The 60,948-nt window shown below is 45.1% G+C and overlaps 1 protein-coding gene across 4 annotated transcripts; it reads right to left on the bottom strand.

The window, feature by feature from the left end:
* Positions 1 to 451: 451 nt before the first annotated feature.
* On the bottom strand, positions 452 to 59,410 carry LOC311338025 (NACHT, LRR and PYD domains-containing protein 3-like; the record flags this gene model as incomplete). 4 transcript variants are annotated; one of them, XM_084488942.1, is made up of 14 exons in its annotated part: positions 452 to 2,039; positions 36,249 to 36,295; positions 36,475 to 36,648; positions 36,858 to 37,031; positions 37,509 to 37,682; positions 38,479 to 38,652; positions 38,818 to 40,603; positions 56,196 to 56,424; positions 56,610 to 56,679; positions 56,828 to 56,944; positions 57,019 to 57,132; positions 58,576 to 58,650; positions 58,724 to 58,840; positions 59,328 to 59,410. In XM_084488942.1, 14 exons carry the CDS (start codon positions 59,408 to 59,410, stop codon positions 1,486 to 1,488), a joined length of 3,888 nt encoding a protein of 1,295 aa, XP_084345068.1. In that variant the 3' UTR covers positions 452 to 1,485. The 4 variants fall into 4 exon arrangements, with proteins under 4 accessions (XP_084345068.1, XP_084345069.1, XP_084345070.1 ...); XM_084488943.1 differs by lacking the exon at positions 58,576 to 58,650; XM_084488944.1 differs by lacking the exons at positions 58,576 to 58,650; positions 58,724 to 58,840 and having other exon boundaries at positions 56,828 to 56,941.
* Between the last annotated feature and the right edge of the window lie 1,538 nt (positions 59,411 to 60,948).

The following is a 60,948-nucleotide window of genomic DNA, read 5'->3' as shown; positions in this document are numbered from 1 at the left end:
CTCTATATATTCTACTACTATTGTGTGTTGAATTTCAGGGAGAGGGAGGGGCTGAGAGGGAGGTGGGGGGGGGAGATAATGTACCTTTATTACCCAAATATATGACCCTTAATGTTATAAGTTCGGTGACTCTTTATTCTACAAAGTTTAACACAGAAATGATCAACTCAGGTCAAACTCCCCCCACACTCACCTCAAGACCGTCCTGTTTCAAGAACACTTCTCCTCTTCCACCACTGCATAGACTCTCTGTGTATATGCGATTTATTTATACATTTATTCTATAAAGCGACCTTGAGTGTGAGAAAGGCGTTATACCAAATAAACATATTATTAATATTATTATATTGGAAATACAATTGTCGTTTTATTTATAATTTCTGATTGATCTATTATTCTTGAGGCGTTATTTCCTGATAAAATGAGAATAATCATCGGCTGAACACACGAGAACATTCAGTTGTTCCACTGAGTTGTTTATTACCATTATGCTTCATTAACAAATACAACATAAAAATAGTCCCTTACATGTACACAATAAACACAAGGACTGAAACAATAGAAGCTGCAGACTTTACAAATCATAATAAACATAAACAGTTGTGCACATATCTTTAATAACTGAATTGTTATGTTCTGCTGCCGTTTGGTTCCCAACAGAACACAAGGAATCAATACTCAGTTTAAAGTCATTTAGAACATGCAACATTATCCCACAGACCTCTTGGTTATTATGAATGTCATGAAAATTATGAATATAAAATCTGCTTTAAATCAGGTTCCTTGTTAGGATTATGACAAAATAATGATATCAGAGCCCTTAAGAACAAAACTGGTGATGTCTGAAAATATACAAACATTTACCATCAATAGGTATTTAATATAGATTTCAAATAATAAATGTTCTTATCTAACTATGGAAGATCTTAAAAGTCTTTTCATGGTTTATCATGCTATACTTTCCAGAAGGACAGGAGGGCATTGTCACTACCTGGAGCTTGCACTTAAACTGAGCCTGGGTCTGTTGAAGGTGGCATTGCTGTTTTTAGGCTGTGATAGCCATAGAATAGGATAGGTACATTGTACTTTTTTTTTTTTTTTTAGTTGGTAGTTTGGTAGCCAGCGTGCTTGTAAGGTTGGTTTGGACAGGGGCTTCTGAATATGTATTTTCCTTGGATTTTGGCACAAGGGATTATAACATCTGATGCTGTGTATTAATGAAATACTTTCCAGAAGAGAGAGAGAGAGAGAGAATAAAAGAGAGAGGGAGACACACAGTGAGAGAGAGAAAGAAAAGAGAGAGGGGAAGAATGAGAGACAGAGAGAGAGAGCGTCCGTGGACTGTCCTCCTCCTCCACCTCCTCCCCCTCCTCCTCCACCTCCTCCCCCTCCTCCTCGCTCCGTTGGGACAGGACAGCGTTCCTGTGTGTGTGTGTGTGTGTGTGTCTGTGTGAGCGCCCGTCCGCCCGTCTGTCTGTTTTTTTTCTACAGCCGACACAAAGACATTGAGTCACCCACACCCCATAACCAAAACCCAGGGAGGAGGTCCTCCGGGGTGAAGGTGGACCTGAAGGTGTGGATGTGTGTCAGTGTGTCTGAGGACCCTCCTACACCTGGGGACACTCTGTAGAAGGACAGAGTGCCAGTAGGCCGGTCCAGATACACTCCTACTCTGTTAGAGCCAGCGGGGGGGAGACGTATGGCTGTCTGTATATTGTTGTACACAGCAGAGTAACCACCATCATGACAATAAAGACTCCAGGACTTGTTGTTCCCTCCAAGCAAGCTGTCATCACCCACTCCTCTCCTTGTGATTCCTCTGTATGTCACTCCTATCCAAATAACTTCTTTCCACTCTACCTCCCAGTAACAGCGGCCAGTCAGAGCCTCTCTACACAACACCTGTTCCCAGTAGTCAAATCTCTCTGGGTTATCCGGATACGACTGGTCCCCTCCAACCCGGATTACCTTTCTGTTGTCCTCAGACAAAGAGAGGTGTCTGTGGGCTGTGTTTGGGTCCAGTGTGAGTTCACAGGCATCTGACGGGAGAACAAGACATGATTAGCTGCTGAACCCTTCTTAATCATCATCATCATCATCATCATCACTAGTACTGCTCTTCTGCATTCTTCTTCTTTTCATTCTCTTTCACTCTTTTTGATCGCTCTCTCCTCTTCAAACATTAATATAGAAAGACAAAAAAAAGTATCCTGTGATAGGTACAATAGTGGAATCATGTGCTGTAGATTTTTTGTGTAAGATAATTAAAGTTAAAGTTAATTAGAAATCCCATGTGTGTGTGAGTGGCTGTCCCAATCAAAACATTGAAACCAAGACAAATGTATAAAGTGCATTTACTCCCTCAATAATTATACTACAGAAACATATAATGCATCAAAATGTTCGGCATGATGAGCTTTACTCACATGAAATATCTAAACAATATTTGTAACACCTTCCAAGATATTAAACTTTTGGATTTCCCAATGTGAATATGTAACGATACGTACATATGTAAAGATACTCATACGTATCATACATATGTACGCATAAATACGTATAGTAGTAGTAGTATGAGTATAGTAGTGTGTCTGAGAGAATATAGTTGTTTATGCAAGAGAATATAGTAGTGTGTGTGTGAGAGAGAATAGTAGTGTGTGTGTGTGTGTGAGAGAATAGTAGTGTGTGTGTGAGAGAATAGTAGTGTGTATGTGTGAGAGAGTATAGTAGTGTGTGTGAGAGAGTATAGAAGTGTGTGTGTGTGTGAGAGAGTATAGTAGTGTGTGTGTGAGAGAGAATAGTAGTGTGTGTGTGTGTGAGAAAGAATAGTAGTGTGTACAGAGTACAGAAGTGTGTAAAGAGAGTTTAACTGAAACAGAAGTGAGTTTGATTCCTCAGTTTCTGATTGGCTGACAGAAGAAGCAGTATAGCTTCTGGCGCTCAAAATACTGCGAATCCTGCAGAATCCTAAAGGACTGTGTCGGTTTCTCTGACGTCTCTGGTACTTCCACAACAAGTAAAGACTGGCCATGGTTGAGAATGAATTGGCAGAACAGAAACAGGGCGGTCACAAGAGGAAGCCACTCTCAAACTCAGGCGACCACGCAAACAAGCAACCAAATCATTTTTTGGTGTGAACGCAGCATAACAGAATCGCTGCAGTATTTTGAGCGCCAAAAGCTATACCGTTGCTTCGGTCAGCCAATCAGGAACTGAGGAATCAAACTCACTTCTGTTTGAGTCAAACTCTCTCACACACTTCTGTACTCTCTCACACACACTACTATTCTTTCTCACACACACACACACACACACACACACACACACACACTACTATTCTCTCTCACACACACACTACTATACTCTCTCTCACACACACTACTATTCTCTCTCACACACACACACACACTACTATTCTCTCTCTCACACACACACACACTACTATTCTCTCTCACACACACACACACACACTACTATTCTCTCTCACACACACACACACTACTATTCTCTCTCACAAACAAAACTATATTCTCTTGAATATACAACTATACTCTCATATACAGGACTATACCCTCTCATACATACATGTAAAATGAGTATAATTGTGTGTGTGTGTATGTGTGTGTGTGTGTGTGTGTGTGTGTGTCTGTGTATGAGTATAGTGGTGTATATGCGAGATTATAATAGTGTGTGTGTGACCAAGTATGAATTATGTCCCAGGCGGCCCCTCATAAACCATAATTATACATACTCAGACATACGTACACATTAGTACACATACATACGTAAACATGTGTATAAATATGTACATAAACATACATACATACACATACAAAAACAAATATTCTAATATACACACACATAAGTGTGTAATGGCAGTACAAATACAATTTCTTCAGTAATTGTAGGATTTCTAGTTCAGATTCCTGTCCTATTTCACTTTCCTTCCACTTGTCCATTAAGTTTGCACGTCTGAGTTATAGTTGGTTTTTGAGTTGGTGTTTTTGAGAATGGGTCTGTGGTTTGAGGCTAGGTTCAATTAGACAACATACATGGCTGGTTGTCTGCTTCCGCTAGAAGCTTAACATCAATGGACTTAAAAAACACCTCTTTCACGTCATGACATCCACAAAACAAGGGAAACGGTTCACAGAAATCACAGTTCGGTTCATATCACGGTTTTGGGTTCGCTACGTTTTGGGTAAAGCAGGGGATGACACAAGTGACTATAAAAAAAAAAGTACTCATATATACATATGAGGAGCTCTTTTCCAAAATGCTTTAAATCAATTTGAATATCTTTCAGGAAAATCTATTGTTTTACCTAGACCCATATTTTGTTAATATTCAATTCATCCTGTTAAAATGGTTTGTTTGCTCAGTCTGAACATGTTGAACAATGATTTTCAAATCAAATCAAACAATATTGTTGATTATAAATTCTATTTTTTTCAAAACGCTATTAATACATAAAATTTTTTCAAAACGCTGTAAATCCATTGATGGTTTATGTATTTTTTTTTTAAACAATAGAACATGCAACATACAATATCAGGGACTCATCTCATTCTATAAATGAATATAAATCAAATAAATCCAAATGCATGAAATAAAGACCTCCACACTCGGGGCCACTCTCTGCTCCCCCTAGTCCGACAAGGTGAACCCTTTCGGCCTCACACACAAGGTGGTCCCGCTGCCCTGGGGGTCCACAAGACCTCCACACTCGGGGCCACTCTCTGCTCCCCCTAGTCCCACAAGGTGAAGGCCAAAAATAGGTTTGGCGCTTGTCGCGGTTTGGAAATGAACTGCATCTTGCTGTACATTTTTGATAAGGAAATATAGTGATTTGGTGCTTATCGCGTTTTGGAAAAGAGCTCCTCATATAGACACACACACAGACACACACACACACACACACACACACATATCTATATATATATATATATATATATATATATATAACATACATTTATGAATATATATATATATATATATATATATTCATAAATGTATGTGTATATATATCCACATATACAAAATTGTTGTTGAGGTGTGTGTATATGTATATATATATATATACACACACACCTCAACAACAACGTTATGAATACATCAACAACAAACATCTCTTCTTGGATTCAGATCTTACCAAACACAAGCAGCTCAGCGGTGTGATTGGCCGTGCCAGCGCTGTTGCTCGCCATGCAGAAGACCATGTTCACGCCAGACCTCACAACTCTGACGAAGAGGAACCCCCTCTCCACCCAGGCCTCTGATTGGTCGTCTGTGCCGTTCCTCTCCAGGGGCCTGCCGTTGTGGAGCCACTCGACGGTGGGCTCCGGCGTGCCACTGGCATTGCAGGTGAAGCGGGCCGCTTGGCCCATGGGCAACCGCTGGGTAGAGGAGTTGAACTCTAAGATGCTGGGGGCCTCCTCCTCCGTAGGCCTCACTGAACCAGAAGAAACCAGAACCTTAATTTAATTAAACAAGCAAAATAAAACATGTTTATTAAAGATGATCCTCCTAGGGCACCCTCTCAGCCACACGTTTACTCATTAGATTTAATTGATGATTTTTGTAAATCATTTTCCAATAAGTGTGCATCACCTAACTATTTTCCAAATAGTATTGTGCATCACCTAAAATTGCTGCCACTCAGCTATCACTAGCTAGCGACTGTTAACCTACTTTGCTAGCTTTCTACGTATTACTAGCTAACATAACTTCACTGATAACCTACATGAATGTAAATGTAAAATGAACAGTGTTTTTTTAATTGGCCAGATGAACTCAGGCAATATTTGCAGAGCCCAGCAACTGCAGGAGAAAGGACACCTGATCCTTCATGTTCACCTCTCTCTGAACTTGTTAGTAAGTACTATTATTACTATTAGTTAATATATTACTATATAGAACTAGTACTATTGTTGCTGTTGTTTCCATTAGGAAGTCTAGACGAGTCAAATTCTAATTCTCAAACATGAATCACAAAAGCAGAGAGTATTTTTGAATGAAATTACATGATTGAATAACATAACTTCTATAAAACCCTCACCGAGTTCATCCATTATGTGCTCTCTCCCCTCGGTCCAAGGTGTCCAAGGAGTCTAGGACAGTACAGAAGAGAACAGAAGAAAAAATTAGCTCTAAAACAGAATGACATCATCTCTAAACATGACAGGACCCACAGACAACCAAACACAAAGACCATCCCCACTGAAAGAAAACATGAATTTACAATTAATATTCATACTAATTATTATCATTATAATTTTATTATAATAGTAAAGTATTATTGTTTTTATTATTATTATTGTAACTATTATTATTATTATTATTAGGTGCCAAGCAACCTATTGTAATCATTAGTTTTATTATTATTATTCCGACACGTTTGACTTACACAGCCTAAACCGCTCACACACTTTTTATGAAACTTACTGCAGCTGTAGAGGTTGACCCAAGATTAACAGACAGCAAATATTACACTGATTGGCCCAAAGGTGGCGCTATACCAACTGTCCAAAAATGCAAACTTTGCACAAGCATATCTCGTAACCGGTTTGACCTACACTCATGAAACTTTGTACTGGCCCAAACGTGGCGCTATACCAACTGTCCAAAAATGCAAACTTTGCACAAGCATATCTCGTAACTGGTTTGACCTACACTCATGAAACTTTGTCCATACATGCATATCCTCATGCTGAACAAATATGCCTCAAGAACCTATGACTTCTGGTTTCCAGATTTGCCGCCATTTTGAATTTAGTTAAAAACAGTTAATTGCCTAAGAATCCATTGACTTCTAAAAGGGGTGTGGTTTAAACCGCAAATTTAGTTAATTTCTCATATCAACATCAAGTTGGACTCCTATGATGTTGACTCCAATACAAAAGTTATGCCCCCTACAGGAACTTTTAAAAGCAGCCCCTGTGCCACGTTTCACCAATATGTATGAAACTCGGTAGGCACGAGAGAGCTGTTTTAAATAATTGATATGCAATTAAAAAGTGGCGAGAAGTTTAGCGTACATCCGGTCTTCATCATAATAATAATAAATACCACGTTCTATGAAACGAGACCTATAGTTATACTTTCAGTCCATATTGTAATGATAATTTTATTTATATAGCAGATAATTCAAGACAATAAGAATAATGCAATACAAGATATTACGAGATGCAATACAATAAAATAAGCAGCAAAACATATCAATCATATCGGAAGCAGCTGTGGTCACGCTGCAGCCAATCACAGCTCAAGTAAACTATTTTTTTCGCGTGTGTCACTCGTCAATTAAAGGCCGATTTAGATCTGCTGTCAGCTATTTTAGCTCACCGGATTCATTCGTTTTTTTATGAAATGTTTAAATATAAATATTTAAATGTTTTGATTGTATGTCACGTGGTCAAACGGATGCGTGTGAGAGCTGTGAGACTCAATCCAAACCAGTTTGAATCAAAGTGAAGTGGAGCCAGCAGAAATGGCTCATCAGTTTTAAAGTATTAAAGGGTACAGGCCAGGCTAGGTTTGTGGTGTTGTGTCGCCATCTAGAGGTCAAAGGGATCCACTGCAGGGTTACCTCGACGTGATTACTGCATCTGTAGAGAGAGAGAGAGAGAGAGAGAGAGAGAGAGAGAGAGAGAGAGAGAGAGAGAGAGAGAGAGAGAGAGAGGTCAAAAGAGAGACAGAGAGAGACAAAAGACAACATTTTCTTTGACTCGAGAGGAAATCACTCTTAATCCAAAAAAGGATGGATGGGATTGTATACATGGACGACCTTTGACCTTTAGGACCTTTGGGCCTGGAGTCATCAGGGGTTAACCTTTGACCTATAGGACCTTTGGGCCTGGAGTCATCAGGGGTTAAACTTTGACCTCTTGATCTAGATTCCTCAGGGATTGACCTTTGACCTCTGGCCCCCTCAGGGTCTGCAGGGCTTGACCTTTGACCTCTGATTCTAGATTCAGCAAGGACTGACCTTTGACCTCTAGAACCTCTGACCCCTAGATTCCTCAGGGACTGCCCTTTGACCCCTCAGGCTCTGCAGGGACTGACCTTTGACCCCTGACCCCTCAGGCTCTGCAGGGACTGGCTGCTGTCCTCTCTCCCGGTGGTCGTTGTTGTTCCGGGTTCGATTCCAAACACGCCCTGAAGGCTTCTTTGAGCCCAACCCTCCTGTGATTGGTCGACACTGTGGATCAGAGTGAGCGTCCGTTAACCTGCTGACCACTGATTGGTCAACGAGCAGCAGGTGTGCAGCCTCCCCAGTTGGTTTTCAAGTCTTGTGAGAACCCTTCCTCTCTCTCTCTCTCTCACCCTCCCCTTCTCTCTCCCCTCTCCCCTCCCTCTCTCTCTCTCTCTCTCTTTCTCTCTCCCACCCTCCCCTTATCTCTCCCCTCTCCCCTCTCTCTCTCGCCTCTCCCCCTCTCTCTCTCCCTCCGTCCTTTAAGAAGTGGCCTGTGAAGCCCTTCAGATCTGTGGATCTCGAGGGCGTTCTAAACTGATTGACCTGATGGGGATGTAGTGTTTCAAGGCTGCTCGGACGGCCGTGGAGCTTCCCCCACAGAGCCATCCCGCCAAATACAGACGTGTTGCCCTGGCTGAGAACATATTGTAAAATACATTCTATAATTATTATTCTATATAATAATAATAATTCTGATGACATGGAAAAAAAACCCCAAGACTACGCACAGGCACACAGGCACACACAGACCACAGATAAGAAGACTCAGGGTGTCGCGTCCTGTAGCTGGAGATGCAGTGGTGCAAAGGAGTAAATGAAGATCAGAAGATAAAAAAGTTTCTTCATTACTATAACTATATAAGCCTTATAATAAATAAAAGAGTTCTCAACAGCTTGATGATTTATTATCCTTCATTCCAATAACTATTTGAGTCTTATTATGAAGGGTAATGGTGATAGTTTGATGATATTCTCTTGCAAAACCAAGTAGCTTGTGGAATAGATCTAGTTCAGATTATCTGGTTTGGTGAGCCATACAGCAGAGCCATACAGCCGAACACAGACATGTTGCCCTGGCTTGAAAATATTTTACTTCAAATAAAATTAGTATGGACTGAACTGAGAATAGTGTGATAAAGTGGAGAGATCTATGGAGCATGGAGGCTAGCAGGATCAGATTTATGATAGGTGCCACTTATGATGTTCTCCCATCTCCCCAGAACTTAAATCAGTGGTTTGGTGAGGATGAGACATGCACACTATGTTCCTGTGTGTGCAGCCTCCGCCATATCCTATCAGGGTGCAAGGTAAGTCTCTCCCAGGGGCGCTATACGTGGCGTCATAATCAGGTATTGAAATGTTTGGCAGAGGCTGTTGATGTTAAACGGAGAGAAGCTAATTCAGCAGCCGCTAGTAAAGAGGGTAGGCAAATTAACTTTGTGCGTCAGGGGGAAAAGGCTAGACCATTTAGAGGCAGGCATAGAGTCGGGCAGCTAAGTAATGGAGGAGCCTGGGAATTGAAGGCGGACCTTATTCAGCAGGTTGTTGTGCCTCCACACATCGTTAGCACTCGGCTAAGACCAGGGCCCCGTTTCCCGATAACGATGGATCCATGCTCGTACGATCCATCGTACGATGGATCTCACGATGCATCGTTAATTTTAGGGGAGCGTTTCCCGAAACTCATCTTAACATGAACGCGCGTGCTCTGCTCTTACGACGTCGTAGGATTGTAGCTGTCTACTGACACGGTGCTGAAATGGGCTCCGTATGAGGGGGAGACGCAGGAATGTTGTTGGATTAAACTATATTTTGTGGCAGCAAAAAAATATCTCCCCATCAAGGCCAACAGCAGAGTAGCCTACGAAAAGAATAGACTAATATGAATGCTACAAATATTAAAACACAATTGATTTGGTCTAGGCCGACCTATGCTATATCAGTCCTAATCCCGAACGCACCGTGCTTACATTGTTTCACGGCATTTTCTCCCCTGAAATAATTCCATATTAAAAAAAAAAAAAATAGCATGTGTCTGTGTGACAACTAGGCCTATAGCATTTATTCAAATGTGCTGATTTCTGAAACATGCTTTGCGCCGCAAAGAGGGCAGACTTTCTCTGATTCCTGCATTCCGTTTCATTCATTCATTCAGTGATTGACGCGCCGCGCACTCTCTAGAAACTTTGGTGTCAACATTAAAAATGCAACGTTCCATTCATTCATTATCATTCAAACGCAGAGGCATTGACACGGCTATTGCTGTTGCTGGTCTAGATAGATTCCTGCCCATATTGTTGGGCAGGGGTATGATGATGCGGGCAATGTAAGCGGGAATGGCACGCATCAATTCGCAGCACAGTTTCCCGCAGCAGTCTACGTTCACTGCAGAAACCACGCTCTCAACTTGGCGATTGTGCACTCCACTAAGGTCAGGGATGTTCGTAACTGTCTAGACACGGTCCAATAAATAGTGAACTTCATCACAGCCTCACCGACGCGCCTACAGTGCTTTATGGCAAACAATCGGAACAAAAAACGCCTGCAGAAATTCTCCGACACCCGCTGGTCTCAGCATGATTCATGTACAGTATGTCTTCTGTCATTGATCAATATGAGGACATTTTAACCACGATGGTTGAATTAAAATCAGACAGCAAGTGCCGCTCGCAAGCGACCTCCAACACGAGCAACGGAATCATTTGATTTTATTATATGCCTTGTGATAGGGTTGCCTTGTGACGTGGCGTTTGATCGCCTACATTTCGACTGCGCATGAATTTTTTTTTAGTCTGTCTTTGCTGTTTAAATCTAACAGTAGTCTACGAATAATATATATGCGGGAACCACTGTTTTTGGGGTATTGCGAAATAGCGCCAGCTGGACATTCAGTGGTATTGGATGTCCAGTTTTAATAAAACACATCCAATACACGGAATGTCCAGCTGGTGACTCCACTGAGGCTATAGTAATGATGCATCCTAGTGCTTAACGAGTACCCCTGTAGGCGTCGTTAGCTACCAGGGTTTTAACGACGTCGTTACGTAACGATGCTTTCGGGAAACGGTCCGAAAATTCTGCGATGATCGTACGACGGTGTTAACGACGTCGTTAGGCTAACGATGCTTTCGGGCCCAGATATGCTATTGTGGTCAGACTCAGAGAAGATTGTTTATTTTATTGAGCTTACAGTTCCTTGGGAAGACAGAGTTGAAGTAGCCAATGAGCTTAAGAAAGCGAAGTATGCTGAGATGGCTGGAGAGGCAGCACAGCGAGGCTGGTCTACACGACTAAGACCTATTGAAGTCGGTGCACGGGGGTTCATGGCTAGATCTGCTATTAGCTTGCTGACTGAACTGGGTATTTGTGGACGAAGTCTGAGGCAGGCGGTTAGTAGAATGTCCGTGGCAGCAGAACGAGCAAGTGAATGGCTGTGGATAAGAAGAAAACATACTTCCTGGGGTTACCAAGCTAAGGTAAGCTAGATGTGCTAACGTGTGCTATTGTGCTAACGTGTTTGTTTGGTCAGGGTTAGTGGTAGGGCTAGGGGTACGATGCAGGAAAGAGAGTGTTTAGATGCATTAAATTTGGCAATGTGGTGGCAGCATTGAGGGGGGTGAATCCAGGACACTGGTTTCATTGTTAAGCCTTCAGGAGGTGTCGTGGGCCTAACTTAACGAAACATCTGTGAAAGAGGGTGCCCACTTGATAACCCCAATGATATTCTGCTTACTGCATACTGCTGTATTTACTGCTGTTAGTTGGGCTAGTTGTCACGTGTTTTTCACCTTTGGTTGGTAGCTTAGTAGCCAATGTGCTTATAAGGTTGGATTGGTCAGGGGGCATTGTCACTACCTGGAGCTTGCACTTAAACGGAGCCTGGATCTGTTGAAGGTGGCATTGCTATTTTTAGGCTGTGATAGCCATAGGATAGGATAGGTACATTGTATTGTATTTATTTATTTATTTTTCTTTTCTTTTCACCTTTGGTTGGTAGTTTGGTAGCCAGCGTGCTTGTAAGGTTGGTTTGGACAGGGGCCTCTGAATATGTGTTTTCCTTGGATTTTGGCACAAGGGATTATAACATCTGATCCTGTGTATTAATGAAATACTCCAAACTTGTAGAGAGCGGTGTAAGGGGTAAAGTGTTTGATGTGATCAAGTCAATGTACTCAAATAATAAATGCGATGTAAAAATTGGCACAAAACGAAGCGGTTGTTGCGTAACTTCATCGTTTTTCCAGGCCATAAACCCACGAGACGCATTAAAATGGAGTTTCACCAACTTGCAGGTCAGTATTATTTACTTTAAGTGTTCCCAAATGGCTCTGAAATGATCCTTGTTGACTTTTCATCTGGGTGTTATATTTCAGGATTTCCTAATGTAATTGGGTGCATTGATGGCACAGGGTGCGTTGCATTATAAACATATCATAGACCTCATATAATTGTTGTGCTTGTGCAAGATAGCTCAAAGTTTGTGTTTGATCGCAGGGCAATTCGATGGGGATCTCCTAGGAGATCGAGGGTATCCATGTCGGCTCACCAAGCTCGGTCCAGAGGATGATGTGGAGGCCTACCTGGAGGTATTCGAACGGACCGCCCGGAGAGAGAGCTGGCCGGAAGACCTGTGGGCCCACATCCTGTCGCCCTTCCTCACCGGACCCGCACAGCAGGCAAGCCAGGACCTCTCAGCCGAGACTGTATACTGGCATATTACGGCCATAACCTCGCGGCCAGGGCCCAACGTTTCCATGACTGGCGATTCGACATCCGGGGCGCGGTGCGGACGCAGATCGCCCAGCACGGCCGCCTGGTGAGGAGATGGTTGGCGACCGGCGAGGGACCCAGCCCGGTAGACCGTGTCCTCATCGACAACACCATCCGCCAGCTGCCACCGGACGCGCGGAGGATCCTGGCTCACCACCACCCCGACACGGTGGATGATCTGATCCGCCAGCTGGAAAACTGGCAGGTAGCCCAGCAGCTGAGCGCCAGCCCCCGGATCACCCCTAGGCCTGCAGAGACCCGCCGAGAACGACGGGGACCCACAACCTCGACACCGACACCCCCACCGGAACCACCAACCGGGACCCAGGAGGGACCCGAGGGGAGACGGTGCTACACCTGCGGCCGGGTCGGCCACCTAGCCCTATCCTGTCCCGGAGACCGGGATGTGTCGATGCCGTCGGCCTACGCGGACGAGGGGAGGCGCCGACCCTGCATGCTGGCCACCTGTTGGGCGCAGGGGATGACCGGGACCCCGACGATCCCAGCACGGGTAATGAACCGCGACACGCAGGCTCTCCTAGACACCGGCAGCGTGGTGACCCTACTCCGTCCCGACCTGGCGGGAGGGAAGGAGGGGGAACCGATGGAGGTTGCCTGCGTGCATGGGGACACCCGTACTTATGAAACCTGCCACGTGGTCGTACGGACCCCCCACGGGGTGTTCACTGCCCGGGTAGGGATTGTTCCCCATCTCCCGGTCCCGCTCCTGATCGGGAGGGACTGTCCGATCTTCCATCGGCTGTGGAAGCCGGAACGGGAAACCCGGCTCCGGAGAGAGCCTCCCCGACGAGCTGGTAGGATGGCCCGACCGGCCTACGGGGCCACGCGGCTCCCGGCGACTCCGGGGGAATCGACGGCCGAGGACCAGGGGAGCGAACGTCCGAGCAGAACGACCCACCCGAGGAGCCCGAGAGTTCCCCCCTCACCGAGTTCTCGGGCTTTCTCCCGGTAGGGGGGGAAGGTACTGCTCGGTCGGGACAGTTCTCCAGCGCTCAACTCCAGGACGACGCCCTGAAACATGCCTGGAGCCACGTTTTCGCCCATGACAGACAAGCCCGGGACTCGGTGAGTTGCTTACCGCACCCACATTTTAGCACCAGAGGGGGACTGCTCTACCGGGTTGTGGAAAAAGAGGGGGAGGTGACGGAACAATTAGTGGTCCCGCGACCATATGTCAGCAAGGTGCTGTTTATGGCCCACTCTCACCTCCTGGGAGCACATCTGGGAATGGACAAAACTCGGGACAGGGTCATAGCTAGGTTTTATTGGCCGGGGGTTAAGCGGGATGTAGAGCAGTATTGCCAGGCGTGTCCCGAATGCCAGCGGGTAGCCCCTAGGGCCACGGCTCGGAACCCTCTCATCCCGATGCCCATTATAGATACCCCGTTTGACTGGATAGCACTTGACATTGTGGGGCCCCTCCCCAAGACCAGTCGGGGACACCGGTATATTCTGGTGATAGTGGACTATGCAACCCGGTATCCGGAAGTGAAAGAACTCATGCTACTTTTTAGCCGGGTGGGGATAGCCCGGGAGGTACTCACTGATCAGGGCTCATGTTTTATGTCACGTGTAATGAAGGAATTGCTGAGCCTTCTACAGGTCAAGCAGCTCCGGACGTCAGTGTATCACCCCCAGACAGACGGCTTGGTGGAGCGTTTCAACAAAACACTAAAACAAATGTTGAAAAAAGCCATGGACATGGATGGTGTGACATTTTTTAATTGTAATATTCCCTAGCGATACATTTTTACTGTAATACTCTCACTTAGCCATATCCAGTAGCACCAAGCTTAGTTTAGAGGTAATTTCCCCTCCTAATCGCCTGAGGGCAGCACTGAACACAATTGATAAAGTTATAAAACATTTACACTAGGGGCAGCAACGGACACACACAGGAAGTGAGAAAACCCAAAGAAGAACACCTGGGATACATAAACTCAGACTCCGCCTTGGGAAGACAGAATCTCTCAGCAGCGTATCCTGGATGCTAAGCTCTGAGACGCTCCGCGCGTGTTATTTACGATCCCTCTCCTTTTGTTTCATAGACGATAGACAATAGACCAATAACCTTAACCAAATAAAGTGAGTTAAAAGCGATCCTGTCTCGGCGGCCTTTCCTGGACCAAAATCCACAACAATTTGGTGACCCTGACGTGATTTATCCAAGGAAAGGCGGACCTGGACTGACCGAGCCGATCGAACACGAGGATCTGATCTTCCCTGCCACGGGCCCAATAAAATAAGGTAAGCAGAACCTATTGTCGCAAAGACTAATTCTGCATAGATTAGTTATAGGAACTTTAGGTGGCAGAGGTAATCAGTATTCGTTTTCGTGAAAGCTCCGTTATTCCGGTCCATAGTCATTACAGTTAAGCCGAAGTAAAGATGAACGATCGCTGATAACTCCGATTGGGAATTAATTATAAACAATGATTTAGTCGCCATTATAAGACTAAACCGAGGAAACAAAGGGCCAGAATTGTATATATGTTTGTCTAAATGTGATACCCGACGGGGTTTTAGAGGTGATCTGTATAAAGGATTTGTTAAGTTTTCGACGTGTCCGCGTTTTGACCGGGACACAGTAGCCTACTGATGAGCTAAATTGTTATCCAAGTTGTATTAAACAGTTCGTTGAGACCTCGAAGCTGGAAAGAGTGTTCAGAGCATTGTCGAGTCGGCAATACCGTGGTGTTATTAGGCCCAGAAGACTAGAATGGGAGTCCACACGTGGTGGTGTCTCTAGGTCCCATGAGACAAAGACAATCTGTATGGAATACAGTTCTCGTCGTGTCGGTGGCCATGTTAACGCATTTTTTAACCCTGTAAGACCCAAATATAGAAAAACCAAAAAAAAAAATTATTTGACCTTTTCAGATGTTGTTGTAGGAGGCCTTTGATGCAAAAATTAAAGAGTTAAAAAAAATAAAATGTTTATGTACGTTTTTAGAGAAATGTTGTAATATTGCAACATTGGGCTTAGTTGGGAGCAGAATTTCTCTATTTGTACTCACGTTGTCTGAACAATTCAGAACAACTAAGGGTTAATTTGCAGGGTTGATTGCTTACTTAGCCCCATAACGGTATATAACATTAATAATAATCACACATTAGTCATAATTTTATGAAGTCATTTATTAAAAATAATAAAAAATATTAAACAAGATAAAACTCTTAAAAAACGCTTTTTCCCCCTCTTTTTTTCTTTTCATGACATTGGTCATGAAGACTTTCAATGGTGGTGAACGTCCCAAAAACAGTCCCTGTCGTCTGAAAAGCAAAGGCGAACATCACACTTTCTGCATTGTGTGTTGGTGCATCCTTTATTGCAGTGTCTGCAGCGTCCTCTCCAACTAGATCCTTGCGTACATCCAATGGGAGGTGTGCACATCTCTTGGATGGCCTCTTCTGAGCATTCAGAGGGCTTCCTGATGTCACTGTCTGTGTTGCTGGGCTCCCTTTGCCTGAAGATGGCCGTCCTCTCTTTGGAGTTTGAAGTGTTGCGTTTACCAGGATGAGAGAGGATGCTAGCTGTGCCTGAAACTGTCTCCTGTTCATTGTCTCTTTGCTAGACATCTTGAGCGCTTTACAGTCCCGCTTGTAGAGCAGCCAGGCATTGACCACAGCGAGGATGATGGTGTGCCAGAAGATGTACATGTACCAGCGACGGGATTTGATGGGGAACTTATATTTGGCTGTAAATGAGTCCAACAAATCCACACCTCCCATGTACTTGTTGTAGGCACCAACAATGTAAGGCCTCTCAACTTCAATGTAGGTTCTGTTGGCTTTGTCCCAGCGTTGAATCTTCTGCACAGGTTCAGGTCCAGCAAAGGATGACACAAGTGTGACGGCTTCATCACTCTCATCGGTGTCACTGATTTCCATCTCAACCTCACTCTCTCCATTTTGGACCATGTCAATAACATCCCGCACACTGTATCACGGCTCTCTCCTTGCTGGTGGCATTCTGAAAATAAAATATCAATTAATTAACATGTATATATATATGTTTTATATATTGTAGTACATAACCTGAAGGAATAGATAGGGTGGTGGACCAAGTGCTAGGGTAGAAATGTTTTCCAGGCAGACAATACTGTCTGCCTGGTAAGTCGCTTTGGACAAAAGCGTCTTCTAAATTCCCTAAATGTAAATGTAAATGGGTTAATGGCTCTAATTATCATACTAAAAGGAAAACATGCATACCCCCACTTACATCCACACCCCACATTCAGGAACATTCCTTTCCCCAGAACTGAATTGTCTGTTGATATCCTCTTTGTGGACAAAGTCATGGAATTTTAGGTCAGGCTGATCAAATTAACTACATTTTTTAGAGATAAAAAACTTTTAAATCAGTCATATTTGACCAGAACACAACACAAGGGTAGAATGTATACTATCCATGTATAAAGAAAATACTCTGTTTCAGGCAGTGGTGTAGTGGAGGGAATACAACCTGTTTGAGCCCACTGCAACAAGCCAGCTATTTTGACTACCACATTCACCCAGTGTTGTATAATTGCAACAATTATATAACAAGCTGTAAATGAAATTTGATGCATCTATTCCACAATAACTACAGATGTACATGCTCTAGACATTGTAATAACAACCAAAAAATATATAAAAGACATATTACTTACTTGAATCTGATGAATCCAGTCCAATGAAACAAATAGATATTGTTCGAAGGAAACCTTGAGAGGTTGTGTGAGTTCATGGCCAGAAGGCGTGAATTATAAACAAATGTACGATCCAATAGTATTGTGAGACTGAACAATAGGACCCAATGACTATGTAAATGTGGTAAAAAAATAAGATAAAATATAACAGATTGTTTTTTAGGATGGTTAAAGGTAACGTTGTAATTTTACAACAAGGGGTCTTACAGGGTTAATGGCGATTATGGTCGACCACATGGTGAAAGCCTTGTTTAAGCATTGGGGGATGAGAGACATTGTCCTAAAGATTGCCTATCACACCTAGACGAGCTTCAAAGGGAATCACCATCTGGTTAACAAAGAGAACACCCCCCCCCCCCCCCTTCTCTCCCTCTCGACCCCTCCCTCCCCCTACGACCCCCCCCCTCTCCAGTTCGACCCCTCCCTCCCCATACGACCCCCCCCTCTCTCCAGTTCGACCCCTCCCTCCCCATACGACCCCCCCCTCTCCAGTTCGACCCCTCCCTCCCCATACGACCCCCCCCTCTCTCCAGTTCGACCCCTCCCTCTCTCCAGTTCGACCCCTCCCTCCCCATACGACCCCCCCCTCTCTCCAGCTCGACCCCTCCCTCCCCCTACGACCCCCCCCCTCTCCAGTTCGACCCCTCGCTCCCCATACGACCCCCCCTCCTCTCTCCAGCTCGACACCTCCCTACCCCTACAATCACCCCCAGTCTCTCTCTCTCTCTCTCTCTAACTCTAACTCTAACTCTCTCACTCTCTCTCTGTCTCTCGCATTTTGAGCATGGCAAATGCTCATGGCTCAATCAATGAATGTTCCCTTCATTATTGTGTTCTTGCTTGAGAACCGTTGGCTGGGCCTTCAGCTGGCTGGATGTCTTACCGGGCTGAAAGGGCTGCATGACCAGGGTGTCACAAGAAGGCCAACTCGGGGAACCATCTACCTATCCCCCCAACTCTCTCTCTCTCTCTCCCTCTCTCCCCCCCCCTCTCTCTCCCTCTCTCTCTCTCCCTCTCTCCCCCCCCTCTCTCTCTCTCCCTCTCCCCCCCCCCTCTCCCTCTCTCTCCCCTCTCTCTCCCCTCTCTCCCCCCTCTCTCCCTCTCTCTCCCCCCCCTTCTCTCCCTCCTCTGTCTGTCTGTCTGTCTGTCTGTCTGTCTCTCACATTCTGAGCATGGCAAATGCGCATGGATCAATCAGTGAATGTTCCCTTCATTATTGTGTTCTTGCTTGAGAACCGTTGGCTGGGCCTTCAGCTGGCTGGATGTCTTACCGGGCTGAAAGGGCTGCATGACCAGGGTGTCACAAGAAGGCCAACTCGGGGAACCATCTACCTATCCCCCCAACTCTCTCTCTCTCTCTCCCTCTCTCCCCCCCCCTCTCTCTCCCTCTCTCTCTCTCCCTCTCTCCCCCCCCCTCTCTCTCTCTCCCTCTCCCCCCCCCTCTCTCTCTCTCCCTCTCTCTCCCCTCTCTCCCCCCTCTCTCCCCCCTCTCTCCCTCTCTCTCCCCCCCCTTCTCTCCCTCCTCTGTCTGTCTGTCTGTCTGTCTGTCTGTCTGTCTCTCGCATTCTGAGCATGGCAAATGCGCATGGCTCAATCAGTGAATGTTCCCTTCATTATTGTGTTCTTGCTTGAGAACCGTTGGCTGGGCCTTCAGCTGGCTGGATGTCTTACCGGGCTGAAAGGGCTGCATGACCAGGGTGTCACAAGAAGGCCAACTCGGGGAACCATCTACCTATCCCCCCAACTCTCTCTCTCTCTCTCCCTCTCTCCCCCCCCCCCTCTCTCCCTCTCTCTCTCTCCCTCTCTCCCCCCCCCTCTCTCTCTCTCCCTCTCCCCCCCCTCTCTCTCTCTCCCTCTCTCCCCCCCCCCCTCTCTCTCCCTCTCTCTCCCCCCTCTCTCCCTCTCTCTCCCCCCCCTTCTCTCCCTCCTCTGTCTGTCTGTCTGTCTGTCTGTCTGTCTGTCTGTCTGTCTGTCTGTCTCTCGCATTCTGAGCATGGCAAATGCTCATGGCTCAATCAATGAATGTTCCCTTCATTATTGTGTTCTTGCTTGAGAACCGTTGGCTGGGCCTTCAGCTGGCTGGATGTCTTACCGGGCTGAAAGGGCTGCATGACCAGGGTGTCACAAGAAGGCCAACTCGGGGAACCATCTACCTATCCCCCCAACTCTCTCTCTCTCTCTCCCTCTCTCCCCCCCCCTCTCTCTCCCTCTCTCTCTCTCCCTCTCTCCCCCCCCCCTCTCTCTCTCTCCCTCTCCCCCCCCCTCTCTCTCTCTCCCTCTCTCTCCCCTCTCTCCCCCCTCTCTCCTCCCTCTCTCTCCCCCCCCCTTCTCTCCCTCCTCTGTCTGTCTGTCTGTCTGTCTGTCTGTCTGTCTGTCGCATTCTGAGCATGGCAAAATGCGCATGGCTCAATCAGTGAATGTTCCCTTCATTATTGTGTTCTTGCTTGAGAACCGTTGGCTGGGCCTTCAGCTGGCTGGATGTCTTACCGGGCTGAAAGGGCTGCATGACCAGGGTGTCACAAGAAGGCCAACTCGGGGAACCATCTACCTATCCCCCCAACTCTCTCTCTCCCTCTCTCCCCCCCCCTCTCTCTCCCTCTCTCTCTCTCTCTCCCTCTCACCCCCCCCCTCTCTCTCTCTCTCTCTCTCTCTCTCTTCCCCCCCCCCCTCTCTCTCTCTATCCCTCCCCCAACACCCTCACCCTCTCAGTAACTGTATCACATACTATCTCTCACACACACAGACTATCTCACACATATACGTACAGGCTTAAACACACTAACAGAAACACTCTGTCTCACACACACACCCACACAAACTGTCACACACACTCAGTGTGTTTTTACTACTAAATAATTATATTTCTTTTTACCACATTATGTACATAGGATGTAAGAGGTATTCATGCATTGGAGACCTTCGTTATATGTGAAGCCGTAAGTCTGGTTGTCACACTGAGTCCGACTGCTGAAGTGTACTGACTCACGTGTTGCTTGTTGTCGTGCGGTGAACGGGGGGCGTTCAAGGACCGTCGGAAAGTTGATTTGTTTTTGTTTTAGAAAACAGCCTAGTGACGCCACTGCCACACACTGCATCCACACAATACACAGCTGCACAGTGCTCCGACATCTTGTGTCGGATCTGCTTCTACATTGGTCAGCGCACATGTTACGACGGCACATGACGCGGCCGCAAGCCGGCGCGAGGTCCCGTTCATCACTGCGCGCAGTTTTAATTATATTTCTTTTTACCACATTATGTACATAGGATGTAAGAGGTACTCATGCATTGGAGACCTTCGTTATATGTGAAGCCGTAGAATTGATTTACGATGGATTGATTGATTTGTGTTTTTTGTGGATTTACCCCATTATGTACATACGACAGAATAGGTCTACTTGCATTTATCCACATGTAGTGGAGACCTCCGTTATTATTGAACCATGAAGAAATTTATGGAGGATGAAACTGTATGAAACTGGATCCCTACTGTCAAAGATACCTTCATTATATGTGGAAGCCGTAGAATTGAGTTATGGTGGATTTATTAATGTTCGATGTATTTGTTTTTGAACTGGACATTTTTTAAATGATCTATGTTATTAAAGTTGTGATAAGAAGTTGGCTGGAACCCAGAGGGCCTGAGAGGATTGCTCGGGGGTTGTTCAGTAAGATGATGTGATCAGTGTGATGTTTGTTCACAGATAGACAAACAGACAAACCGACTAGAGGTTGAGAATATTGTATCGATTAGATGTTGACCAACGGAAAACTAGATAAATATAATAATAATATTTTTGTAATGGTATAGATAGATAAGGGACTTGAATAACTAGGAAACTGTTTTGGAAATAATAATGAACAGGTTTGATACTCATGTAACTATAAGAACGTAAAGATGAAACCAGGTTTTACTTTATTAGAATAAGTCATATGCACGTTTGATGTGGTATGCAGAAGGTAGAAGTGTGGCAAAGGATAGACTATATTAAATACAAACAATATGTAGCATAAATAAAGATCAGGTCATCCGATTTAGATAGTTGGGTTAAAAAAGAGACAATTGAATAGAATGATAGAGCATTAATTGTGATTATGAATAACGGTCAAAGCAAAATATTCGTCTACTATTGAAGATGCAAATCTTAATAATGCAAATCTTAATATTGTAATTTTTTTTCATGAGCAAACAATAAGGTGAAATAAAGCTGCAAACAGCATTTTACGGTGCCAAACCTGAGCCGACAAATAAACGATCAAACCATTTTTTGCATTTTTGGACTGTTGCAATAGCGCCAACTTTAGACTGATTTAGATACAATTTGGACAGTTTCATCTTGACCCATGTACCTTTGACTATCCCAGGTTTGATGGTGATTGGGTTAAGTTAACCCTGACTTTTGACGTTAAATTTTGACAATTTTTGAGGATTTTGAGCCTCTAGCAGCCATGTTGTTTTGCCAATCACTTTCATTTCACTTAGCTGGAACTTTGGGCCCAACAGCCACGAAGTTGGTCCCACTCAAAGCAAACATTGTGTCTATGAGCTGTGGTGTTTTTTGTGACAGGCCACACCCATTTCGATGCCACGCCGTATTTGTAAATATGTTGACTTTATCTTGTTCAGAATTTGACTTTTGCATTGGAGTCAAGATCATAGGAGTCCAACTTGATGTTGATATGAGCATTTAACTATTTTTGTGTTTTAAACCACGCCTCTTTTAGAAGTCAATGGCTCATGGGTGCTTTAAACTTTATTGTACAGACTCATGCGGCAAATCTAGGAACCGCAAGTCATAAGTTCTTGAGGCATATTTGTCCAGCCTGAGGATATGCACGTGTGAACAAAGTTTCATGAGTGTAGGTCAAACCGGCTACGAAATATGCTTGTGCAAAGTTTGCATTTTTGGGCAGTTAGTATAACGCCACCTTTGGGCCAATCAGTGTAATATTTGCTCTCTGTTAATCTTGGGTCAACCTCTACAGGTCTAGTAAATTTCATAAAAAGCGTGCGAGCGGTTTAGACTGTGTAATGCAAACGGGGCGGAATAATAATAATAAAACTAACAATTACAATAGGTTCCTCGCACTTTGTGCTTGGCACCTAATAAACATCCATGCTAATAATCGCCCACCCTACTGCCCAGAAGAACACTTTTCGTTCTCCCTGATTGTCTGTGTAAATATTTGCTCTGTACACCTAAGATCCATCATGCACACTAACAGTGATACTTAGCTATTAAACCAGCATTTTTACCCATGTCCCTGTCTCTTCTAAGAGATAGGAAGAGACAGAGACACCGTTAAATATTATAGTCAGAGTAAACATTTTCAAAATCAGCTACTAACCCATTGGTGTTTATTTTTGGATTGTGTTATTTTTTGTAATGTACATATTAGTTTGCAACTGTTTCTATTTTTTGTGGGAAATTTGAGTCCCCTCTCTTTTTTTTTCCTATTCGGCAAGTGGTTCCCCTAAGAGGGTTAAAATCCGCCATGACGGTGTTGAATTTAGACGTGTAGGAATCTGGAATAACCAGAAAAGATTATTGAAAACCTGAAATCGGTCAGTTCGACTTATATGGTTCGAACTTGTAAATATGTGTTTAGTTATGATGAATATTATTTTTTGTGGTGTACGATTGTCCATGTGTTGTAAACCTGAAATCGGTCAGTTCGACTTATATGGTTCGAACTTGTAAATATGTGTTTAGTTATGATGAACATTATTTTTTGTGGTGTACGATTGTCCATGTGTTTTTGTTTTTAAGATTGTTGTTTTTAAGATTTTTTAAGATTGTTTTTAAGATTTTGTCTCCCACTAAGAAGTGGGACAAGGGTACTTCTGGGGGTTATCGATTTACGACCCCAGGTGCGGCCAAAAATGTTTAGTCAGAAAAAAGAGACACGCAGAGAAACAAAGGTAGTAAATCAGAGGAGAAAAACTTTAGAAGATCACAGAAGGTGAGGAAAGCACCAAATGGTGTTTCAGGTGTAAACTCTTTTCTAGTAAAGGGACACCATGATCAATATGTCCCATGGTAATCGCAGAATTTAGGGGTTATTATCTAGACTCCATAACGTGAACAATTAGCATATAAAGTTGTCCATAGCACACACACCGCTCGTCCACAGAAGTCCAGGGGTCAACCAGCGCTGGGGACTCTTAGAGTTCAGGGAAAATCCTCTCTCACCAATCTGAGCAGAAGGACCCGCCCCAAAAGGACTCGGGGACGGCGGAGTTAATGCACAGTTCAACATATCACAAATATCATTGATATCACATAAAAAAAAAAAAAAAAAAAGGGTAATAGGAAAAGTCACACTGGAAAGGATAATTGAATAAAAATGGGTATGACAATTATGAGACTGAAATACATATAATAAAAAGTAAATCTAAAACTACAAGTAGAATTACTTGTCAATTAAATCAATTAAAATCTAGAATCATGGTCGAGTAACTGCTATCTGTTAGGAAGTGATCCTACATGCTATGTTCTCAATTTCAATTATCATTTAATGCTCATGGAGTTAACTTGGAGTTAACCATGAGCAAGGAGGGAAGTAGTGAGACTAATCAAACTTTTGACTCAATTGAATTGTGTAGAACAATACCACTAACACTAATGAGTTCTCACATGCAAGCTAACAGAATGACTCATCTAACCTCGCATGAAATATTTACTGGTTGATCCATGCCTTCAACTTCATTTCAAGGATCCCATAAGGGACTTCCGTTAAAGCAATTATATAGAATTAAGAACAATATGTTTGACGACTAACTGCTGTACATGAGTTTGTATTCCAACAAGAGAAAAGCAGAACCTCAAAGCCAGACGAGAACCCACCAAGGGGAGTGGAGCCGGGTGACCAGATCTACCTAAGGGTTTTCAAGAACAAACCCAGGAGAGAAAGACCATACAAAGTCATCAGAGCAACGCCAACAGCCATCCAGGTGGAAGGAAGCACCACATGGACCCAATAGACCCGGAGAATACAACGGAAGAGAATCAGCCGTGGCGACCCGTTCCGCCTGTTGCTGAGGGGTTGACACTGTAACCGTGGAGCCTTCCCTTCTGGAAGGTTAGACGCAGAGGTGTAGAAGAACGACCCCAAGAGGCATAGAGGCACGGGCGCCACACACAGACGATGGCTGATACCACCTCCGCCCGGATCCCAATGCACAAGCGCTCTCTCTCTTTCTCAGTCTCTTTCTCACACACACACAGTCTCTTTCTCACATACAGGCTCCCTCTCTCTCACATACAGGCTCCCTCTCTCACACACACAGTCTCTCTCTCTCACACACACACACACACACACACACAGTCTCTCTCTCCCACACACTCACACAGTCACCAGCCTCACACACAGTCTCTCTCTCCCACACACAGTCTCTCTCTTTCTCATACAGTCTCACACACAGTCACTCTCTCTCTTTCTCACATACAGGCTCCCTCTCTCTCACACACACACACACACACACAGTCTCTCTCTCTCTCACACACACACACAGTCTCTCTCTCTCTCTCTCTCTCTCTCTCACACACACACACACACACACACACACACACACACACACACACACACACACACACACACACGGTCTCTCTCTCTCTTCCTCACATACAGGCTCCCTCTCACATTGTCTGACACACACACACACACACACACACACACACACAGTCTCTCTCTCCCACACACAGTCTCTCTCTCACATACAGGCTCCCTCTCACACACACACACACAGTCACCAGCCTCACAGTCATTGTCTCACACATGCACACACACACACACACACACACAGCCACTGTCTCGCACACACACACACACACACACACACACACACAGCCACTGTCTCACACACACACACACACACACACACACAAAAGACGATGGCTGATACCACCTCCAGATGCATGGGATCCGTCCGGACCCCAATGCACAAAGATGCAACAATAACGGAAGTAACCACGTTGACATACTTGTTACGGAATAGCAACAATATTTGAACTTGATATTTGTCATTTAAAGGACTGCAGACAAAGTGAAGACTCATTCTACAAGGCTGAGAAATATCTGTGTATAACAACTGAGCCTACAATATACTACCGCGGCCCCAGTGCCTGCAAGGTATGGAAGCAGACGTCATGGTTCACACAACAAGGGTACAAGGAGGGATACTATCCCTGTGCAAGCAGATAAATGGGAAGTAGAAACAGGGGGACCTAATGTAAATATATGGTTAAAATGGTTATATATGGTTGAATTACACGGCACAAGCTCAGGGAAAGACCGACTGTATAATCTGCGCTGAAGGACGACCCACTTTAACCACAGTTCCCGCTAGGATTACCCCGTTTAACTCAAAAGAAGGGTTTGCATGCTTACTAGAACTGTTTGTAGACGGCCACATCGCTGGGTGTATGACTAATGTAAAAGGCTTATTAGATATTATGTATCCTGAGACCCTAATTAGGGCTATACCTCCCAGTTTCGAAGTTAATCTGACTCCTGGCTACCATTGAATCCAAGGTAATGGCATAGGAAAGACAGTGGGGTCCCTTCCTCCTGGAGTATGTAACACCACTAGAGTGATTGATCTGTTATCTAATATGACTCATGCTCGTAGTGACGTATGGTGGTTCTGCGGAGGACAAATCATCAGAGGGTTCTCCCCATAAATTTCTCAAGGACATGCGCTGTAATTCAACTTGTAATGCCTATCTATATTTTACCAGATAGCGAACACGTGATGAATCTCAAAATATGGAAGAATAGAGACTTCCCAAATTTTATTCGCCAGAAACGAACACTGAAACCGGTCCCAGGAAGTTTTGATAAAAATATTTACATAGACTCCATAGGTGTGCCCCAAGGCGTCCCCGACGAATATAAAGCTCGCAATCAAGTAATAGCAGGATTTTAATCTGTTTTTGTTTGGTGGGCCACCATTAATAAAAATGTTGATTGGATAAACTATATATATTATAACCAGCAGCGGTTTGTCAACTTTACCACCGAGGAGATTAGGGAAATATCAGAACAATTAGATGCTACCTCTCGTATGGCCTATCAAAACCAGTTAGCATTGGACATGTGGACGGCTGTGCAAGGAGGGGTGTGCCAGATGATAGGAACAACATGTTGTACTTATATCCCCAATAACACAGCTCCAGATGGGTCAGTGTCCAGAGCGCTGGCAGGCCTACAGGCCCTCAGATTAGAGTGGGCGGAGAACTCGGGCATTACTAACCCTATCACCAGGTGGATGGAGAACATACTTGGTAAATGGATAGGTCCAATTCACTCAGTATTCATAATGGGAATAGTAGCAATAACCGTGTTAGTTGTTATCGGTTGTTGTTGCATTCCTTGCATACGAGGACTACTGAATTGGTTGATCACCACAGCAGTGAGTGCTCCAAGACTGCCAGATGTCTTACAGGCTTATGTAGGAATCGAACCTACCCCAGAGACAATGAGTGAGCAGCAACCCGAAGGACCCGATGTGATCAGGTTAAATTACATAGAATAGTCCCCGGTCCCCAGAAGTTCAGTGCATGTATCTAAGAGAAGCAATATACCTGGTTTATTTGAATGATGAAACATTGAACAAACTTATGAGAGTCATGTTTACTATTACAAAATGTTGTTTAGATTTAAATGTAAAATGTCCAAAACTCTACATACATAAAGCTCACTGAGCCATTCAAACCTATGCATACTTGAAGGAAATTTAAAATTGTGTTACTTTTTATGTTCAGTAGATTTTCCATACATGCTGAAAAAATTGTGTTATTTTTTATGTTCAGTAGATTTTCCATACATGCTGAAAAAATTGTGTTACTTTTTATGTTCAGTAGATTTTCCATACATGCTGAAAAAATTGTGTTACTTTTTATGTTCAGTAGATTTTCCATACATGCTGAAAAAATTGTGTTACTTTTTGTTATGTTCAGTAGATTTAATACTTACTGAAAATTTTTTATTTTTGGTATATTCGGTAAATTTTCAATGCATACTGAAAGGGTATAAATTTTGTGTTATGACAAACAAGTACATTTAAAAAAAGGTTTAACTGTTTACCTATGCTGCTCAATTTTTTTGTAATGTTGAAAGTATATGAATTTTATATTGTTTTATGCCTAGAAGTGTTTTGACAAAATTTCCATTGATGAATACATATGTGCCTTTATGATTATGCCTTTATGACCATATGACGTATTGATTGTATTGTGTGGTGTTGATTATGTTGATGATTGTTCCATGGTAACCAACCCATGGGTATGTACATATTTTCTTTTTTGCTTTTTACTCTTGTTTTTTTATGCAGTTGGTAATATTAGTGGTTTGGAGAATGGTTATCTGAGATGACCAAGGAGGGAATTGTGACATATTTTAATTGTAATATTCCCTAGTGATACATTTTTACTGTAATACTCTCACATAGCCATATCCAGTACCATATCCATATCCTCTAAACTATCCAGGAGCATAGTTTAGAGGTAATTTCCCCTCACAATCGCCAGAGGGCAGCACTGAACACATTTGACAAATTAAGCAGTAATACTCTCACATAACCTCAGAGGGCAGTACTGAGCACATTTAACAAAGTTACAAAACATTTACACTAGGGGCAGCAACGGACACACAGAGGAAGTGAGAAAACCATAGAAGAAGTCTACTCTCACCTGATATAAAACTCGGACTCCGCCATTTTAGGTCAGAATCTCTTGGGCGGCGTATCGATTAGATGTAAAGCTTAGAGACGCTCCGCGCGTGTTATATACGATCCCTCTCCTTTTGTTTCATAGACGATAGACAATAGATCAATAACCTTAACCAAATAAAGTGAGTTAAAAGCGATCCTGTCTCGGCGGCCTTTCCTGGACTAAAATATCATAACACTTGGAAAACGGATTTGTTCCGGCACACATCTCCTGCACACACCGGCACACGGTGGTGATGCTGAGTCCAAAAAGATGTCCAATAGACCTATACTCCGAGCCGGTAGCAAGCTTCCACACCGCAATAGCCACTCTCTTCTTCAGGGACACACACCCGTGGAAATTTGTGTCTTGCCACTGCATTACTGGACGCAGTTTGTTTCACAGGAAGATGAATGTTTCTTCAGACATCCTGAAGTTCTGTAGCCACTGCGCGTTTGTGAAACCGGGAACAATAACATCCCACCATTCTGAGGCTTGGTTGTATGCCCAGACCAACGGTGTGCGGTGACGTTGCGAAGCGAGTACAATCTGAAACAAACACAGCATACGTATATGATTACTTTCTAGCAATTGCTTGCAATCATTACAACATTGTAGCCTATATTGGATTCAAATAGGTACGAGCTTGCTAGCAAGCTAGCGTTAGCGACCATTTGCTTATCCGAATACGACGTCTCTTGGCAGCGTGTCTCCTCTTGTCTTCGGCTTCACACTCTTGTATGAATTCCGAAATTCTCCTGTCCTCTTCGAGCATGTTTTGTCTCGACGCCTGCAGCCTTCTATCGTTCTCCTCTCTAGCTTGGTGTGTCACCACAATCCACAGACTGAACAGCAAGTACACCAACACCTCCAAGTCCTCCATTGTTGTTTTGTTTAGCCTAGCCTCAAGCCCTGTGTTTTTATGTGTTGCGTGGATAAGTACGTCACTGCAGTTTCGTGCATGCGTGCTATGTGACGACCCGCCCACGTTGAAGAGGTTATTTTCTATGACCCGCCCACGATGAAAAGGTACTTTTTTAGAAACGCGACGTGCCTGGAACCAAACCGAGTCGTGCCGAGTTAAGCCATGGCGAGTCGAGCTGGTACTGTCGGTGGAAAAGCGGCATCTTTGTACCTTTCCTTACTGTGGAGATCAGGGGCCAGGGTGCTGAGTGCCCTCCAAAGAAAGCGTGGAGGGGTTCATCAGGTTCCAGATGAAAGGTTCCCTTCAGCTCAGCAACAATAGTTTGTGGAGTTTGTTCATCAACTTTTTATTTGTTGCTTCTTATCAGGAGACCCTCTGAAAGCAGGCAGTAATAAAGTGTATTTATGGTTCCTATCACATCTATAGTTGATATGGAGCCTGTGCCTAAGAGACTTCATTTAGATAAGTAGGCTACTGTCTATTGTGTTGTTTCCACTTACTATGTGTAAGCAGGTGCATGTATTGAGCTCTGGAGAAACATCTGCTGATGGTTTCAACTGAAGAAACAGGAAGTCGAATCCTCTGCAGAACACCAAAGGCACAGCTTGCATTGGTTCAGGGTTCTCACTGAACCCTCTGGTGGCCGCAGCCGAAGACGCAGGCAGGGATGTAAATATCCTGATAATAGAATCATTCTTTATTGTCATGCCTTGCACTAAAAAATCTAACACAAAGGGTAAACTCATCGTGTGATGTTATTATCTTCATAAAACAGGTTTTGGTCTAATTCTGTGGTACGGTGGCCAGCATGGGCCCTCTCGCACGCTCACCCAGGTAATATTTAGTGAACCCCCAACCTTAAAGAATAAACTGATCCTATGCTGAACACACGAGAACGTTCAGTTGGAGTTTTTTATTATCATGATGCTTTAATAACAAATACAACAGAAAAATAGTCCCTTACATGTACCTAAACAGAGGTACTCGAATAATAGAAGCATCAGAAATTACACATCATAAACACGTATCTTTAATAACTGACCATGTTCTGCTGCCCTGTTGTTCCCAACAGAAGACAAGTTATCAATATTGTGTTTAAAGTACTTCAAAACATGAACATCATCAGCTTTACCCAAAGAACATTTGCATTTTGAATGTACATCTGTTTTAAATCAGGTTCCATTTTAGTCCTATCAAAATATAAGCTGATATCAGAGCCCTTTATGAAACTGTTGTCCAAAATATCGATACAAAATGTACAAAATGTACTACAAATCCAGATTGAAAATGCATTTTACATTAGAAATTACATCTTTGTAAAACCTGTGGTGAAGTAAACCCTATGGAAGATCTCAAAACTCTTAAGTATAAGATATATTTTTATTAGTATTTAAACATGTTTGTGTGTGTGAGTAATTATGTGTATTTACCGTAAAACAATTAAAAGCCGAATCCCAATTAAATGCTGAGTCCCTTTTACTGGGTGTGGCTACACGTGTATACACACCGGTCTCAATTAGACGCCGGGTCTGTTTTTTCTAGAATTTGGCGATAACGCTCCAATAAGCTGGATGGCATTACATTTACATTCATGGGATTTTGCTGACACTTTTATCCAAAGCGACCTACAACCATTCATTCACACATTTACACGCTAACGATGGATTATCAGGATTAAGGCTAACGAAATCTACGCCACCTTGAGTGACAGCAGGGATGCAGACTTTGCTCCTAGTGCTGGCTGGCTTGACAGATTTCTCCACCGCAATAACTTTTCTGTCAGAAGACGTACAACGGTTGCTCAGAAAGATGCAAGGCACTTCACAGAGAAGCTGATTGAGAAAAAGTAGATAGAGGAGAAGAATATCATAGCTATGGATGAAACAGAGGTGTGGTTTGAAATGGTTGGCTCAACTACAGTGGATACGAGAGGTGCGCGCAGTGTTCCTCTGAAAACTACAGGCCATGAGAAGAGTCACTTAACCGTGGTGTTGGCTGCAAAAGCGGACGGGACAAAACTGAAGCCTTGTGTACAAAGGGGTATCAGGGAAGTCAAGGCAATGCAAAACATCAGTGGAGTGGTGGTAGTGTCCTCCAAGAACGGCTGGATGAACGAGGATCTGACTGCAGACTGGCTGCAAAAAGTGGTGGGAAAACTCAACTTCTGTCCTCGTCTCCTAGCCTGGGATTCATATCAATGTCAAATCAGCACTGCCACCAAAGCGGAACTCAAGCACGGCTACAACACAATCATGGCTGTCATACCGGGAGGTTGTACAAAATACATCCAGGCCCCTGACATCGTATGGAATCCGCCGGTCTGTATGAATCCTATGACCACTGGATGGCAGGGGATGTGGACAAGGAATACACCCCGGGAGGGAACATGAGAGCCCCAGCTCGCCGCATACTAGTAGCCTGGGTGCTTAAAGCGTGGAACAAGCTGGATACGGAGCGGGTGAAAAACTCCTTCAAGGGAGGTGTGTGTGTGTGTGTGTGTGTGTGTGTGTGTGTGTGTGTGCGTGCATAAATCAATTCCGACTACTGACTGTGGAATACCGTATATTCCTTCAAGGTGTGTGGCCTGACAGTGGCAGCTGATGGCAGTGAGGACCACCTAATCCACAGTTTCAAAGAGAAAGAGCCATGCACATCAGGGCGGGAGCCGTTGGCTCAGGCAGGGAGAGTTGGCTGAAGGAGGAGAGGAGATGGAGAGGAGGAGAAGAACGATGAGGAGGAAGAGTTCAACAACAAACTGGTAGTAGAGGACGATGGTGATGAGGAGGAAGATGGTGATGAGGAGGAAGAGGAGGACATTTGGACTTGGTCCAAATTATTTTAATTTTTTTTTATTTTTTTACAGTATATCAGTGAGCCACATGCTTGCCCAGTTGTTTTACTGGTAGCCTTCATTCATGTTTTTTTTTTGTTTTGTGTTGATGTGTTTCAGCCAACAAGTTCTAGACTACCGTATAGCCAGGATTTGGCTACCGGTATTATTGTTCAGCCTTTGGCCTACAGTATTACCATATTATGGTATCTGCCACACATACAATGCTTTGTGTTCTTTTAGTTCCCTTATTGTTCGGTAGGCTATCGTATAAGGTATGCAGTTTGTTAAGCAATGTAAATGCAGTACGTAAGGCATTCAGCTATTTATCGTTAAGGCGGTTTAACATATCCCAGTGATTTAAGAGGCAATGTGGTCTACCTGATTTTTTTGTACATACAGAACTTATTTGTTAAAAATCTTTTTCAAGTTCAAATAAAGGTTGAAATAACTACAGTAACTTTCGGCTTACATCCTTTCTAAGGTAGGGTTAGCTCTCTATCTCTCTCTCTTTCTCTCTCTCTCTTGCTCTCTCTCTCCTTCTGTGTATACGAAAGGTGCGCCTAGATGCGCTGTCTCTCAGAGCTAGATCAAACTGACACAGAGACACTGAGGCACCATCCCATAAGTAAAACCCAGGGAGGAGATCCTCCTGGGTGAAGGTGGACTGGAAGGTGTGGATGTGTGTCAGTGTGTCTGAGGACCCTCCTACATCTGGGGACACTCTATAGAAGGACAGAGTGCCAGCAGGCCGGTCCAGATACAATCCTACTCTGTTGGAACCAGCGGGGGGGAGACGTATGGCTGTTTCACTGCTGTTGTACAAGGCAGTGTAATGATCATCATAACAAGAAAGACTCCAGGAATTGTTGTTCCATCCAAGCCAACTGTCATCACCCAATCCTTTCCTTGTGATTCCTCTGTATGCCACTCCTATATAAACTTCTCCTTCTCTCTTTACCTCCCAGTAACAGCGGCCAGTCAGACCCTCTCTACACAAGAGATGGTGATGTGAGTCAAATCTCTCTGGGTGTTCAGGATACAACTGGTCCTCTCCAATCCACGTCACCTTTCTGTTGTCCTTAGACAGAGAGAGTCGTCTGTGGGCTGTGTTTGGGTCCAGTGTGAGTTCAAAGGCATCTGACGGGAGAACAAGATATGATTAGGCTGCTGAAGAATTTATCATTATCACCATCATCATTCACAGTACTGTTCTCTTGCCCACTCACACAAATATTAACACAAAATGTAAAGAAAAATAATATCTTAATAGGTTCTACAGAGTGTGACATATTTCAGCCATAATATCCTCACATAGCCACAGGGAGCAGCACTGAGCACATTTAATAATTAGGAGGTAATATTCTCACATAGCCACAGGGAGCAGTACCGAGTAAATATAATATAAGCTGTAACACTTGCACATAGCCACGAGGGGGCAGCAGCTGATCACACATAGATGAAGGGGGCGGGCTTTTAAAGCCACAGAACACGCCCACCCCTACCTGCCTATTTAAACTGACCCAGCTATGAGACGAGAGAATCTCTTGGGCGGCGTATCGTAGATACAAAGCTTAGAGACGCTCCGCACGTGTTATATACCATTCCTCTCCTTTTGTTTCATAGACGATAGACAATAGACCAAAACCTTTACCAAATAAAGTGAGTTAAAAGTGATCCTGTCTCGGCGGCCTTTCCTGGATTCAAAATAACATAACAAGAGGGCTGGTGTGCTATGACTTTAAGAAGCAATTTGTGCATTTCGTGTTGAAGTTCAACTTAATAGCAAATCCAATGTAAGTGTGATTGGCTGACAAAACACTGTAACTGACACATCTTTATAAACTGCTTGGTTGCCATTGGCCTGCTTGCACTGTTAGTGGCGTATGGTGGCATAAGCATGTGAGACTCAAGTTGTTTCAGGGTGTTTTGGTGAACTACAAAATAGCAGGGAGGGATAATTATGTGAATAAAATTGATACAAATCCACCAGTGGCAGCATTGTACTTTGAAAGCTGGTGGGTAGCATGTCTTGGACTACAAGGGCAGAAGGATGCAAAGCCATTAGTCAAATCAGGCCTACTCTTGATTTGTAAAACTAAATAAAAAAATCTGGGCCTATCATTGGGCCTATTGCCCTCAATGACTAAAGCTATTGGTTGTAATTTGGTTCATCAAATGTTTATTTTCAGTTGTTGCACAAACATCCTTTCTACAATATCAAACAGAACGGTCAGAGTAACAAACTAGTAAAAGAACAACAATCACATTATTTAACAACAATTTACATGGGCTGTAAGCCTAAGATTGTTTGAGGTAAATATGGATGTTGGTCATGGTTGAGGGACTTCATTTGTAGATCAAGTCAATCCTCCTTGAGGTTTGAGTTGCGAAGGTACCAGTGACCTGGTCATACCAAACTGGATATTTTTTTAGTGATTTCAGCTCTTCATTTTCTTTTCAATCAAAATAATGACCAGATTTGTTAACCTCTCCTGCCCCTGAACAGCCCACGTTGTAGATTTGACATTATTCATGAGCAAACAGGGCCAGCAATACAGTCGATTGTTAGTAATGCTACCAGTGAGCCATGAGTACTTAGCAAACCATGTAGCACTCACAACACTGACTCTGCCATTACTTTTGGTGATCTCGATTTTGGGAATTGGTCTTCCTTTTTCTTTGGTCACTAACTTACCACTGTAACTCAATGAATGGAATGATTTGTGTACATGAACAATGTCCTCTGGCTCTGTTTCCATAGTTTTGTTTGTGCACTTTATTTGCAAATGGTGATGATCTTGCTATCGTTCAGATGATTTCACTTGCTTTGTGTCTCTTAGACTGAGCTGCACTGCAGCACGGGTTTGTTCTCGTAACCGAGACAGCGTTGCCAGATTGGGCACAGTTTCCGCCCAATGATTATTTTTCCAACCTAACGTGGTTAAAAGTAGACCTGTAAGTCTGACCAATCTGGCAACACTGAGCCTAGCCAGGGATCCTGCTTATTGGTTCATAGCACAGCGCGTATGAACCAACCACGGCGTAGTTGGCGCGATTCAATCCCTTAGCTAGTCCCACCCACTCAGAGGAGGACTTTCCTCCTCTCGCCCATTGACTCCCATGTAACTCACCGGCCACCAGTAGTTCCCGAGAAATGAACGGGAGTCAATGGAGGCTGAGGGAGGAACGTCCCGAAGTAATATCCAATAGGCGATAGGGGGTGCTAATGTCCCTTTACCCAGGAAACGAACATTACACATACAAGGGCATTAAAGTAGTCATATTTAAGGGCATTACAGTAGTCTGGGCAATCTACACTTTTTATTCTGAACTGAGGGAGGATCTTCCTCCCTCTCCTCACTGGAGAAGCCGCCACTGGTATACACAAGAAGTGATGGGAATAACGGCGTTACTAACGGTGTTACTTTTTTCAGTAACGAGTAATCTAATTAATTAATCTTCCCATCATTATACCGCTGTTACCATTACTGCCAAACAATGTGCTGGGTTCTTATAGTTTAAGCTGTTTTTTCATCAGACCAACTCGATTTCTAAGCCAAGCGGGAACAATTTACTGTTCTTCCTTGGTTAGTGGGCACAAGACAATCGCATAAATGATGATTGGCTGAGGTAGAGTAAAATTTCATAGTAAGCCAATCAGAGGTAGAGTTGGGTGTTGTTAACACAAATGCGAAAGCACGCATAGTCGGACACACTATGGCACAAGTGAGTCAACGAGAAACAGGAATGGCTAGCCCAAATAATCCAAAAGTAGCCCTCTTTAAATGGAACTATAGCCATTACTTTTCCATCCAAGCAATTACAGGAACGAGTGTAATCGTGAAATGCACATTATGCCCTGGACAAAGTGCCTCTCCACGTCGGCGTCAAGTAATTCAAACATCTTTCAATGTTGCTTCCATGAAATGAGACCAAGACCACCAAAGGAGGAGACAGTGCCACAAAAGCTAGGCAACTAACTAAAAGAGTATAGATTTGTGTTCATTGTTTCTGTTAATAATGTATTGTATAGTATTGTATTGTAATGTATTGTAGTGTCCTTATTCAGATTTATCATAAATAATTGAACATGCACGTGTATATTGACACATTTGAGAATTTAAAAATGTACTTCAAAGTAATGCATTCGGTACTTTCCACAGTAACTAGTTACTTTTATAATTTGTAACTGAACAACTAATTTAGTTACTCAGTTACTAATTTACTTTACTTTTTGGGAGAAGTAACTAGTAACGGTAACTAATTACTTTTTCATCTTAATAGTTAGCGTTGTGATGAATCAAACTAAACAGACACTTACACTTCTTTAGAGCTGGTTTCAACCTCCACACTCCACCGTGCTCCACACTGGTGGGGGAAACAAAGTGAGAGCAGCATGTTGAAACATTCACCTTCATCATCTGCTGTCTCATCACTCTCTACACAACATGAGTTACAGCTGCCTTTTCAAACCGCTTCATCTAGCAGCGACTTGAACCCCCTTGTAGGAGACTTTGTCCCTGAGTGGTGAGCTGTCCTCTCCATACCTGAGAGTGTCCAGTCTCCAGCGTGGATCCTCCAGTCCAGCAGAGAGCAGCGCAGCTCCTGAGTCTCCTGGGTGATTGTAGCGCAGGTCCAGCTCTCTCAGATGGGAGGGGTTGGAGCTCAGAGCTGAGGCCAGAGAAGCACAGCCTTCCTGTGTGATCAGGCAGCCAGACAACCTGCACACACACACACACACACACACACACACACACACACACACACACACACACACACACACACACACACACACACACACACACTAACTGGATGAGTTATTCTTTAGAATATTCTATATTTAGAAGTGTGAATTATAACTATTCTTTATGTAAATATGTTAAATGTCTTCTGATATTGAACCTTGTGGTGCACTTTGAGTAAAACTGACCTGAGAGTTTCCAGTGTACAGTGTGGACTCCCCAGTCCAGCAGAGAGCAGCTTCACTCCTGAATCCTGCAGATCATTGGTACTCAGGTCCAGCTCTCTCAGTCTAGGGGAGTTGGAGCTGAGAACTGAGGCCAGAGCTTCACAGCATCTCTCTGACAGATGACAGCCATTCAGCCTTCACACAAAATAAACACAACCTGTTAGGAACTGTAAATGTTAAATGTTGTACAGGAAATGTATTTATTAGACATGTTTCATCATTTTAACTAATGAGCTACAAACAATTGTTTATTACAGAAGGGTCAGATAGATAAGTAAAGATTAAAAAAACTCCAAAACATTGTCTTAAAATGGCACTTTTAAGAAGAGGATGTTTTTAAACTTTACTTAACAACTCTAAAGTCCACTTGACTGTCTGACTACATGATATTGAGTAAATTAAGAAAGTTACACAACATACATCATATAGCATCATTAAAAACGGAATATAATGTATACCTCATGTCATGGCAACAAAAAAATAAATATGTTGAGTCATTCAAATTAAAATAATATAATTATATATATTAACATTCATGGATGTAAATCTGTTAACTGTCCTTTGATTAAAAAACCTTGTGGTGTAACTGTTTGACCATTGAGTAAAACTGACCTGAGAGTTTCCAGTGTACAGTGTGGACTCCTCAGTCCCGCAGAGAGCAGCTTCACTCCTGAATCCTGCAGATCATTGATACTCAGGTCCAGCTCTCTCAGACTACAGGAGTTGGAGCTGAGAACTGAGGCCAGAGCTTCACAGCATCTCTCTGACAGATGACAGCTAGTCAACCTTCACACAAAATAAACAGGAACATGTTAGGAACTGTGACTAAATGTTTATGAGGATTGTAAACAAACTATTTTTAGTTTAATAGTTTCTATTTTAATTATAAAATATAATTAATGTTAATAAACTGGATCTTTAAATATTAAATGTAGATGTCACATAGATGTTAAATCATTAAACAAAATTAATCATAATACTTTCTTTAAAAGGACAGTTTTATGAAGAGGCTGTAATTAAACCTTAATTACAGACTCTAAACTCCTTACTGTCTGATTACACGGTAATTGGTAGAATAAGAATGTTATACAGCGTACACCTTATACCCTTATTAACAAACTTTAAAAATGTATTACAAGGCTTTATTGAAAAGTTGATTTTGATAGGTCATTCACAGCATTCTACGGTATGTTATTTCTGTATAACTTATTGTTGCTATGAATAACACACCGTTGATGGGGAGGATATTCCCAATGTAGAATCTTGATTATTATTTTTTAAAGTGGAAGCAATTAAATCATTTTTAAATCAATAAAATCCTTTTTGAGTTGTTATATTTTGCGTCAAATGTGTGATTTATTTCACGTCCTACATCACCCTGAGGGCTTATTTCACAATAATGATTGGCTAGCTGTACATTATCCCTACATAACGTGCCCCTTATACTAAAAATATAAATATGTTGAGTTATTCCTATGAAAATAATATATTTAGGCCTCTTAACCTTTCAGGGTGTAAATGTTACATTTCTTCAGATATGGAGCCTTGTGGTGTAACTGTTTTCACATTGAGTAAAACTGACCTGAGAGTTTCTAGTGTACAGTGTGGACTCCCCAGTCCAGCAGAGAGCATCTTCACTCCTGAATCCTGCAGATCATTGGTACTCAGGTCCAGCTCTCTCAGACTAGAGGAGTTGGAGCTGAGAACTGAGGCCAGAGCTTCACAGCATCTCTCTGACAGATAACAGCCATTCAGCCTTATAACAAAATAAACAGGAACATGTAAGTAACTATTGAATGTAAAATAAACTAATTTGTTTTTTTGAGTTAAAACTCTTAATGTTTTTTGTATTATTACTTTAATATTCTCATTATGTATATTGTGTTATTTATATTATAATACATGTTATTAGTACACCTACAGAGATGTTTTGGAGGCTTTGACCACTGGCAGCAGCCTCTGAAGGCTCTCCTCTGAACCAGAGTATTTCTTCAGGTCTAAAACGTTCAGCTCCTCTTCTGATGACAGTAAGATGAAGACCAGAGCTGACCACTGAGCAGGAGAGAGAGATTCTCTTAAGAGACTTCCTGATGTCAGGTACTGTTGGATCTCCTCCACTAGAGAACGGTCATTCAGCTCATTCAGACAGTGGAACAAATTGATGCTTCTCTCTGGAGATAGATCTCTACCTATCTTCTCCTTGATGTAAGACACTGTTTTCTCATTGGTCCATTGGCTACTGACTGTCTGTCTGAGCAGACCTCGTAAGATATTCTGATTGTTCTCCAGAGAGAGGCCCAGGAGGAAGCGAAGGAATAAGTCCAGGTGTCCGTTCTCACTCTGCAGGGCCTTGTCTACAGCGCTTTGGTAGAGGAAGATGAGTTTATCTTTCCAGGAGATTGGTTGTTCTTTTGAGAGCAGATTAACACCAGTGTCGATCAAGTACAAAAAGACATGAAGGGCAGCCAGGAACTCCTGGATGCTCAGATGGACAAAGCAGAACACCCTGTCCTGGTACAGCCCACACTCCTCTTTAAAGATCTGGGTGAACACTCCTGAGTACACTGAGGCTGCCCTGATATCAATGCCACACTCTGCCAGGTCTGCCTCGTAGAAGATCAGGTTCCCTTTCTCCAGCTGGTTAAAAGCCAGTTTTCCCAGAGAAAAAATGATCTCCCTGCTTGCTGAACTCCAGTGTGGATCTGTTTCAGCTCTCCCATGGTACTTCCTGTCCTCCTGTATGGACTGAACCCTAAGAAAGTGGATGTACATCTGAGTCACGGTCTTGGGCATCTCTTTTCCTCTCTGGGTTGTTTTGAAGATGTCCTCCAGAACTGTAGCACTGATCCAACAGAAGACTGGGATGTGACACATGATGTGGAGGCTTCTTGATTTCTTGATGTGGGAGATGATTTTGCTGGCCAGCTCCTCCTCTCTGAATCTCTTCCTGAAGTACTCCTCCTTCTGTGGGTCGGTGAACCCTCTCACCTCTGTCACCATGTCAACACACTCTGCAGGGATCTGATTGGCTGCCGCAGGGCGTGTGGTTATCCAGATGCGAGCAGATGGAAGAAGGTCGCCCCTGATGAGGTTTGTCAGCAGCACATCCACTGAGGTCGGCTTTGTGACATCAGTCCAGGTCTGGTTGTTCTGGAAGTCCAGAGGAAGTCGGCACTCATCCAGACCATCCAAGATGAAGACAACTTGGAACCGGTCGTATCTGGAGATTCCTGCTTCTTTGGTCTCAATAAAGAAGTGATGAAGAAGTTCCACCAAGCTAAACTCTTTCCCATTCAGTAAATTCAGCTCTCTGAAAGTGAAGGCAAATGTGAAGTGTATGTCCTGGTTGGCTTTGCCTTCAGCCCAATCCAGAGTGAACTTGTTTGTTAAGACAGTTTTACCAATGCCAGCCACTCCAGTAGTCATTATTGTTCTGATTGGCTGATCTTGCCTAGCTAAGGGTTTAAAGATGTCTTCACATTTGATTGGTGTTTCCTGGTTAGCTGATTTCCTGGAAGCTGTTTCAATCAGTCTGACCTCATGTTCCTTGTTGGCCTCTCCACTGCCTCTCTCTGTGATGAAGAGCTCTGTGTAGAAGGCATTCAGACCTGTTGGCTGTCCTGCTTTAGCGATTCCCTCAAACACAAACCTCAACTTCTCCTTCAGATGAGACTTGATTTTACCTTTGCACTCGACGGCAACAGTACCTAAAATAGGAAAACCAGAAGACATATAGCATTTATTTCCACAGTTATATGGTTGGTGTAATGACAGTAGTATTAAATATTGTACTTTAGATGTGTTTTATAACCTACTAGTGCAATCAAGAAAGATACACAAAGATAGTGTGTATCAGTGGAAAGTGACCTCTATACTGATAGACAAACAATAACTCTTCATATCTTCCTCTGTTGCACTTCTGCTGTCTGCCGTCTCGAATGAACACCTCTGTGTTTACAAATCTCTACAAAAGCACTCATTACATCCATGATGACTCCACGTAGTTAAAAGACAGTTAGAACACCATTCACATGACAGGTTAAAACACGTCAGACGGGTTAAAAATGATAAAAGACGATAAAAGACGAAACAGCAAACACAACTACTGCTGCTTGTCGCCGCAACAGGTGCAGCCCGGCTTTTCAACTCCACCAGGTTTTGTGATACCTGATGATGCTGAAGGAGCAAAAGTACTCTTGGTATTTGATTTGTCTGCTCTCATGCATTCTGCATATATATATATATATATATATATATATATATATATATATAATATATTCTTTCTATATATATATATATATATGTCTATATATTCTACTGAAGTGCACACACAGTTTATGTGATAATGCGATTCTTTTTCAGTAGGTTTTTTATTTTGCATTTTATTTCACATTGAAAATTGAATTCTCACATTATGTCATTGATGGGCAAAACAGCCCAATGAGCACACCACATGATATGTACGTTATGAACACACCACATGATACGTACATTACGAATATAGTTAACCCGTGTTCTAAACTAACACACACATAACCAGCTATTCTTCAGGTCAAGGCCTGAGCCGGAGGCCGGATGTCCCAACATGGAGAGATGCTAGAGACTCAGACAATGCACCACACATTCGCAAGAACAGGTGTGTAGTACGCCTTTCAACTTTTATGTCATGACCCATAAAATCCAGTCAACCCAGAAGACGGTTAGAAATCCCACCATTGGACCACAGTCATTAACACATAGTCTAACCGCAGCCCAGGGCGCCTCCCGCCTTTCCCAAGGTTAGGGAGCTGAACGGGGAGCTGGATCCAGGTAACCCCCACGCCAGCCCTGATAACATCCAAAAACACACACACCAACCCTAAGCACACACACCTCGTTAGGAGAAAAACACAGCATAAGACTATACCACACAGATCATCTCACACTCTTCTGAAGCAGAACTTCCAAGGAGGCAAAGCTCCAGACGACCTCAGCGCTGATAGGGACTCTCACGCTTTATGTACCTGTATCACTTTTACCATTTTACTTAATAAATCCGAGGCCCTCGTGCTGACAGAATTTATTACCTCTCTGGTCAAGTAACTAGACAGACTGATTTTCCCAACAAATTGGTGACCCCCGACGTGATTTTCTCCGAATTGAACCGCAACTGGGAAAACCACAGAGGACGGAGAGGGGCACGCCCCGGGACCCCGGAGCGCCAGACCGATTCCTGCAGTCTCATCTCGGGCGCCCAAACAAAAGGTAGGCAGAACCTGTTGATAAAACCCGAACTCTGCATAGTTATATAGGAATCACATTAGGAGATGAGACCGTAAGAACGGTTTTCTACGGGGATCCCGCGGGGACGAATCCCACTGCAACGTAGTGTTAACCCGTAAAAACCCGATTGACCTTAAACGCGTGACCCATCGAATATCAGCTCGGTGCATGGTGAAGTAATACCCTCGAGACTATAGGGCCTATAATGAATCGAGCGTGGTGATAAAAAACCCTCGATGGCCAAGTGAAATTGTGGAAGACTGGAATGAACTGGGCTATGAGAGAGACCCAGAGGAATCAAGGCCTATAATGAATCGAGCGTGGTGATAAAAAACCCTCGATGGCCAAGGTAAATAAGGCTCGCTGCATGGTGATAATGATACCCTCGAGAACCTTGATGAGTGGATTTGAGGTGCCCGGAGAGGCACGATAAATAATCTTTAGTTTGGCCATATATTCATTGCATATGCGGGGACGGACAGACAAACACATGGACTGACGTAGATTAAGGACAGACTAGGGATAGTAGAGACCTCTCAGACGGCGTGAGTGTGTGCGATCGGGACTGAGAGACGGTGAGCATGAGAGAGAGAGAGAGAGAGAGAGAGAGAGAGAGAGAGAGAGAGAGAGAGAGAGAGAGAGAGAGAGAGAGAGAGAGAGAGAGAGAGAGAGAGAGAGAGAGAGAGAGAGAGAGAGAGAGAGAGAGAGAGAGAGAGAGAGAGAGAGGCGGTGTGTGAGTGTGCCTGGGAGAAACTGAGAGTGAGCGGGTGTGCGAGAATGGTGCGTGTGTGTGGTGCGCACTATCTTCACCCAGTAAGCGGATAAAAGATATAAGTAAATTAACTGATATTAATAAATACTACCTCTTTGCTGTGCTGCTTTGACTTACGGCTTACCCCGTTGAGATCAATGAATTGATATTAATAAATGCTACTTCTTTGCTGTGCTGCTTTGACTTACGGCTTGCTCCGTTGAGATAAATTAATTGACAATGATAAATGACACCTCTTTGCTGTGCTGATCGGACCCACGGCTGGTTCTGTCGGACTGGGCAAATCAATGATTAATAATGTTGAGTGACGTCCCCTGGCCATATAGTATACATATTATGACCTAAGGTTGAATGACGTCCCTTGGCCGTATAGTATACATGTTATGAGTTAATCAAGAATGTTGAATCACGTCCCTTGGCCATGTTGTATGCATATTATAAGTTAATCGATAAAGTTGTGTGATGTCCCTTGATTGTGTTGCATGCATATTATAATATAAGATCTGACTATGTTGAATAACGTCTCTTGGATGTGTTGTTTCCTTTTTACCCCCCCTTTTTCACCTCTCCCAAGAGTGACTAAAAAAAAAAAAAAAAAGCGACTCCTTAGCTTCTCCTCCGCCCTCGTACGTTAAGACAAGCCCAAAAGAGCTCATTGTTCCCCGGCCGCCGTTTTTTGAGTTCTCTCACTCCAGAGACTGAGAGACGTGAGAATGTGTGAGCGTGTATAGGAGAGACTGAGAGCGAGTGCGTGTGTGGGTGTGTGTGTGTGCGTGTGTCAAGAAAGCGCGCGTCTGAGTGTACGTGCATGACAGGGGACGACAGTGTGCATTTGAGTGAGTGTGGACGCCAGTGCGTACGCGTGTGTCAGCATGTAGGCGTTAACGGGTGTTTGAGTGTGCGTTTGCGCAAAAGACAGCTCGAGAAGGAGAAAAAGAGGCTGTGTGTGCATCAATGAGTGTGTGTGTTCGTTGAGGAGAGAGAGACAGAGTGTGTGGGAACTGACCCTATGCCTAAAAAAGGTAGTCCCCGCCCGCCATATTTGTAGTTCTCTCATTTCATAGAGTTGTAGTCCCTATCCGCCATATTTGAAGTTTTCCCATTTGACAAATTTGTAGTCAGTAGCGAGGACAGTAGAGATAAGAGGGGAATGCAGCCTGTGAGGGAGTCACAGGGAGACAGACAGAGAGATTTAGAGGTTATTATCTAGACCAGGGGTTTTCAAAGTGTGGAATAGTGAGCCTCCCCTAAGAGAACTCAAAAGCATACCGCCCCCCCTTCACCCCCCCCTAATTATTATTGCTATTATTACTGTTATTGTTGTTGCTTTGTATGTTCCACACAGGCTTAAAAAAGGTTTTAAACAATAAATGTTATACACATCTTTGTTTTTATAAACATCTTAAACATGTTTGTATGTTCTTAAACATATTTTTAAAACATTTTAATCATCTTTATCTGTGTATGTGCTTAAATATCTTTTTTAAACACATTTTAACATCTGTATGTTTTTTTAATTTTTTTTTTACATTTTTTAAACACAATCCAGTGTTTCCCACAGACCAGGTAGCAATGTGTGGCGGATTTGTTGACGGGGGGGAGGGGGAGGGGGAAGGGGGGGGGCGCGCGATTACTGGCTGGCGGAGTTGTTGAGGTATTATCGATAATAGAAAATGCAGATAATGTTCTTTCTCGTGTGTCTCGTTTTTCGCCCGTGCCTAAAACCGCCACTGCTTATAATGCTAAAGCCCAGTTCAGACCAAAGATTCGCGACGCAACTGCTTGCAACTCGCGACTCCTTGCTCCACTACTTCTGCATTGTAGTAATTCGCTGGAGCTTAGTTTGTTTAGATCCCGCTAGTTGCATTGCATTCTTTCGTAGTGGCGACTTCTCTACTGCAAGGGAAGCTCGGCTTCACCTAAAATTTCGAAAATTAAATGGTCAGATATATACTGTTGTGTTAACATTTCATTGATTAAAAATGCGTTAGAACACGTCCATCTCGAAGACGAGTCCGTTCAGAATCAGCTGCTTATCGCAGGTCGACTGACTCGATTTCCTTCTCACACTTACGTGTTTAATTTGCGTGTGTTTAGACAGATGGGCGCACACACACGCGCACCAAGCATCACCCGCATTCATTCATTCTATTAAATACTCACTCGCGGTAAAACTATGTTTTCTCACGATCAAATAGGCCTACTCATCAATCCTAAAAGTAATGGGCTTGTACACGATGTCTGGGTCAAGAACATATGTGTTTGCTGTACGGTGTTTGCAGATGCATTGATTTAAAAGTACAACTTACCGCTGTATCAGCTGTTCTTTCCCAAATCATTTACCAATCATTTACCCTAAAACTAGATTTCGTTTTGGAAGCCTGGGATATACTTTGCTCGAATGTATTATTGTTATTATTTTAACGCATGGCATAGCCTACTATACTTCATTCATGTTCATTCATGCAGGGAAAAAAAAGTTTCCACAATCCACACGCTATTTCTATGCAGTTTCACACGTATGAATAATCTTTGACATCATAATATTTAACATGCAAGTGTAGTGGTGCCTGGTTGCTGCGGGGGGAAATCAGCTTTGCGCCGGGTGCAAGCAACGACACACGCGTCGGTGTAGAAAGTCAATTGCGCCGGGCGCAAGATAGGGCCCTTCTTCTGTTTGGCGCACATGGCTAATTTGCATACGCGCACAGGACTGTAGGAATGGGAACATGTCGGACTGGCAGCATTACGGGGGCGCGATTACGGGCTGGCGGAGTTACATTTAAAAATTGCGTAAGTAAAAATAAATAAGAAAAGCGGAATCAATTTGTGGCGCTCGTTGTTCAATCTGTGGCGCAGCGCCACACATTGGCCTATGTGTGGGAAACACTGCAATCTGTATGTTTTCAACATCTTTTTAAAACACATTTTAACATCTGTATGTTTTTAACATCTTTTTTAAACACATTTTAACATCTGTATATTTTAACGCCAGATGTTTAGTTTTTTTTTCTTTTTTTTTTCTCTCGCCGCGCCTCCCCTGAAACCCTCTGGCGCCCCCCAGGGGAGGCGCGCCTCACACTTTGAAAACCGCTGATCTAGACTCCATAACATGAACAATTAGCATTTAAAGTTGTCCATAGCATGCACACCGCTCGTCCACAGAAGTCCAGGGGTCAACCAGTGCTGGGGACTCTTTTCAATAGTTCAGGGAAAATCCTCTCTCACCAATCTGAGCAGAAGGACCCACCCTAAAAGGACTCGGGGACTGCGGGGTTAATGCACAGTTCAACAGACCTGACAAGGTTTAAGTACCAAAAAGACAGCAGAAATAATAATAATAATAATTTTTAAATTTTAAATTCCTGAGGGATTGCGGTAATAATAGACATTATATTAAAATTGATCATATAATCTAGACAGAGAAAGGCCGGGTAGTAGGCCTCATCAGGGCCACTGAGATAAGGAAGGTTACTCCCCTGCGCAGAGTGTTGGAACACACAAGGTGGTTCTGAAAGCATATTTCAGATGAAACAATAGAGTTAAGAAGGAAATGGTCTTTACTATAACTGATCACAATTACATTTGTGTCAACTAAATTGTAAAAGCTGTTCTGATATTCACATTATGGCTAAAGGGGAATACATATCAGTCATACAAAATAATAATGTACAAGTAGGACAATTAGATGGATTATGGATTGGATGGGTCAATACTACATCTGCTGGGAAGGGATCTAATGTACAAGCTAGGTTCTCAATTTACATTCGGAAGTAATGGGTTTACCTTTCAGATGCCACTACTACTGCTGTTACGCTTTCATAACATGTTAACATTCGATAGTATTTTCCTCCTCACTCCAACAGAAAGTTACTTTCTGATTGACCCCAACATCCGCCCACTTACACACACAGGGTAACCGCCCTGATGTGTCTCCATTACACACACACTTGGCTGCATGAGTAGCTGGGGCTGAGGACTCTGTCTCCATCCCTCCACTTTGCGATCTATTCCACCTAATGGGTGGAAATTGATTGTATCCCAGGCACGGCATCCTGCAGTAAGCCAGTATGGAAGGCTGGTTAGCCAACGACGGGTAAGATCCCACCTTGAAACCCCGGGACAACCTAAGGCAGGCACAGTCACGATTACTTGGCAGAGTCACTGTGAGCATTGACTCACTTGATCGTGAAGTGACGAGCTGCAACCATCATAGGATGAGCCGGGTGGGGTGAAAGGTGGAGGAGGAACAGGAGTCAGATATGTTGGCTCAGGCAGCTGAAGTGGTGGACATGTCACGTTGTCGTTTATAAAATGGTATATAACTCAAGTTACGTTTTCGGTTTAGTGCATGACTTTGTTCATTTCGGGAACAGTGTGGTTTTACGGCGGCTGATGGTAAACCCACCAATATCGGCCTTTGGTTTTGGATATACTGGCTTTGATTTCCCTTCCCACCAGATTGGTTTTATTTAAAGGTTGTTAAGGTTAGGGGCTTCAAGGTTTGTTGCACTAATAACGTTTTTGGGTTTGCTTATCAGTTAATAAGCAAGGAGGGAAGTAGTGAGAAATTAGAGCAAAGTATGGATGCTGTAATCACACTTTTGACTTGTGTAGATGCACTACCACTAGCACTAATGAGTTATCACACGCATGCTACTAGAATGATGCATCTAACCCCGCATGAAATGCTTACGGGTCGACCCATGCCTTCACCTATTATTCAAGGCCCCATACGGGACCTCCATTAGAGCAATAAGTAATAGGATTAAGAAAATATGTTTGTCCACTAACTGCTGTACATAAGTTTATATTCCAACAATAGAAACACGAGTTCCAGAGCGTGAGGGGGAGCCAGATGCAGAGACGCCCGGAGCCGACCAGCCGAGCCAGGATTTGATTTTGCTTTGATTTGTTTTGTTGTATCAACACACACTTACACCACACTTAACCACACACATGAAAAGACAAAAGATTTATTGGGGATTGATTTGATCTGCAATATTTATGACGTATATAGCCTCATATTTTGCTGTTTGTTTGTTTGTTTGTTGTTGCGATTTAGCGGCCCTACCAGGCCGCTAGGAGGAATTGATTTGCTTTGGTTTATCTTTCGATTTTAATTGATTTGTTTTGATTTTTCTTTCAGCTTTAATTACTTTGACTTGATTTATCTTTTGATTTTAATTACTTTGACTTTCGGTTTTAATGACAAAAAAAAAAGAAAAATATATATATATATATATAATTATTATTATTATTATTATTATTAATATATATTTTTTTATTTCCTTAAGCGTTTTTGCTTTAATTTCATAATCTCGATTTATTACTGCCTATTTTGTATTCGGTGTATTTCATCCTGGCGCGGACACGATGGCTTTGTTAAAGATAAATTTCAGGAAGGCCCCCGCCGCGCCCGACACACCATCCCCGACAGCAGGAGAAACAACAGCCCCCTCCCTACTCCGAAGCAGCCCCCCTCATGCCCCTACTGGACCTGCCTGTCCAGCTTCCCCAAGACGACCAGGAAGACCAACTAGTGCCTGCGAGCTTTGGCTGTGAGTACGACTTCCCCCACCCCGTCCCCACCATCGACTACGTCCCTGCTGGACCGGACATCTTCCTGTGATGTGCTGGTGGTCTCCCTGGTAACACGGCCCCGGCTTCCTGTTTCCATCTTCGACTGCTGCCAACCCGCCCCCCCCCCCCCCCCCCCCCCCCACCCTGCCTGTGAAGTGCTAGTAACCTCTCCAGGAGGGTGGCCCCATTCCCCGTCCCCGTCTACGACGTCCCCCCTCCTCCCACCTGATGCACCCACGCCGCTCGGACCAGGGTTCTGCGTTCCGGTACCAGGGGCCCGGCCCGTTCCCTTAGGGCTTGAGGGCGCCCCTGGCTGTATTTGCTTTTGTACACTTCACTATTTTTAGCCGCTCCCATATCTATGCCCGTGTCTGTGCCTTTGACTATAGGTCCGGATTATTTATTTATTTTTTTCCCGACGTCTGTCGGGTATGACGGGAAGTCGAATGTTATTGTTTATATCGCCGTCCCACTGAATGAGGGCCTACCCTGTATGTTATCCCATGCGTGTGTTTGCTTATTATTATCCATCAGCCATTATACCCCTCGTATCCCTACTGAGTTTAGTCGCCTAACGACGGGCTGAGTGGGATCGCCATTTTTCTGCGGTCATGTTAGTCTTAGTATTAGTCGCCTAACGACGGGCTGAGGGGGACCGCCATTTTTCTGTGGCCATGTTAGTCTTGGTGTTCACCATGCCTTTTGAGATTATTTGATGATTAGTTTTTATCCTGCACCACACTTAGCCACACACATGTAGAGATGATGTTTTGTTAGGGATTAATTTGACTTGTTATAATGTTTCCCGCCGTTTTGCTTATGTTCACCAGGATAGCGCCCTGCCAGGGCCATTGAATAAACGGGTCGTAAACTAGTATGGGGGTGGTACCGCCCATACTCCCATGTGACTCCCTGGCAGGGGCTAATGAAGGATTTCCCCGCTGCTCGTGTATTGTTTTGTGGCAACCCCGCGCTGACTGGCGCTGACGATCCGCACCAGCGCCCGGAGCGGCTCCCTCTCCGCGGACAAGTAGTCCGCGGGAGATATGTGCCGCTCAGCGCGGCGGCGCTGGAGGACACATCGAGCAGATCCAGACAATCAGGGAGATTGCGATCACCTGGGGGGGCGAGACGGGAGAGGGGATTTAAGGGCCGGGCCCGGAGAGGACGGGGAGGAAAGTTGAGTGGAAGACGGACGCGGTAGGAGGCACGGACCGAGAGCGCACTAACGTCTTTTGCATTTTTCCAACCCACAGTGCTGAGCGGCGGGAAGCCGGGAGCGAGCGCCACGCCGCCCTCCCGAACGGACACGGATCCGAGGCGCATTCCTTTTTTTGTCTACCCCGCTGGGGCAGTACCTGAGGTGTTATATGATTTTCCTTTTTGAGCTGCCAGCAATAAAAAAACCCGTTGCACAGCCACCTTGTTTCAGAGCGTCTGTTCAGAAACCCTACACAGCCGACGATCGGGGTTGCCACAGTGGTGGAGAATGCGGGCAACGCGATCCCTTGACGAACCCCAACCCAGACCATGATGCAGCCGGCAGGACAACCCGCAACGAGAGACGAGGAGATTGAGGTGTTGAGGAGATGTATGGTCCGGATGGCCGAGCAGCTTGGTTGGGAACCAGCCTACGCCGCCCCCACGAAGCGGCTAACGAAAATGGGTCCGGATGATGACGTCGAGGCGTACCTCGAGATATTCGAGCGGACAGCAGATCGGGAGCAGTGGCCAGCAGACCAGTGGGGCCACATCCTAGCGCCCTTCCTGACCGGGGAAGCACAACGAGCCTACCGGGATCTCACGCCCCTCCAGGCGGGGCATTATCCCACGCTCAAACAGGCCATCCTCGCGCATTATGGTCACAGTCTACCAGCCCAAGCGCAGCGCTACCACGACTGGACTTACGACCCGCTCGGCTCGGTGAGAGGCCAGGTCTCACACCTCGTCCGCCTAGCTGAGCGGTGGCTCATGGAAGGAGATGGACCCCCGCTGCTGGACCGGCTCGTGATAGACCGCTGCATCCGATCCCTACCCCCCGGGGCCAAACGCTGGGCCTCTGGGAACCAACCCCGGACGGTGAACGACCTCGTCGAGCTCCTGGAGAACCACCAAGTCACCCAGCGGCTGTGCAGAGGAACCGCCCCGCCTCCGGGAGGGGACGAGACGCGACCCGAGCGACGCGGACGGATGGCGGAGACCCATGCCTGGAGATCCAGGCACCGCCCTTCCGTGCCCCAGCCTACCCGTATCAGAACCCCGGGGTCCGCCGAGGCCCGGACCCTCAGGCACCAAGAGAGGAGTGGAGGTGCTACACATGTGGACAGAAGGGCCACCTGGCACGCCATTGTCCCGGAGCAGGGGATGTGTCGATGCCCACGGCCAGTCTTACCGACCAGAGGGGAGGAGCCTGTCTCCGGACCACTTGCTGGTCGCACGAGGGCACCGTATCCCCAAGCCTGCCGGTACGGGTGGGGCGACACGACACCCATGCCCTCCTCGATTCAGGGAGCATGGTCACCTTGATCCGACCCTGTCTGGCCGACGGACCGCACGGACAGAGAGTCGACGTGGGCTGCATCCACGGTCAAACAGAGACCTATGCTACAAATCGGATCACCGTACGAACCCCGAAGGGGACCTTCACGATCCTGGCCGGGGTGGTGCCGAACCTTCCCGTACCCCTGTTAATCGGACAGGACTGCCCCATTTTTAAAAAACTGTTTGGGGCAGAGCTAGGGCCACCCCAACCCCGACAACCCCGGACCAGACCACGCCGGCTGCGTAGCCGGTCCGCCTATATGGCAGGACGCCCCACACCGTCCCGGTCCGACTCCGAGGACGAAGAGTCCCCCGACCGACCCACGAGCGAGGAGGTACGCCAGCCACACGCCTCGTCCACGGACTCCCTGCCACCGGGGACGCCGGACACGATGACCGCCTCCGAGCAGACACCCCCACCCGAGGAGAGAGAGAGCCCGCCCCTCACCGAATTCTCAGACTTCCCCCTGGCCATCGAGGGAGGTGAGGACCGGGGCGGTCGGTTCACCACCGCCCAGCTGGAAGACAACGCCCTCAGACATGCCTGGGGACATGTACAAGTCCACGAGGGCGTATCACGGGACTCGGTGAGTGGCCGGCAGTACCCACACTTTAGTACCCGGGGGGGTTACTCTATAGGGTAGTACAGAGGGGGGGAGAGGAGGTGGAACAATTGGTAGTTCCAAGGACATATGTGAGCAAAATACTGTACATGGCACACACCCACCTCCTGGGGGCTCATCTGGGGATGGACAAGACGAGGGACAGAATACTGGATAGGTTTTACTGGCCGGGGGTGAAAAAGAATGTCGAGGATTACTGCCGGGCCTGCCCTGAATGCCAACGCACTGCCCCGAGGCCCTCAGTACGGAACCCCCTCATTCCCATGCCATTGATAGAAGTCCCGTTCGACAGGCTTGGGCTAGACATTGTGGGCCCCCTCCCCAGAACTAGCCGAGGCCACCGATACATCTTAGTCATGGTAGACTACGCAACCCGCTACCCCGAGGCTGTCCCCCTCCGCGCAGCCACCGCCAAGGCAGTGGCAAGGGAACTAATGATTTTATTTAGCCGGGTGGGGATAGTCCGAGAAATACTGACAGATCAAGGCTCTTGTTTCATGTCCCGGGTGTTAAAAGACCTCCTCAGTATGTTGCAGATCCGCCACCTACGGACCTCCGTCTACCACCCCCAGACCGACGGACTGGTGGAGAGGTTCAATAAGACGTTGAAAACCATGCTGAAGAAGGTCATGGAAGTGGATGGAAAAAACTGGGACCAACTGCTTCCACACATCCTGTTTGCCATCCGAGAAGTACCCCAGGCCTCCACGGGCTTCTCACCATTCGAGCTACTATACGGCAGACGACCGAGAGGACTCCTCGACATCGCCCGGGACGCCTGGGAGAGCCGACCATCCCCCCACCGCACCGTCATCGAGCACGTCGAGCAGGTGCGGGGCCGGATGGCACAGATTTGGCCCGTGGTCCGAGAACACCTCGGACGAGCCCAACAAGCCCAAGCCCGGGTGTATAACCGAGGGGCCCAACTGCGCACCTTCAACCCGGGGGACCAGGTGCTCGTCCTCGTCCCCACCTCGGAATGCAAGTTCCTGGCCAAGTGGCAGGGGCCATATGACATTATCGACCGGGTCGGCGACGTCAATTACCGGGTGCGGCAACCGGGAAGACGCAAGGCCATCCAGCTCTACCACATCAACCTGCTGAAGCGGTGGCAACCGCTGACCGGCCCCCGGCTCTCCTGACACTGTCCGCTCGACTGCCCTTTCCCGAGGTACCAGTGGGGGAGGCACTGAGCCCGAGCCAGGCCCAGGACATGAGGGCGGTGGTACTCCAACACCTTGACGTCTTCTCCGAGCGACCCGGTAGGACCACAACGGCTAGCCACGACATCCGGACGGAACCGGGAGCCAGAGTCCGCCTACGCCCCTACCGCATTCCGGAAGCACGACGCGCCGCCATCAGGGCGGAGGTCGCGAGCATGCTGCAGATGGGGGTCATAGAAGAGTCCCACAGTGCCTGGTCCAGCCCGGTGGTACTAGTCCCCAAACAGGACGGGACATACCGGTTCTGTAACGACTTCCGGAAGCTAAACGAAGTATCAGCCTTCGACGCCTACCCCATGCCCCGGATAGACGAGCTGATAGAGCGGCTGGGCCCGGCTCGATTCATATCCACCCTAGACCTGACCAAGGGATACTGGCAGGTCCCCCTCACCCAGAGGGCCCGGGAGAAGACGGCATTCGCCACCCCAGCGGGCTCTACCAATACACCGTCCTTCCGTTTGGGGTGCACGGGGCACCCGCAACCTTCCAGAGGATGATGGACCGGGTCCTTCGGGCCCACAGACAATATGCCGCCGCGTACATCGACGACATAGTGATACACAGCACCACCTGGACCCTGCATCTACACCACCTCCGAGCCGTCCTGGGAGCGCTCCGGGACGCCGGACTCACAGCCAACCCAAAAAAGTGCCACCTGGGCCTGGAAGAGGCCTCCTATCTGGGATATCGAGTCGGGAGGGGCAACGTAAAACCCCAAGAGGACAAGGTGCAGAGCATCCGGACCTGGCCCAGGCCGAAAACTAAAAAACAGGTGAAGTCCTTCCTGGGGCTCGTCGGGTACTACCAAAGATTCATTCCCCAGTTCGCAACGCTGGCCAGCCCCCTCCATGAGTTGACGCGGAGGTCTCTACCCGACCGAGTGGAGTGGTCGGAGGAGGCCGAGGAGGCCTTCTCACGCCTACGGCAGGCCCTCTGCACAGAACCACTGCTCATCACCCCGGACTTTGACCTACCCTTTGTGGTCCACACAGACGCATCCGAGGTGGGGCTGGGAGCGGTGCTGTCCCAGGTCTGGTCAGGAGAGGAGCACCCGGTGACCTTCATCAGCCGTAAACTCCTGGCCAGTGAGAGGGCCTACGCGACTGTAGAGAAGGAAGCGCTGGCAATCAAGTGGTCCCTGGAGAAACTCCGGTATTACCTCCTCGGACGCCACTTTACCCTTGTCACAGACCACGCCCCCCTGAAATGGATGGCGTCGGCCAAAGACACCAATGCCAGAGTGACACGCTGGTTCCTGGCGCTACAGGACTACAGTTTCCAGGTGGTCCATCGGCCAGGACGGGCCCACGCCAATGCGGACGCCCTATCCCGGAGGGACGCCTGCCTCGGGCTAACCCAAGGGACCCCCGGCTTGCTGCCGAGGGTGGGGGTGTGTGGCAACCCCGCGCTGACTGGCGCTGACGATCCGCACCAGCGCCCGGAGCGGCTCCCTCTCCGCGGACTACTTGTCCGCGGGAGATATGTGCCGCTCAGCGCGGCGGCGCTGGAGGACACATCGAGCAGATCCAGACAATCAGGGAGATTGCGATCACCTGGGGGGGCGAGACGGGAGAGGGGATTTAAGGGCCAGGCCCGGAGAGGACGGGGAGGAAAGTCGAGTGGAAGACGGACGCGGTAGGAGGCACGGACCGAGAGCGCACTAACGTCTTTTGCATTTTTTCAACCCACAGTGCTGAGCGGCGGGAAGCCGGGAGCGAGCTCCACGCCGCCCTCCCGAACGGACACGGATCCGAGGCGCATTCCTTTTTTTGTCTACCCCGCTGGGGCAGTACCTGAGTTGTTATATGATTTTCCTTTTTGAGCTGCCAGCAATAAAAAAACCCGTTGCACAGCCACCTTGTTTCCGAGCGTCTATTCAGAAACCGTACACGGCTGACGATCGGGGTTGCCACAGTTTATTGTTTATTTTGATGTTGCTTGATGTTTTTTGGGATGGTTTGGAGTCAGTTTTGTGGTTGTTTGTTGTTCTCTGGTGTTGTTTGTTGTTTGTTTTGTTGTCTGTGTTCATTTTGTTGTTGTTTGATGCTTTTTGAGGTTGTTTGGCGTTGATTTTGATGTTGATTGTTGTTTTTTCTCCCTTAAATCGCATATTTTGGTTTTGCCTTTCCTTTTGTGTAGTTGTGCGGCCGGGATGCTCGCATTGTGAGGCCGGGGTGGATGCCACCCCCTAGGAGGGTTGTGTATGGCATACTCATGTCCGTAGCATGGGTAGCGTTTCTCCCACGTGGTTCCCCATACACCCGGTCAGGCGAGTTATTAGTGTCCCGTGCTCACAGGTTGTTTGTTCTTATGATCGGTTTTGTCACCTTTCTAGTGTTTTTGCCTGTGCTACACTCCTGCGTCATGCGCTGAGGTCATAACCCCTCGTATCCCTTGTAAGTGAAGTCGCCTGGCGGCGACTTGAGGGGGATATGATGGGCAAAACAGCCCAATGAGCACACCACATGATATGTACGTTATGAACACACCACATGATACGTACATTACGAATATAGTTAACCCGTGTTCTAAACTAACACACACATAACCAGCTATTCTTCAGGTCAAGGCCTGAGCCGGAGGCCGGATGTCCCAACATGGAGAGATGCTAGAGACTCAGACAATGCACCACACATTCGCAAGAACAGGTGTGTAGTACGCCTTTCAACTTTTATGTCATGACCCATAAGATCCAGTCAACCCAGAAGACGGTTAGAAATCCCACCATTGGACCACAGTCATTAACACATAGTCTAACCGCAGCCCAGGGCGCCTCCCGCCTTTCCCAAGGTTAGGGAGCTGAACGGGGAGCTGGATCCAGGTAACCCCCACGCCAGCCCTGATAACATCCAAAAACACACACACCAACCCTAAGCACACACACCTCGTTAGGAGAAAAACACAGCATAAGACTATACCACACAGATCATCTCACACTCTTCTGAAGCAGAACTTCCAAGGAGGCAAAGCTCCAGACGACCTCAGCGCTGATAGGGACTTATTGCGTGAGAGATCGAAATATTCGATCTCTCACGCTTTATGTACCTGTATCACTTTTACCATTTTACTTAATAAATCCGAGGCCCTCGTGCTGACAGAATTTATTACCTCTCCGTCTCATTTTCTCTGGTCAAGTAACTAGACAGACTGATTTTCCCAACATCATTGAGTCTAAACAGAACAAATAGAGCAGTCTCATACTGCTCTTCAAAATAAGCATTTCCTCTATGTTTTCAAGATAATAGTCTCTTCTGCACTTAATAGTCATTTTCTTTTCAGTTTCAGGGTCTCTTACCGCACCACAGTGTGTCTGCCAGTTCCTCCTGGTTCATCTCCATCAGGCAGAGCAATGTGATGTCTACCACTCCCTCTATGGCGCGCCTCCTCTGCTCCTCCTTACGATCAACCTTCTCCTCCTTCTCCTCCCTCTGACTCTCTGAGCATTGTGGGTAATCTGGGTAGAGAACCCTCCAGAGCTTCTTCAGCTCCTTGTCTAGAAAAGCGTGTGCATTCTCCTCAGCCCTCTGGAACAGAACAAACATCAAGGAGAACTTTACAATGATCTAACTGAGGACATCAGAAGCATCTGACCTGGATTCACGTTCCGCTGGTCTAAAGAGGGAAGCCTGGAGACTATGAGCACCACAAGAGATGCTTTCTCATGTTCATGTAGAGCTAAAGTCAAACGTCTTGGTGGACATTTACACACTTTGATCAGCTCTGTTTGATGCTGCTGTACAGATTGAGCTCTGGTAACCTTTGACCTCTGGTGGGGTTGTCTGTGGAGAGAACACACACACACACACACACACACACACACACACGGACACACACACACACACACACACTTTAGATCTATTTTATTTTTCCTAACTTTCCTAATAACAACCAACTGGTCTGTTTTCATTGTATGATTGAATCTCCTACCTCTTCTTTCTGGAGGGCTGTCCATCTTTAAGGTCAGGAGGATGACCCATAGACCAGTCACTCTTCATTGAGACACATCTGGGTCCAGGGGAGTCTGCTCTCTGCTGCTGGACTCTTCTAGACAAACAACAACCAGGATTTATGGACGTTTGATTAATGATGTATTTTTGTTTTATCAGATAAATCCTCACCTCTTCTCAATAGACTGATTTCCATCCTTAATCGTGACAGGTGGATCCATAGATTGGTCACTCTTCATGGAGACACAGCTGGGTCCAGGGGAGTCTGCTCTCTCCTGCCTCCTTCTAGAAAAACAAAAAGTATCTGGAAGTTAAGATTTGTGGATGTCGTTTAATTTGATCATTCATTGCAGGACCATTCAACTACTTTCCGATGAGGGTCAGATTATTGTTATTTTCACATTAAACACTTACATGGGAACATAAAAACACAACACTAAAAACCCTTCATAGTATGCATAAAGAGTGTTTTTTCACAATGTGTTTTTCACAAATGTGTATCTAACAGTATAAAGTATAAATAGAAAATAGGGCAGTCAGTTTCTACATTTCTACACAGATGTGTTATTCTTCATGTATTCTGTTCTTCAATAAATCCTGTTAAAAAAAACAACAGTTTAACATGAAACATGTACAAATCTGCGACAAGTAGCCTTACGATTAATTTGACTTTTCAAATTAAGAAATCAAAATAAATCCCTGTAGCCATGAATCAATCCAGCACCAAGTGATCATGTGATCCGACATTGGTACTGTTCGGATAGACTGTTCTTCACTTTATCATCTCTCTACAGCTAGCATGCAGTCTGTGGAGGGTTTCTTATTGGCAGTAGCGGTTCTACATTGAATTACGCTTCGGGCGAGACCCCTCCGTGCCGCATCCCCCCTGGCTGGCGGAGTTGTTGACGGGGGGCGGGGGGGCCCGATTATGGGCTGGCGGAATTGTTGACAGGGTGTGTTAACTAAATTACACAGCTTTTCCCTGTGACCCTGCAAGCCCTGATCTGAATACAGGACTTGAAGTTCAGACCTCAGGCTCCCTGAATCAAAGTGATGGCCAACTACCAAAATGATATTAAACTTGAACAAGGAAATGTGGGAATTATGTTAAACTGAAGCAAGGAATTGTGTGAATAAGTGTATGAAATGTACAATGAAAATTGTCTAGCAATTTCGCCAAGCAAATATCAACAAATAAGTTGTAGTTCGTCTTTCGACTCGCTTGAAAAAGCCCAGATGGGACTGAGGAATGAAGAGAGCTCCGGCGACTTTTTATACTTCAAAATCGCTGTAAATCAAACGGCAACTCAGTCTTTCGCAGACCCTCCAATCATCACGCATAAGCCCAGCGTCCAGGCCAGCCCACTCCTCCATTCACCTCCAAAGACGCTGAGCGTCCGTGGGAGGGACATAATCGCAGCATTATCCAATGACCGTTGACTTTTGATGCACTAAAAAAAGCTGTTCTATGCAGCCCCATTGAAGTGGATGGACGCTGAGCTTCAACAGGCAAATGCACTGTGATGCTACGGGGGTGTATGAGAAGGAAATCAAGTCAGTTGACCTGCGATAATCAGCTGATTCTGAACAAATTCATCTTCGAGATGGATGTGTTCTAACGCATTTTTAGTCAATGAAATGTTAACACAACAGTATATATTTGACCATTTCATTTTTGAAATTTTAGGGGAAGCTGAGCTTCACTTGCAGTCTTAGAGAAATTGCCACTGATTCATAGAGCGGTCACTCTTCATGGAGACATATTTGAGTCCAGGGGAGTCTGCTCTCTGCTGCTGGAATCTTCTAGAAAAACAAGAACGAGGATTTATGGACGTTTAATAGAGCTGTATCTTTATAATACCTGGTAGATCCTTACCTTTTCTCAATTGACTGATTTCCATCTTTAAATGTAGCGGGTATATCCATAGACCAGTCACTCTTCATGGAGACACAGCTGGGTCCAGTGGAGTCTGCTCTCTCCTGCTGCTTTGGGCTTCAACCCAACACACACACAGCTGTTATGCAGACTAATGATGGAGTCATGATATTGTAACATATTTCAGCCATAATATTCTCCCATAGCCACAGTAACGAGTACATATAACATAAGCTGTAACACTTGCGCATAGCCACAAGGGGGCAGCAGCTGATCATACATAGATGAAGGGGGTGGGCTTTTAAAGCCACAGAACACGCCCACCTCTACCTGCCTATTTAACTCGGACCCCGCCATCTTAGAACCAGAATCTCTTAGGCGGCGTATCCTAGATATCAAGCTTAGAGACGCTCCGCGCGTGTTATATACCATCCCTCTCGTTTTGTTTCATAGAAGATAGACAATAGACCAAAACCTTAACCAAATAAAGTGAGTTAAAAGTGATCCTGTCTCGGCGGCCTTTCCTGGACTAAAATATCATAACAATATATCACAGCTGAGCTTTGAGATGGACAACAGTCACAGACAGAGATCCTCTTCTTACCTCTTAGCTTTGCTCTGGCCACCATGTTCCCCAGACAGAGTGGTTTTAGAGGTAGGACCCCCCTCCTCTCTCTCCTCATCCATAGCAGACTGGAGACCTGGACACAAACACAACTGACTGATCACTTAATTTGACTGCATCAAGATAAACAAATGACTTGAATATTGAACTCAATGTTCAATTTACCACATGGCTCAGAAAAGCACAACAGTGAAAAATTAACATTGTATTTCTCTATGTTAAAATGTTGCAAAATGTAATTGATAAGCCTTACATAGAACAGTTTCAAAACATTAGATTAACATTATTATAACTTGGCTGCTTACTGAGAGAGAGTGACTAAGAGACACCACCCAAACAAACACTCACTAGGAGATACCACCCAAACATACAGTCACTAGGAGGCTCCACCTACACAAACAGTCACTAGGAGACACTATCCAAACATACAGTCAATAGTAGACACCATCCTAACATAGTCACTAGGAGACACCACCCTAACATACAGTCACTAGGAGACACCACCCAAATATAGTCAGTTGGGGACACCACCCAAACATACTTCAGAACCAGGAAGTGATATCAGAGGCCATTCTGAGAAAACATTAGTATTTTCAAGTAATGATCCCATTATTTTCTATATTCTTTGGACTCCCTTTATAATGTTTTTATCAGACTGTTTTATTAAGTGTTGTTCTCTGTCCCCAGAAAGAGAGAAGTACCTTCACGTCATGTGACTGTGTTTTGGGTTTAACGCTTAACTTTAGTTTACTGAACAAGACTTCCTGTCGTCCAGTGGCGGCTGGTGGTTTTTAAAGTGAGGGAGGAAGGACTGCACACTTGGTTGCCATAGGCCTGCTTGCTTAGACTGTTAGTGGCATATGGTGGCATAAGTATGTGAGAATCAAGTTGTTTCAGGGTGTTTTGTTGAACTACAAAATAGCAGGGAGGGATAATTATGTGAATACAATTGATACAAATCCACCAGTGGCAGCATTGTACTTTGAAAGCTGGTAGGCAGCATGTCTTGGACTACAAGGGCAATTAGTCAAATCAGGCTTACTCTTGATTTTACTGAACAAATTATGTTACTTTTTGTTATGTTCAGTGATTTTCAATACATACTGAAAAATTGTGTTATTTTTAGTTATATTCGGTAAATTTTCAATGCATACTGAAAGGGTATACATTTTGTGTTATGACAAACAGAAGTGAATTTTAAAAAGGTTTAACTGTTTACCTATGCTTCTCAATTTTTTGTAATGTTGAAAGTATATGAATTTTATGTTGTTTTATGCCTAGAAGTGTTTTGAAAAATTTCCATTGATGAATACATATGTGCCTTTATGATTATGCCTTTATGACCGTATGACGTATTGATTGTATTGTGTGGTGTTGATTATGTTGATGATTGTTCCATGGTAACCAACCCATGGGTATGTACATATTTTCTTTTTTTGCTTTTTACTCTTGTTTTTATGTAGTTGGTAATATTAGTGGCTTGTAGAATGGTCATCTGAGATGACCAAGGAGGGAATTGTGACATATTTTAGTTGTAATATTCCCTTGTGATACATTTTAACTGTACTACTCTCACATAGCCACATAAAGCAGCACCGAG

The sequence above is a fragment of the Micromesistius poutassou genome, assembly GCF_964030765.1.
Source record: "Micromesistius poutassou genome assembly, contig: SUPER_1_unloc_1, whole genome shotgun sequence".
NCBI lineage: Eukaryota > Metazoa > Chordata > Actinopteri > Gadiformes > Gadidae > Micromesistius > Micromesistius poutassou.
Note: the sequence above shows the minus strand (reverse complement) of the source record. Positions and strands in the feature narration are given on the sequence as shown.